Source organism: Gigantopelta aegis, chromosome 4 (assembly GCF_016097555.1).
Source record: "Gigantopelta aegis isolate Gae_Host chromosome 4, Gae_host_genome, whole genome shotgun sequence".
In the NCBI taxonomy this organism is placed as follows: domain Eukaryota; kingdom Metazoa; phylum Mollusca; class Gastropoda; order Neomphalida; family Peltospiridae; genus Gigantopelta; species Gigantopelta aegis.
Window position 1 is genome coordinate 39,369,978 of NC_054702.1, and position 63,608 is coordinate 39,433,585.

Sequence of the window (63,608 nt, forward strand, 5' to 3'; positions counted from 1 at the left end):
ACTGGAGAAAGTGCAAATAAAAGATCTTTTGCTTCTATTTGGTAGAAATAACCTACAACCGGCCTCGGTGGCATAGTGGTTAAGCCATCGGACTACAGGCTGGTAGGTACATGGTTCGCAGCCCGGTACCGGCTCCAACCCAGGGCGAGTTTTTAAGGGCTCAATGAGTAGGTGAAAGGCTACTACACCCTCTTCTCTCTCAATAACCACTAACCAACTAACAACTAACCCACTGTCCTGGACAGATAGCACAGATAGCTGAGGTGTGTGCCCAGGACAGCGTGTTTGAACTTTAATTGGATATAAGAACAAAAATAAGTTGAAATGAAAATAAACTACGGTAAAATGGGGGGGGGGGGAAATGCATGTATAGGAATTTTGCTTCATTTAACTGATAAATTTATATTCACTCATTATTTTCATTGTCTGGGATCGATCCCCATAGGTGGGCTCATTGGGCTATTTATTGTTCCAGCCAGTGCACCACAACTGGTATATCAACGGCTATGGTATGTTATACCCGGTCTATGGGATTGTGCATATAAAAAATCCCTTGCTTCTAATGGGAAAATGTAGTGAGTTTCCTCTCTAAGACTATATGTCAAAGTTACCAAATGTTTGACATCCAATAGCCAGTGACCAGCCTCGGTGGCATCATAGTTAGGCCATCGGTCTACAGGCTGGTAGGTAATGGGTTTGGATCCCAGTCGAGGCATGGGATTTTTAATCCAGATATCGACTCCAAACCCTGAGTGAGTGCTCCGCAAGGCTCAATGGGTAGGTGTAAACCACTTGCATCGACCAGTGATCTATAACTGGTTCAACAAAGGCCATGGTTTGTGCTATCCTGCCTGTGGGAAGCGCAAATAAAAGATCCCTTGCTGCTAATCGGAAAGAGTAGCCCATATAGTGGCAACAGCAGGTTTCCTCTCAAAATCTGTGTGGTTCTTAACCATATGTCTAACACCATATAACCATAAATAAAATGTGTTGAGTGCGTCGTTAAATAAAACATTTCTTTCTTTCTTTCCAATAGCCAGTGATTAATAAATCAATGTGCTCTAGTGGTGGCTTTATGGTTAACCAAAGCAAACCTGTTTTTCATTATAGATGCAGCTGGAGCGATATTTCACGAAGGAAACACTATAGTGCCTCCCAAGAAAACCAAACCAGAAGACGTTCCCGATTCTATAATACACCGGAATTCTGGTAACCGAGATTCGGGAATAGACAGTAGAGGTGGTGACGCAGACACAAAAAGTGACATTGAACCCATTGTCACAGTGCACACATCCCCTGATACCACTGTGGACACTAATAACAACAACAACAATGTCCGTTATTCAGACGGTGATGACAGTCGGCCTGTAAGAAACATCACGGTTGTTTGTGTTAATTATACGACGATCACTCTGGGTGGATCGAAACAAGCCTCGATGGGGTTTATGAAGGATTGGTTCAATACAGTCCACTTCCTGGCCAGTAAGTACAGTATGCTTAAAGTGGTGTTATCATTACGTGATTAGTCACAACGACTTGGTGCATGCGATTTGTCGGCGCTACAGAAATCGGAACGTATAAGACTAAAGTCGTTCCGATTTAGGTGTTCTCACAGTATGATTCGATCACATGCGGGGGGGGCAAGGCGTAACAAAGTGGTACAGCGCTCACTCAGTGCACGGTCGGTCTGAGATCGATCCCCATAGGTGGGCCCATTGGGCTATTTCTCATTCCAGCCAGTGCACCATGACTGGTATAGCGAAGGCCGTGGTATGTACTAAGCTGTCTGTGGGATGGTGCATATAAAAGATCCCTTTCTGCTAATCGAAAAGAGTAGCCCATGAAGTGGCGACAGCGGGTTTCCTCTCTCAATATCTGTGTGGTCCTTAACCATATGTCCGACGCCATATAATTGTAAATTAAATGTGTTGAGTGCGTCGTTAAATAAAACTTTTTTTTTTTTTTTCTTTATCATTATGCGATTAGTAAATCCGACATGTCACATGTGATTTGTCGGCACTACAGAAATCGGATCGTATAAACTAAAGTCGTTCCGATTTAGGTGTTATCACAGTACAATTCGATCGCATGCAACAAGTCTGTGCAACTACTGTAATGATAATCGCACAATTAGAATGCCACTTTACAGGAGCAAAAACTCAATTCAGACTAGGTCGATGACAGACAATGTCCACACCATCATTTTTTATTTGTACACAATAAATATAATGTATTTTACTGGAATCTTATTTCATATCCATATTTAGTAAATGGTACAATTTTTTAATTTATGGTAATTTCTTTAGTCACTGTTAAATGCATTAGTTTTCTTCCAACAAAACATTTCCAATAGCAGTTTGCAGTGAAATTTGTTCAGTGTTCTGAAAATGAAAACATCATGCACCCAGCAGTTTATTGTTAACGTAGAGAAATGCAAAGTGATGACATTCGAATACTGCTGTAATTCATATTCAAAAACATCTTTATTACGGTATTACTATGCATTTTCATATTAAAAAGCAAAATGTCTGCTTACTTTCGTCCTTGTCAAAATAGTTCTGAATTCCATACTGAGCAGATTGATTTTCTTTCCCCTTTCTTTTCTTTCTTCCATTCCCCCCCCCCCCCCCCCTTTCTTTTCTTTCTTTTTTTCCTCCTTTTTTATATTTTTAGCACCTTTTTATTATGTTTTTTTTTCATAAATTGTAGACAAAATACTAAGCATAAATTTATGTTATATTTATATATTGTTTTATCTTGTAGGGAACAAAGAGAAGGCAATCTTGTACTTGGTGCTGGGCATCTGTGCTGGAATCATCACTCTTCTCTCTGTTGCACTCACCAAGATCGGCATTGACTACAAGCGTAACGTGAAGGCCAAACTGGATGTTACAGAGCCCACACACAGTCACAATGCCACAAACAATCACCACCATAATCCACTGGAAGGTCCTTCATTAGAGCATGCAGACTCTTTAGACCGCATTGAAGTGGTCCGATTTAGTCCACGGGGCACATTACGCAGCGATCATGGAAACCGCAGTTTAAGTAATTATTATGGATGATAAATGATGCAGCATTGGCAATGTCGGATATTATTTTTGTCATGAGCATGTTGATAGTCAAAGTATCATTTTTGTCATGAAGATTTTAGATGGTCAAAGTATCATTTTTATCATGAAGATTTTGATGATCAAAGTATGATATTTATCATGAAGATTTTGATGGTCAAAGTATCATTTTTCTCATGAAGATTTTGATGGTCAAAGTTTTATTTTTATCATGAAGATTTTGATGGTCAAAGTAGTATTTTTATCATGAAGATTTTGATGGTCAAAGTATCATTTTTCTCATGAAGATTTTGATGGTCAAAGTATCATTTTCTTGTGAATACTTTGGCAGTCAAAATATCATTTTTCTTATGAATACTTTGATGGCCTGTAAGATAGAATTGTACACATATACTAGTCTGGACAATGCTTTGTGTGGTGATAATTTGAGGAGGGCTTACTAATAAGAAGCTGCTTCTCGTAAGAATGTTCCAGAATTTTAGACGGTTAAAAAAGTGCAAACTAGTCCAGCAATTTGAAAACATGGAAGTGATGGACACGGTTGATTCGAAGTACATGTATTTTATACTGTGTTGGTCTGTGATGGACATGTATCATGGATTAAACTAGTCCAACGAATCCATTGTGAATTAAAGTGCTTTTTTTCTGGATAAGAAGGAGGCAGTGTGTTGGAGTTACCTCCCTCGAGCTTTGTGTTCACTTACATTTTCTCAACAACTGCATTACCAAAGATTTCAATATTCAAGGGAATTCCAGGACATATGATCTAACAGATGAGAAAATAAGCTATCCATAACGTTCCCAGTGCTATGCTTGTGTTGGTCTGATCACTGGAAAATGAAGCTATCCATACTCTTCCCAGTGTTAAGAATGCAATGATCAATGGCAAATTAAGCGATCCATGCTTTGTGCAGGGCCCTTATTCTCAAAAAGGTATGATATACATTTAAGAGTAGACCTACCCTTAGCCACAACTAGTGGCATACACAAAATCATGCATCTTATAAATGGGTCAAATTCAATTTGAAGAAATATTACGAAAAGTATATGTACATCATTATGTGACATCTATTGAAGTTTTATTTTTAGAGTCGGTGTTAGAAGCGTTGTTCACAGTGAATGGTCTCTTGTTTTTATCGTGGCTAAATTCCACCATATATGTTAAAACAGCCTAATTATATGCATAAATATCACAATATACATCTTAATATTATGACCTTTTTCTTTCTGTTTTTTTTTAAAGGAATAAAAGATCATTTTTCTACAGAACAGAAAGCTTACCAAAAAAAAAAAAATGTCTTATTAATGACAATTAAATTAATTTAATTCCGAGAGACTTAGAATTGGAGATTAACATCCAACCAAGTTAAGTTTATGTTTATGTTTATGACCAGCTTTGAGAATAAGGTACTGCTCATATGTAAATGTATGACAGACGAAACTGTCAAATTTGAGTATAAAGTTACACTTTTTCGAGAATATGGGTCCATTTCTTTAGTTGATGACTGAAAACTAATCACCAATATTCTAGTGCTATGGTCATGATGATTAAAACGGGAGCAAAAAGTTAACCCTACTTTTTTTCCAGTGTTGTGACGACTGACATTAAAACTGGAACCTATTCATACATTTTTTCCAGTGTTACGCTTTTGTGATGATAGATCTGATTACTGGAACCATATTTTGTTTCAAATGCAGTGGTTGTGATGGTCGACGCTGAAACTGGAAGCTATTAGTACATTTTCCAGTGCTTTGCTTGTGATGACCTGATTACTGGAACACGAAGCTACCCATACACCTTCCAGTGCCGTGGTTGTGATGATCTGAGTCATAATATCACCGACTCTGACCTTGGTGTCAGTTTAGGGCAGCAGACAAAACTTTACACGAATTATATAAATGATGTGCTGTGATTGGTTAAAAACCAAGGTGTCGCTTTCTTCCCCGATAGGTGAAACCTTCATCACCGTCAAGGAAATCATGATTTTACGCTTGTTTAAGATATACTAGGAATGAACATATCCACAATCATTTACATATAAAACATTAAATGAATTATTTCATTTTATGTTTAATTTACTGTTTAATTTAATTTAATTTAATTACCACAGGCAGCTGGTTCGGCCACACAAGATTACTTTTTTTTTTCTCTTTTTTTTCTTTTTGAAAATTATACCTCATAAGCATTTCTATGCAAAGATTTTGTTTTATAACCAATTGCAATCTTCTCTTCACAGGCTTGTTATATTTTGGAAAGAAATTGTCAGATTGTGTTACAGCTTTCTAAATTATGTATCTGAATACACATGTAATGGGAATGATAAAATTCCCTATTGTGTTCTTTAATTCCAAAATTTTAATATCACTTAAATTGTCCTTGTTGTTATTGAAAGACTCACAATAATCCCCTTTAAATTTTAAGATATTTAGGTTTTTGTATTTTTATCCATGGTCATTTACATATCTGAAACAAAATTTCATATTGTTTAAACTTTTTTATGTATGTAAAGTAAAACATTTAAACCAAGGAAACAATTTTTGAATTCTATTTCTTTAAATACAATTGAATTAAATTTAAAATCTTACTTTTTTGTTATTTCTAAATCTTTTGAACCATTAGGCTTTATAAAAACAAAAATAAGTTCAAAGGTATTTGTGTTCATTGGTGTTTTGGGTTTTGGGTTTTATTATTATCATTATTATTTTAATTAATTTAAAATAAGCTTATATAAGATATAGATTCTGTTTTACCCAAACAACTTGTTACATGTTCTGTCTCAGTTTGAAATCTGCTTCAAATGTTTATGACAGCAGACTTTTAGTAATCATAATAAAATAACATGCACACACTTTTTAATTTTGATAGATACATATATGGGCACTTTGCTGTATTATTTTATTTTTACAAAAGAATAGGGCAGGCATCTTATAACTAATGGCATAGGTTTGGTTTAAGTACTAGTATTTCAATAATGAAAGGTGCACATTTAAAATGGCATTAAGCTGGATATAAAAAAATCCATGTTAAGTATTTATTTTGTTTTATTTTTTTCTTGCTATTCAGTAATCATAATATATGTAAATCCATCTGATTATAATTATATGGCAAAATCCATGTTAAGTATTTATTTTGCTTAATTTTTTCTTGCTATTCAGTAATCTGAATATATTCACATGGTTATAATTATATGGCAACAGCATAAGCGTATGACAGGGTTAGCATTAGGGGAAACTTGTATATTAAATATACTGATGGAAAGAAATAAGGGAACACATCAAATTGTAGACCATATTTAATTCACTACTAGCGTAGTAATGTGTATTTCATACCAAGTTGTAATGTGGGATTGAATGTCTGTAGTGTTGAATGTGCTGCCTATATGTTCCCAGTCAACTTCTGACAATGGGAATTGATTTTTGATGCAGTCATTATTTCTTGTTGCTATCTGTGTGATCCTTTCTTTCTTTCCAACAGTATACATTTTATTGTTTAAAATATCAGTGTCTGTGTATATATTAAGTGTTTTAACTTTCCTAATGTTTGTAGCAGTTGGAATTGAATTTTATATATTAGGAAATAAATGATGTTTGAACTACTACAAATATTAGGATAATAAGAAACATTAATATTCGAAAGAAAAAAAGTATTTAATATGTAAAACCGGTCTCGGTGGTGTCGTGGTTAAGCCATCGGACATAAGGCTGGTAGGTACTGGGTTCGCAGCTCGGTACCGGCTCCCACCCAGAGCGAGTTTTAATGACTCAATGGGTAGGTGTAAGACCACTAGACCCTGTTCTCTCTCACTAACCACTAACAATTAACTATTAACCCACTGTCCTGGACAGACATCCCAGAGAGCTGAGGTGTGTGTGCCCAGGACAGCATGCTTGAACCTTAATTGGATATAAGCACAAAAATAAGTTGAAATGAAAAATTAATATGTAAACACTGTATTAGTCAGAAACATTGTACTATGGTAGGTAACTCAGAACAAGTCTCTTTGATTATTTTGTTTTCTTTTTGTGTAGAAATCTACAATCGGTTTAAAATTTTATAATAATTATGGTGATTGTACTCAGTATGGTATACATATTTTATAGTAATTTTTACAGTTGACTGATAAAGTTATTTCAGCTGTTATCCCATGCCTAACTTACCATACTGTTAATAAAAACAGGTTGTGATTTTTTCTGTTTTCCATCCCCCTTCCTAAAACAAAATGATTATTCCTTTTATTATTTTATTAAACTGTTTATTTTTATCATTTTATATCATGCCACCGCAAATCTACTTTAAATGAATATAGGTTGTGAATTTTAGATTTTTAAAATGATACTCAAAAATAATTTGTTTGTTATTTTATATCTATATATTTCAAATACCATTACAGTATATCATAAGACAAAAGATTTTGCCAATGTTTAATAGTGTTTATAAACTACCAGTAGCCTGTATATTGATAACTTAAAAACTGATGGAACATAAAACAAAAATTTTAAATAGTTTTTCACAATGTATTTTTTCTTCTTAATTAACTTGCTCATTTAATAACCATCTGCTCACTATACTACAATGTAGTAATTTATTTTTATGGTTGTTGTAATTAAAATAATCTTATCACAAAGTGAAGTGCTTGAAAATTAATTTTTTTATTATTACCCATATAGGCTAAAATATCTGGGATAATATTTACAATTACAATATATAATGAAACCCCTTAAGCCCCAAGTAAATCTGAATTTCCTCCTGAAAACACTTTTCACCATCCTTTTTTAAATATCAGTACAGAACATACACCTCTCTAAATCAGATACCCCTTAAAACAGGATTTTTTACTGGATCCTGTGGGTATCCAGTTTAAAGGGGTTTTGCTTTACTTAAATTCTTGCTTACATTATGAATATTTATATATTAAGTGCATTTCTGGTCATCCTCATATATACTCGTAAATGAACCTTTAACATGATTCAATGACCAGCTTTATTTCAAAGCAGCCCCAATCTTTTCCAAAACAAAATGGCCGTTTATAGAAATGATTTGTTACTGCTGTTTAACTTACAATGTTACTTAGAATGCCTGTTTTAATTTATTTGAATAATAGCAAAATAAAATGTTTGAACGCTTGATGCCATGATGACTATGAATTAGGCAGTGTATATATAGTATGTCACCATCTGTGTATTTTGTACGCAGTTGATGTAGATCATTTTACTATATTATTTATTTGATATATCTTCATATATATTTTTTTAATGTAATTTTTTGTGATGATACACATTTCATATTTACAATGTATAGTATGACAGTGATATTGGAAACATAAATGTTTTGTGTTTTATGGGAATGAGGAGGGGGAGGGGTAAAATGTGTTCAACTGTTATTGTAAACTGCCTTTATACAACATACAAGCCTGTGAACATAAGTTTTTAATCCTCTGTAACACAACACTGGAATAGCACCCCACTTCTGAGTATTAGAATGGAGAAATACATGATGATGTGTTTTTTCTTTTTTGGGGTGATACTTAGCCCAATGGTAAAGCGTTAACTCTGGGATCGATCCCCGTCAGTGGACCCATTGGACTATTTCTCATTCCAGCCAGTGCACCACAACTGGCATATCAAAGGCTGTGGTATATACTACCCTGTCTGTCGGATGGTGCATATAAAAGATCCCTTGCTACTAATTGAAAAGAGTAGCCCATGAAATGGCAGCAACAGGTTTCCTCTGTCAATATTTGTGTGGTCCTTAACTATATATCCGACGCCATATAACCGTTGTTAAATAAAACATTTCCTTCCCTCCATTTTTTTCCTCTCCACCAGGAAACTTTATTTTATAAACTGATGGTAATTAACTTAATACCCTATTAAGACTTAAAGGATATATATTTAAAACTATTATAAAATAAAACTTATTCCTTACCTATGAGTAGATTTGTGTATGAAGACAAAATATGTATTCTGGTAGTTTTATTTAGCATTCTGTAAATAATTCTAATTGTTTGCTTTAATATTTCAATCAACAAAATATTTATGCTTCCTTGTTGCTTAGTGCATGTGTAACCTTTCTATTTTTAAATTGTAAATTAAACGTACAGTGTACAATACATGTATATCTAGTCACATAACCGTCACATTTGTACACAATCTTCACTGTAAATATTTCGCTTTGTATGTCAAACCACAAGTGTTTAAAACTGACTTGAATCTTACTTCAGGATTTGTCATGTGTTCACATGCAGTATATATATATATATATATATATATATATATATATATATATATATATACACACACACATATACTCTTGACAAGGGCAGCATTGTGTGCAGGCCATTTGCTTAATGTTCTCGGTTATTTATTATTATCTGGTTAATGTACATTATTCCAAAGTATATTTTTATTTTAAAGGAGACTTCCATATTTATTAAAAAGTTAACATAGCAGATCTAGAGTCATCAGTGGTGAGGTGGGGTGGGGGAGGAAAGAGGTAAGGTGCAAGAACTGGCAATGACTAAGAGTCATACGAGTCGTGATAGGAGGTATCATTATCTGGAGGAGTCATTCATCATGTATTCAAAGATGGGAGGAAAACCTCCCTGATAATAGTGAAATATGATTCAACCGTTTGAATTTTAACACTACCTGAAAAATTGTTAATAACCTTGTTCTTGATAAGGGGTGGGACGTAGTCCAGTGATAAAGCACTCGCTTGATACGTGGTGATCCCTTGTTACCAATGGAAAAATGTAGTGAGTTTCCTCTCTAGAACTATGTCTAATCACCAAATGTTTGACATCCAATAGCCGATGATTAATAAATCAGTGTGCTCTAGTGGTGTCGTTAAAAAAAACCACCTTGTTTTTGATAAAAAGCTCACTAGACTTTTTCAACTTTGGTTTTAAAAACAGACTGTTATTTTGCACAATTGGTAAAAGAAATGCAAGCATGGTTTCGGGGTTTTTGGTGGGGGTTTTCTTTTCTTTTCTTTATTTTTTTAAAACTATATCAGACCCTCCTAGCCCTTTCCCCAGTTTGACTGGATTTTTTATGACAAAAAGTTCCAATTATTGTCATGAAACAATACACTGTACCAGAAAATGTTAGAAATATTTTGTTACATTATTACAATCACAGTTTTGGCCTTGTTTACAATAACACACACATATATATATATATAGCACATATATACATGTAGCCATACCACTAGATCAAAGTATAATACAAGATATATTTATTGTTTAGCACTGCAATATGCAAAACAATGTATTACATGAGACTAAAAGAATGCTGGATGTACTTGTACCTAATAAAAACAAATATTTATTAACCCTTCCGTAGCTTGATGGCACACGTCTCGCTGTCAATTTAATAACAATGAGGAAATGACAGCACACTGCATGCTATTACTCTGATGTAATTCCAGCACAGACACAAACAGATTAACAATGCACTGTAAAGATATTTGCTATGCAGCCTCTTCATCCTGTTTTATTAATGCTGTTTTATGGTGTACATAACTTTGTACATAATTATGCTATCTTCTACCAAATTACTAAGCTACTATTACCAGTGTTATAAGCTAAAGAAGGGCAGAAGGAAGGATTACAAGGCTGTACAAGGGCAGAAGGAAGGATTACAAGGCTGTACAAGGGCAGAAAGAGGGATTTTTGTAGGGATGGAGTACAATTTTTTTTAAGACACATACATGATTTCTAAGTAAACTAACATGCACTAAATACCCAGTCAACAAACGTATATTCATCCATTAAACACTGGATTTTGAGAGCACTTTTAGTTTGGGAAGGGGGTTGCACCCCCCCCAGCACCCTTCCATTTTGATCCATGCCAGCATTTACAACTAACCATTAGCCTGTCTTGGATATAATTTATAAAACATAGAAATTCATGAATTAACATGAAATGAGATTTAAATAATAGAGATCATTGTGTACCATGTTCTGTATTATATAGTTATTGAGAATAACGAAGTATGGAAGTGGCTAAAATTGCTAAAATTAGTGCTTACATGATTACAGTGATATGCAGAGTTTAGTGAATATTCACATTTTATAATGTATTCTCTTGAAATTTTTAGAATGGTTTTAATCAAGAAATAATATTCACACACCTTTGTGTGATTTTTGTTGTACATTTTGGGGTTTCTATGTCAGAAAAAAAAAAAAAAAATTATTTAAAAAAAAAAAAAATCATTAATGATTAGAACAGGGTTTCATTGTAAAATAAACAATAGTAAGTTTTTATACATAAAGGAAATTAATATAATATTATTATAATATAAGGTTTTTTAATCAGAATTAAAAAAAACAAATTAATATTTCATATTTACATGAATGTATCATATTAACCCTGTTTTATTTTTGACACATGTATTTGGTAAAATATATCTTTAAAACAATGTCTTCTTTTGCATGGAAAATTTGCGATTACACTGAAGCCATTAGTCCATGTTTATGGTTGTGATGAAGCTTTTGCATTTTTTGCACTATATTTTACATTTTACATCAGCTGCCAATCTTTTTCAAAATGCTATGGTATGTTTTAGTGCAAATGGTATGTTTTACTATATTTATACGAACACATTAATTTATATTCTGTCTTTAAACAACATGTATATTTATATATACATACAGCATTTCATTTTTATTAATTACAATGTGTTCAAAAGACGGGTATGATGTTCGCACCTTCGTTGGTTGTAGTTTAATCATCTGTACAGTTGTTCCATGCATAATGCAAGCATATTCAGATTCATATTACATATCTTGTTTTGTTTTCCTAAGTTGAATATTGTATATTATCATACAATGGTTTCCACAAAATACATTTTACACCACCCAACATTTTGCAATGCTTTGATTGGTTATATTTTAATAACCACAGTGTTAATAATTTTGAGAGATTGTTTTGAGTGTGTGTGCACGTATGTGTGTGTGCGTGCAATCTGCGTTTTCATGTGTATGCATTTGTATGTGCAAAATAGCATGCTGGAAGTGTAACACCAATGCTTCATCATTGATCTTTTGTCATCTTGACCTGCCAGCCTGTATTGGCTCACAGGTGACTTTACCACTGACACTGGCTATCAGCCATTTATCATTTATTAACCAGTGTTGGTGTGACAGTGTGAATTCTGACTGACAGTTCAGACAATTGAATTGTTCTTGAAGGTGACGCATGACATACAAAACTGATGACGTCTTAAAGTCTTGAATCATGTATGAGTGTAATTATTCAAAATACAGAGGCACATACTTGATAAAATAATTAAAAACTAAAAAGTGTGGTTGAAGCCATATGTTAATATACTTAATGAACAAATAATACTGAATATTATTTTTCTCATATCGGGGCTTCTAGAATTTTTATAAAATCCACTAGCGATGGGATCAATGATTTTAAAAAGTCTTGAATCATGTATGAGTGTAATTATTAAAAATACAGAGGCACATACTTGATAAAATAATTAAAAACTAAAAAGTGTGGTTGAAGCCATACGTTAATATACTTAATGAACAAATAATACTGAATATTATTTTTCTCATATCGGGGCTTCTAGAATTTTTATAAAATCCACTAGCGATGGGATCAATGATTTAAAAATTTACTAGCCACAATTAAAAATTCACTAGCCCAGTTTTACAAAATAATACATGTAGTAATAATCGGATATGTCACCTAAAAAGGGAGATGGAGCATTGGGGCGTGAGGTTGGGCATAGGATATTCATATTTACAAAATATTTTTTCACTAGCCCTCGGGCATGGCAATGGTAGTTATTTACTAGCCCAAGATTGAATATCACTAGCTATGGGAGCAGGGCTACCATAATCTAGAAGCCCTGCTCATATTTTTCATTCTGTTTCATGTGACGTCTATATTAATGTACATTAAAGTACATGTTTAATTTTGCTGCACTACAATACTATGATCAACTGTTGTTGCTACATTCAGTTCACCTAGCACAGCATCTGTATTTAACAGTAAATTAGTAAATTTATCAATCAAGTGTTGATAATATACTATAGAAAGACTGATCAGTATCGATAATGGATCAGTCTTATCATATTTATGTGTATATTTTTTGTACAAAAATAAATGTCCTACAGTATTTACATGTTTGTTTTTTGTTTAGATCACAGTTGTATTAATGCCTGAGGTGCAATGGGTCACCCTCAAATAAGTCATCCAAACCTGTGCCACTCGACTGGTATGGTGAATCCTGTCAAACCGGCCAAATTTAGTGGTCCTGAATTTTCTAAATTCTAAAATACGACCCTGTAAATGCTGGATCCCATCTAAATTGAATAAATATTAGGTTCCCGTGTGATCTGGTTTAGACAGGTGTCACTGTATAAACTACGGATAGTAGAAAATAAAAATATTCCACTGCAAGGAATTGAAACGGCCGTCTCTCATTGTTCAGGGGTGGGACGTCTCTCATTGTTCAGGGGTGGGACGTAGCCCAGTGGTAAAGCGAACACTTGATACGCGGTCGGTCCCCTTCGGTGTGCCCATTGGGCCATTTCTCGTTCCAGCCAGTGCACCACAACTGGTATACCAAAGGCCTTGGTATGTGGGATGGTGCATATAAAAGATCCCTTGCTGCTAATTGAAAAAGAGTAGCCCACGAAGTGGCAACTGCGGGTTTCCTCTCAATATCTGATTGTCCTTAAGCACGTCTGATGCCATATAACCATAAATAAAACATTTCCTTCCTTCCTCGTTGTTCAAGAGCTCAGAACATGATATGGTTATAGAAAGGAAAGGAATGTTTGACTACTTGCACCCCAGCATCTTTATTAATTAGTGCTTGTAAGGTATTTAACATTGCTAGTGCAATACTAGATTGAGGAGACGCACTGAACCTGTTATTGTAATATGTCAACTCTATTTTTGATATGGCACATTTTTGTGTGCACTTATGGATGGAATGGCTGTGGCAACAGGGTATTCACCATGGAGCAATCATATACTAGTCTCAACAGTGATCTCCAGTGTAATTTGGAGATGAAAATGATCTACAATCACCTCTCTCAGGGGTGTGTAAGAAAAAATAAATAGCATACAACGGAATTTGATATACCAATACTGGTATTATAATGATGTTTTGAATAAAAAGAAATGAAAACTGGTAAATCTGACTAAAAATGGATACAAAATATAAATGGTACATTCATTATTATTTATTATTATTTCATGGCATTAATTTACAATTTGTTTTTACTAAGTATACTTATAATTTGTTCATGAAATACACTGAAGGAATGTCGGCAGTTTTGCACCAAAACAAGTGTTATCCAGCCAATACTACAAACACAGATATCGTTGTACTAAGCCTGGAAATATTGATACAATTATCTGTACACATTAGAAAATCTGCTGCATGTACTGTACCAGTGACTTAAAAAGATACAAACATTTATAACAAAATAAAATCTGTTCTAAACATGTGATATTTAAAAATAATTTTAAAACTTTCCACTGCTATACAAGTTGCTCTATTGCGATTGGACATCATCAAAAAACAGAATGTTATCCTTCGATAAACCTCAGAAAATTACATCATTACATCAGATGTGACATAATTACATAAAACAGGTCATGAAAAGGACTTTAGAAACTTATTTATGTTAATTTTTAACTAAATAATTTGTGTTGTTTGAAATTATAAATATTGGTTGCCAAATTTGGTGAATTTATCAATGTATAACTGTCACAAATTTAGTATAAAATTGCTTCACTAGGCTATGATTTTATAAAATTTGTGACTGTTATACATTGATAAAAAAAATTTAAATGACGAGCAATTCTTATATATTTTCAAGTGAACATGTAGCACTTATGTATGAGGTGCTACTTATAAAATTAAATGAAAAGTAATCAAATGGTAAACCAATAAATATTAAATACAGATGAGAAAACAAATGTTTTGTCGCAGAAAGAGTTCCAAGACATATGACACGTTTCAACAGATAAAAAAAAAAAAATGACATTTCCCAAAAATACTTGCATAAAATTCCTCAACAGAAACTTGCTTCCGTCAAATGTCTACTATTATTACTGTATATTAAATAACTTACATACATTTTTTAACAGAACATGTACTTCACACAAGGAACTGTAGTTTCATATTTTGTTTGATTTCATCTTCTGCAAATATAGTTTTGTCAAACAGTTAAAAAAACTGACAGATGTTGTAGAGTATAACAACTGCACACTGCAGAACAATAAATAATGCTGACTGAACACATTGCAGTAAACCGTCTATAGACTGAAACCATTTATACATTTAAGCCGGTGATGCTGAGAGGTATAGTTCACACGTGAAGGGGTATGGATCACCTGGGACCCCACTTGACGTCCTTTATGCCGTGAAATTGTCTCTTCAATTGGTGACTGTCCGCCCATTCAGAATCCATATACGCATCTTCCGAATCGGCTTGAAGTTTCTAGAACAAAAGGTTTAATTATTTACCTTAATATTCATTTAGTACCAAATCTAATAACCAACTAATTAAAAAATACTGTTACAAACTGGTGATTTTTTTATGATTTATTTTTTGGGAGGGGCAGGGGTGGAGAGGAAAATAATCAATTTCTATTTAAGTTAAGTTTCAAATTAGCTTTTTACCGAATGTATTATATTTGGATGCACTATGAAATTACGAAACATACACCAAATTGGAACTTTAAATTGTTGATTTGACACATGACAGGTTAATCCTGAATATAACCTTTTAGAAAAGAAGACTTATTTAGTGAACTGAGGGTTCCATTAGTAGCAAGAGATCTTTTATAATGTACCATCCCACAGACAGGATAGCACATACCATGGCTTTTGATATACCAGTTGTGTTACCAAATGGGGATCGATCCCAAACCGATCATGCATTAAGCAAGCCCATTACCACAGGGCTACGTCCTACGCCTCATTCTAAAGTAAGTGGACACTATTCGGGACTCTGATATGAATTTTTCTCTCACCTTCCACTCCTCCTGTTTTTTGTAGTAATAAGCCATCATTTCTTTCTGCTGCTCTGGACTGACAACCTGTTCTCTGCTGGGTGCCCCCTGACCAACCTGGAATCAAAGAGTAAGTGAGCAAATGAACAAATGAATGAACAAAATAAACAAACGAATGAATTTTTAAAAAATGAATCAATAGATTAATGAATGAATACAAGGAAGGAAATGTTTTTATTTAACGACGCACTCAACACATTTTATTTATGGTTATATGGCGTCGGAGAATGAATACAAAACAAAAATCAATAGAGTAATGAATGAATAAACAAATTAATGAGCACATAAACAAATGATCAAAATGTATGCACAAATGATTAAATGATATTATCAAACAATTGGACTATCCAATTAATTAATGTCAGCACCACAGTACAAACATAAACTATTAGATACTCAATAGCTGATGTATTTTTCATGCTGGGGTGTTGTTAAACATTCATTCATTCAATCATTCACTGTTAATGTTACCCTAATGGCATGAAATCAATCAATGATACTGATACATCTTAAAACTAAAATAATCACAGATTTCAAGTCCACGATTTGACAACTATAAACCGTGACTGAAACCTATATTTGTTCTTGTACTACCACGACTTCAGTGATCAATACAATTAATTAAAAAATATGTTTATACACTGGATTACATTTTACCTTTTGAATCTTGACCACTATTTTAGTCTTGTCATTTTTGCCTACGAAGTCCAATAATTTCTTTCCTCTGATCATTTCCTTGCCAGCCCACCAAAGAGATGCTTTTGGAGGTTCAATAACATCCAGTAATGCCTGAGGAAATAAAAACAAAACCATATATTGTGAAGCTTTGTTAATCTGGATTACAGTAGTCCAGAATAAGGGTGTAACGAATATCGAATATACATGGTGGCGAATACAACACATATCATGAATATGAGGTGACGAATACGAATATGTATGCACGTCTATGAATACAAAACGTGGGTGGAAAATTACACGGTTCTATGTGCACAAAACCTTATTTTGAGAAATCGCCACTTGAAGTTTGGAGCTGCCATATCGGAGTCACAGACAGGTCTTTGCAATAGTTTTAATACAATGTATAACAACTGTGTCTTAAAATACCATATTCTAGGACTGTTTACTATGTAGATAATTTTATTTTCTATCAAATGGGATGGATAACTCATTTTTGGAAAAATTGCATAGAACCTTGTAATTCTCAGGCCACAAAAAGTTGAAAGGTTTTGCAGAAAGGAAGAACAATATTTTTTAAAAGGTAAAAACTGATTAATGATGGGCGTTTTTGACAGAAGCGAAGTCAAGGTACATGTAGGGTATGACTGTCAAGTTCAATGGGTTGAATAAAAAAGGATTGGTCTATGTGCTTGATCTAATACAAGACTGATTCAGACATTATCGAAACAATCGAATCGGTATTGCGTTTTTGGTTAGTGTGAATTAGAGACATAAATTGTCCAATTAGCATTACATAATATTAAATTTATTTGTGTATTCGGTTCAGCTAATGACGAATATGAATGCAACTACGATATAGATCTCTGTTAGGTGCACCAAATATTAGAGTATATCGTTACACCCCTAGTCCAGAATAGTCACTCTATAAAAGTTTTACTAGTATTCATTTCAACATTAAGTCTATGTATCTGGTCAGTCTTCATGCAAAACACTCGGAAGCCACTCATATCATGAATACTGTAATCACACAAAAGAATAATTTGCTTTGTGTTATTACTACCATCAGAAACTAAAAGACTGCATGGCCAGGAAGGTTTTCACATGTTTTAAAAACTTATTGAAGTCATTACACTGCACGGCAGAGCAGCATCCACTGATGTATGCAACAGTTCCAATATTGCTTGTTTTCACGGTCAGTGATTCAAGGGAGACAAACCTTACAGTACATTAATCTAGTAAGTCTTGTTAATTCAGCCCCACTGCACTGGTGTCCACAAATTTGTCTCTGGTTACAAACAGATGAATGAACATAAACATTCTCCAAATCATTCATTTTCTATTAATAACAGGGATGGGATGTAGCTCAGTGATAGAGAGCTTGCCAGAGATTGAAAGATCTACCATATTTAACAGACATTGCAGGGGTTTTCCCCTTATCCCAATCAGTGCCTCACGTACATCAAAAGCTGTGGTATATACTTTCCTGTCTATGGGAAAATGCAAATAAAAGTTATCTTGCTGCTTTTATTGCAGTGGGTTTCTTATATCTCTTTCTCTTCCTCCCCCTCCCTCCCTCCCTCTCCCACTCACTCTGTGTGTGTATCTATATATCTCTCTCTCTCTCTCTCTCTCTCTCTCTCTCTCTCTCGTTGAAGAAATCATATATTTAGATATAATTTAACCATAGTTTAAAATGTGCTGAGGTGAAGTTAAAGATTAAGACAATACCATACCTCCACCCACCCCATCCTAATTTAACCCAGTTTGTGGTATAAAACATAATGAAAAAAAAAAGCAAGTTCCTATATACTACAGAATATGAGAAAACAAAAATGATGCCACTAGTTGGCTATTCTTAATATTTTTAGCAGTTTTAACAGCAATTTTCATTCAGACAGGACAGCACGTATTACAGCCTTTGATATGCCAGTTTTAAATCAGTTGTAATTGGTGAAAACAAACCCAATTAGCATGTCCACTAAAAAGTAATTATGTACAGCTTCTTGCTTAGACAGTCACATTTTGACAAAACCAATATATCTCTGGTCAACCTGATATTTGTAATAACTCTAAATGCATTTAATGAGATGCAAAAAAGAAATAGAGCCATTTTGCTTCATACTAAAATATAACCTCAGGCTACACAAATTTCAGAGATCGCTACACTAATTTCAGAGATTGCTACACAAATTTCAGAGATTGCTACACAAATTTCAGAGATCGCTACACTAATGTCAGAGATCGCTACACAAATGTCAGAGATCACTACACTAATTTCAGAGATCACTACAAAATTTTAAAACATTAAACAGTAATTGCTAACTGACTAGAAATATCGCTGATTAAGATTTTGAAAACCTGAACCTACCTGTGTTCCTGAGAGATCCTCTGTGTTTTCAAACTCCTCTTTGATGGTGTCGTGTGGAGGGAGACCCATAGGGTAGACGATCATCACAGCTCCTCGCAGAATATCCAGAGCCTCCTTCACAGTAGCTAGAGTTACCATGACATTGGCATCAACCTTTTTCTGAAATTCATGTAAACAGAATAGTTTGATAAACACTTTAGTTTGTAGTGAAATCTTTATTATTTGCAAATTAATTTATAAAAAATAAGAATCACTTTATGCAAACCTCGACCATACTTTTTTTTTTTATTATTCAAGATATTGTCAAATTATGAAAACTTTTCCACAATTTTCTATTCCTAATAATTCAACTCTAAAACAGTGATTGATAGATGGTGATATTATTGTTTTGGAGACTGTAATTACCAATTATCTATAAAATAAAAATAAAAAAAGATTTTTTTTGTTTTTACAAAATCAGAAATATACAAAAAAAGTAACTCAACATACAAGAGTAGCATGTTCACTTACTTTGGTTGTAATATTTCTTGGTATCAAAATAAATATTTTAATTGCTTTGTATTGGCTTTACTTTTTTGAATGGAATAACCTACGGTAGTGTGTCAGGGTTCTAGACAAACTAACCCCTCTAGATAAAATGCTCAATGTAAATAAATAAATAAAACAAAATTAATTCTACTCAGTCAAAATACATATATTTACATAGTTTTTTATTTACTGATTAAAAATGCAACAATGTTTTAACTGTCCATGAATATGTTACGCTCAGTGTTCACTTTCTATCACACAATGAACAGTTTGAAATGCTGTTACCTTGGAAATAAGATCCTTTGCCTCTTTTATTGTTTTTGTAATTAGCTCAGCCATTTTTTCATTTGGTGCTGTGAAAATAAAAGTCCTTTACAAATATATTTTTAGAGAAAAACAGTGCTGAAAAAATAGAGAAAGATAATTATTAGTTATGTAATAAAGCACTAGAGAATCAAACATATTGCAAACACATTCTCAGTTATAAAAGTGTAAAACCTGCTTAAGCTACAATCTATAAAGAAAACAAAAGAAAGAAATGTTTTATTTAATGATGTACTCAACACATTTTATTTATGGTTATATGGCATCAGACATATGGTTAAGGACCACACAGATTTTGAGAGGAAACCCGCTGTCGCCACTACATGGGCTACTCTTTCCGATTAGCAGCAAGGGATCTTTTATTTGCGGTTCCCACAGGCAGGATAGCACAAACCATGGCCTTTGTTGAACCAGTTATGGATCACTGGTCGGTGCAAGTGAGCCTTATGGAGTACTCACTCAGGGTTTGGAGTCGGTATCTGGATTAAAAATCCCATGCCTCGACTGGGATCCAAACCCAGTACCTACCAGCCTGTAGACCGATGGCCTAATCACGACGCCACTGAGGCCGGTAATCTATAAAGAAGCCACCAGAGTTATTTTTCTGAAATGGTACAAATTGAGAAGCAATTATACAAGGCAAACCTTTTGTTCAACAGCAATGCAAAAACCTCGAGACAAACACAAATAAAAGCTTACGATTTATATTATTACTCCTGAAAATTATTACTTCTGTGTATACAGATCTGCAATACTGTCAAAAATAAGAAAGAAAACAAAAGTTGCTTGTATAATTGAGATTTCATGCGATGTAGATGTGCAGCTAGTGGTTTTTAAGTTCGGGCTAGTGAGAAATACTTATCACTCGATCGTGGGTTTTTTTCTTTTTCTCTCGGCTGAAATTTCGTTTAATAAATTTGATTGTGACATTGGTCATCGAATAATATCAACCACGCAATCAGTATACAATAATAATCCACTTGAACTAGGTCTGCAAACTGCAGTAGCATGCTATCTCTACATCATCACAGTTGCAGCATACATTGTTTACTTTACCCTTTCAAGTTTCTGGCACAGGAAATAAGTCTAATGACATGCATGTTTTGATTGGTTGGACACGTCACGTGGTAGTTAATCTCGCACATATGTTTTATTTTCATTTCAACTTATTTTTGTGCTTATATCCAATTAAGGTTCAAGCACGCTGTCCTGGACACACACCTCAGCTATCTGGGCTGTCTGTCCAGGACAGTGGGTTAGTTGTTAGTTGGTTAGTGGTTAGTGAGAGAGAAGAGGGTGTAGTGGCCATACACCTACCCATTGAGCCCTTAAGAACTCGCTCTGGGTTGGAGCCGGTACCGGGCTGCGACCCCTGTACCTATCAGCCTGTAGTCCGATGGCTTAACCACGACGCCACCGAGGCTGGTCCATATGTTTTAGGCTAAGAACTTGGAAATCACCAATCGCGACGACAGGTTAATCTCAATCAAGTAAACCCAGTTATGCTTTGAATTTCAGTATTTATTTTATTTACCTATTGTTTTCTAATTTAACACTTCGCTTACATGTGGTTATTGTCAATCAGGAAAACAATGTACTTTAAGGGTAACCGCACATGCAATGACTCGGTTTGGTCTATTACTTGTAGCAGTTTGGATAATGCGTCACAGCTGCCGATACAAGATAATACCTTTCTCGTTCATCAATTAACAACGGATTAGATGTCGCCGTTATATTCTTTTGATATCAGTCTGACACGGGATCAGGGGCGTACCCAGCCATTTTTTATGTGGATTCCAAATTTACTTCATTAAATTCATAAACAGAGACAGTCTAGTCTATGTGCATGTGTATGAACTTCACAATGTGCCATTATTCTACAATTTGGTTATCACTCTCCTTTTCTCTCTCGACCACGGTTTTTCAAAATATTTGTCATACTCTGCCATTAATTTTGAAGATTTTAGGGTATGTAATTTTACCCTTCGTATTCTCTGGCAGAAACCCTGCCTTTTAATTTCAAGCCATGGTAGATGTCAGTTCTAAAATGCTCACCCTGGCCATTTCGTCTGCCGATCTTATCTTCCTTAAAAACCGAACCCCCACTGGGAACACATTTCTCCGCCCACTCGTCCTTGAGTTTGAGTTCTGAAACCTGCTCCTCTGTCAGCCCCTGCATGTTTGGTGGAAGAGTGATCCCATGTTTCGCCAGCTCATCCATCTCTGAAAAATAATACAGTATGACAGTGAAGATGACCTTTATCTTTTTTATATGTATCTGTTTCATCACTTGCTTCTCATTATTTTTGGTTATTTTTCTTTTCTCTTATTCCTTTTTTTTTTTTTTTTTTTTTATATCCCTCTCCTCCCCCGAAAGAAAAAGAACAAAAAAAAGCTTGGATATCAGATATCGGTGTGTGTTGGTAGACTTTGTGAAATGACCCACCCCTTACTTTGCTCCTTATGGCTGTTGCACACATACGCAACACACAACAGCAAAAGGCCATACAACAGCAAAGATTTTGTGGTGTGGCCTCATGTGCGAGACCAAAGTCATGCCACAAAACAATTGTTCGCAACAGGCCATTGTGACATTATTTAGGCTTTGTACACAATAAATATCAAATTGCTTACCTTAATTTTATTTCAGTTTTCTTTTATTGGTGCTTTTAAATTAAGATGCATTATTGTTGAAAATGTATGGCAGTTATTTTTTCCAGATATTTCCCATATATGGGTCTGGGGATTAAAGTGTTTTTGTATCATAGAAGTGCTGTTGCTTGTGTGTGCGACAGAACGGTGGCAAGCCACAGCAACACTGATGTAATGACTCCTGTTGTGTGGCTTGTGGCTGTGGCATGTTGCCTGTGTGTGCAATGGCCTTTAGTATCTGGTACAAAACCATTGGTAAAATGTACAAGCTGACTCATGTTTTATGTACCGTTAGTTAAACTGGCGATATTGTCGGTCTGAAATTCAAGGGCTTTCAAAGTGTGGGATAACATTTTTCTGTTCTTTTTATTTCCACCTTCTTCGAAAGAATTGATCACATTGATATCGACAGCTGATAAAGGTAGTTTAATTTTTGTAAAGGTGGTGTATATATATTATTTGACACCCAAGATAAATGATTTTAATTATTAACACAACCACTTATGTTGTTTTTATAAGCAGTGATATATCTAAGAAAATTAAAAGTTTCTAATATTTTATTAGGAATTGCTGAATAAATAAATAAAAAAGTAAAAATCATGAGTTACAACCAATTAAATCTGCAATTGAGGATAAAATATCAGAGAGTCAGTGGACACAAAAGACAGAATGATCACGTGACAAATTTAGCGCCAAATAAGTGTGTGTGTGTGGGGGGGGGGTTTAAGTCAAAGATTACATGAACAATAAAAATAAAATATTAATTTTATTGTGTGGATCAAACATACAAATGGATACTGGTATGAGACACAATACAGGCTGTTAAAAAATAATGTTAAATTATGTTACAGTAACTGTTGTAAGCTACTGTAATTTTCCGTCAGTTGCGTTTCGATACACATTGCGGCTTGGTGCCTTTGATGTCCAGTGTGCTGACTGATAAAAAAATATTTCAGTGTGCATTTTTAAATAGCGGAGCTGGGTGCTGTAAAATAAGAGGGGGGGGGGGGCAGCAGCAAAACACAAAAGTGGGGCTGAAAAATGCAATAGTGGGGCAGCCCACCCTGCATAAATGGAACAGCAAGAACACTGTTAATTATGTAATATTACACAAAATTGGTACCTGCACATATTCGCTGAACTTTGAGACGACCATTATAGATAGTGGCAACTTCCTCAGTGACTCCATCTACAGGGGCGTCAACAGTCGTCTCATAAAGAAACTGACTTTCGTCACCTTTTTTTATGTGTAGCTTCACCATACTATAATCACAATTGGTTTTCTGAAATAAAAACATGTTAAATATATGTTTGTATATCCAAACAAATTTATAAATGTTACATGAAGCACAAATTGGTAGTTTAAAATATAACAAAGTTCTGGTGTTCTTCCTGGAAGACTGTACAGTGGAAATGTATGGATGAAGTATCATATAAATATCTGACATGTTTTGGGGGTTTTCAAAAGGCTAAAGAATTTTTTTAATATTTTTTTAAAAGATATATATGAAGGGTTTTGGAAGATTAATTTCCACTAATTTCATCTGTCATTTTTGATACCATTACATAATTAAAGTATCATGGGTGGACCAGTTTTGGTGAGCATAAGCATTCGGTTCTAAAGCATATCAATATTTATAAACAGACAATTGTTATTCAAATACTTAATGTTTTATTAGTATTTCTACATTTAACATGAGCACTAACTGGCCACTAAGTAGCTAAGTTTATTGCACATGTGTCAAAAACTGTAGCATGCATCAACAGTAAATATTGTTGAACTAGGTAACCTGTTTCGGTGGGTGATATATTTAGTGGTATAGCTTACAGCAAAAACTTTCCAACAAAACTTTTTTCAGTGTTTTATCAAAAGATGTATATTGTTTAACAAAACATACACTTATAATAATTTTAATTTTAAATATTTTAAGGAAAATTACAAAATGGAACCCTCGAGAAACAATGTTAACAAACAACATTTTAGGAAAACAAATGTAACAATTATGATGTCTTGCAATCGTGTTGTAAGTTGAGCAAATGAATGATTATAATGGTAAAATGGTTAAAAAATATAAGCTGCAATCTGAGTTTTAATAAATATATAAACAGATATCCAGAAAGATATTTATGTTAAAACATATAAGGACCATATATTTTTGGTGATGAGAGTTTTTCCAGCAGACATCATGACAATCCTCATCATGGCTCATGTGACTTCAAAAACCAGATTCTTGCTTTCTTTGCTCGTTTTAACTTTATTTTTACAAACATTTCTGTGAATATGGCCGACATTTGTTTACTCTCCCCATGCAAAAGTCAAATTCATAAAAAATATTCAAATGTACGTACTGTTGCACACAAACAAAACAGGGCAACAGACGATAATTTTATACCAAGTACACAGTAGATGGAAAGCAGTATATTTTGTCAAAAAATAAAATAATAAAAATCTTAATTATGATTAAGTTACACTAATTTTCCCAATCGCATCAAACATAGCACCCTGTCAGACAAAGGCAGTAATGGTTCCATTACATTTCGGTAACAGATAATACACGAAAATATGTTAAATGCCGCAATGTTTCTAAAATCACAAACCATGTGGTATACAACAGCGTATTAATATTAGGTTTAAACAGTACATTTAAGAAATATATCACTATATAATATAATAAAGAAATATGAATACATGTAGATACTTACGAGGTTTAAAATAAATACATTTACCACAACATCACAAACGCTGTGCCTTATATAATTGACTGGTTCGCCGACCTTACTTTATATATATAAAACAAACGCTCTTTCTGAAAGTTGGCGTATTCATAATAGAAAACCAATCTATGATTATTATTTATTTCCATGACGACAAGACAATGTAATTAAACCAAATAAAAACAAATAAAATAAAATGTATTTTTAAAGTTGTATGTGCTAATTTTGTTTATGTGTTGTAAATGTAAATCTGACACCGACATAAGTACATTAAAAAAAAAATTATTTGCTGTAACTCGAATTCCAAATTGTAATGTGTTGCCACTCGGCATAAACAATGGTTTTCTTGAGTCTTTTATGGTGAAAATATAGAAAATATATAGAAAACACGTATCGTGTATCCAGTAAAATAGCCGCCAGTTTGTGTTGGGGGGGGGGGGGGGGGGGGGGGGGGGGGGGGGGGCAACTGAGTAGTTCTAAAAGTTAAGAAGATAAGTTTCTATAGTGCCTAATGCCCCCCCCCCCACCCCCCCTGCTAGCTACGGCCCTGATATGTCAATATATAAGTTACATCCCAGAGAAAATATTCTGCCATCCCCGTCCTTCTTGAGAAAACGATCTAATGGGTAGTTTCTCGCTGTCGTAGCCAGCGGTTCGAGACCGGGGGTGGGGGGGGGGGGGGGGGAGTGTGTTTCATACCTTCCCAATCTCATCTCTTTTTTCCCAAAAACCTCAGGAATGTCAAATTAATTTTATATATAATAAGCAATGTTAAATATGGATGAAGAGTCTATGTTTATGGTTTATGCTCAAATACATAAATATAAAATAATATTTTTTTAATTAAAATATAAATATAAAATATAGCCGGTATCGGGCTGCGAACCCTATACCTACCAGCTTTATGTCCGATGGCTTAACAACGACACCACCAAGGCCGATTTTTAATTACTAGTATTAGGCAGCCTTGCCTTCCCCGTGGTTAATTATTAAAGTGACATTCCTGAGTTTGCTGCATTGTAAGATGTTTCCGACTAATAAAATATTTCTACGATTAAACTTGCATATTAAATATATTTTCTTGTTTAGAATATCAGTGTCTGTATATTCAATGTATTTCTGGTCGTCTTAATATTTGTAAGAAGCCCAAACTGGATTTTGTCTTCAAATAATTTCGTACGTACGAAAAAACAATATTTTAGGAAATAAGATGAACTTTAACCTAGTACAAATATTAGAACGATCAAAAACACGTTTAATATACAGCCACTAATATTGTATGCAGAAAAATATATTTGATGTGTAATTACAGTCGTCAAAAAGTCTCTGTTAGTCGGTAACATCTTAAAAAGTGCAGCAAACTCAGGAGGTTTCTAGACGTTTCGTACCCAAACACGTTCGTACCATACCGTTTCGTAACCACTAGCATACCAGTTCGTAACCAATTAAATAATGTCATACATTACACTTAACATTAATATTTTTTTTAAATACACAATTATAATGTTATATTACAAACATATTGTAACATCTAGCAAAAAAATTGTTGTAATAATCACTCCGTATCTTTTATAAGCATTAAATAAGCAATTATGTGCTGAGCATCACTGAAGCATGCCGTTTCGTAACCAAAAAGCATACCTTTTAGTAACCAAAAAGCATACCTTTTCGTAGCCAAAGAGCAATTCTTTTGTCTTGTAATTTGGTGTCGATTCCACAGTGCAGCGATGGTGTTTATTGTTATGCATAACCGTTCCGAGATATCGATCGGAATATTTCGCAAGACCGATCCTCTCTTCGTATGTATATATGCTCAAAACAAAAACATTCATACACGCACACATAACAAAAATATAATAAGATCTGATATACCATGTTTTTGGAATTTGAATTTTTATTTTAGGTCTAATAATGCCTACATTGTCCGATATAATACATTTTTGATAGAAGAATACAAATTTTTGTTTTAATTTATGCCTTTGTTTGGTATGCCTTTGGGTACGAACTGGTATGCCTCTGGGTACGAACTGGTATGCTTTTGGGTACGAACCGGTATGGTACGAAACGGTATGGTTACGAAACGACCTGATACCACTCAGGAATGTCCTTTTAAAAGGAGGGATTTACGGTCAAATAAGAAAAATGTAATGGAGTTATTGGTCTTAGGTTACAACTTTTTTTGGCGGCTTTCTTTGTCGAACAGCTGTGAAGTTTAAGGTGTAAAACTCAACTTATGTCACTACAGTTAATCTTAGCTACAATTATTTTGTGGAATGCGATCCTGAAGTAATCAATAGTCGCGCACCTAAGAATAAACAGTAAAATATATCGTCAACGTTCTTAACTGCGTACGGTTATGCTTGCAACTCCGTTTACTACGTTTTAGTTTGTTTGCTCGTGAATGGTTCACGCAATCAACATCCGATTTGTTGTCGTGCGCTAGTCGTTCATTTGTGAGGTTTTTCTTCACAATTCAGTAACATTTTCATTACCAATAAACTTCAGACAAGTATCTAAATACAAAACTTTACAAACCCCTAAAAATCATTAATTTTACTAAGTCGTTTTTGTTTATTCCTTAAAATTACTGATATCGTGTCCACATGACTTGTAGAAATTGACTTAAAATGGAGGAAGATGAATTGACATTCAGTGCCTGTCATGTGACCACATGTGCCAGATCAGCAAGACCAAATCATTTAATTTTTATGATTTTTAAGCCCCCTGTTAGAATTTGTTTTCAATTATTATACAACCGTATCCGGTGTATTGGCACGTCTGATGTTTTGACACACTTTGTATTTTGCGTAAGTATGCTTAGGAAGTCATGTTGTTGGTGTTTTTAATGAGAAATCAAGTATCGACATATTTATTGTTAAGGGTGCAATTAAAAAAAAATATATTAGAATTATCAGTAATTATATAATAATTTCAAACCAAATCATTCACCTGTTTTCGTGTATATAAATTTAAAGTAGGTCAGCCTTATTGATATTAAGAATGTTAAAACCAGTCTAAAACACCCTTCCCACATTTGTAAAATTATAGTAAACGGTATAATTATTTTTCTTCGGTTATTTTTATTTAAACAAAACGAACGTTTTACACCTTAATTGACAGTCATTCCAGTTCACAATTGTCACATCAGTCTTTGCCATGAGCAAAATCAAGGCGAGCTGAAGATCACTCTCGTGAAATGGTGCTAGGCGAGCAATCACTCTCCTCAATAAATGTATATGTACTATTTACTAAATAATGCTGGGAGGTATTACACTTTGTCACCATACTCGTGCCGTTGATGTAGTTTGTGACGCTCGCTTTACAAATCCCTGTATTTTGCACATAATTTGCACCAAACAAAATTGACGTAACTTCTACTACTTTTCTCTGTGATTTTGTAACCAAAATGGTCAGTCATCGGCTATGCTTTAAATATTTTTAATTTCACAGAATTACCTTTTCCTGCCATTGAAAAACACACACGCACCCACTAATTCGGAACACTTCGGTCGATATCGGACCGTTGTAATGTCTCATTCGGAATATCTCGGCCCGTCACGATTTCTCTGGTATCAGCCGAGATGTTCCTAGTTGTGATGTTCGTAGATTCTGTCGAGGAGTTCCGAATGAGTTTCCGTGATAACGGTGCAAACAAAGAGTTTCAAAGAAAAACATCAGTTCGAGATTGTTACTATGCAAATAAACACAACAGTTCGCGATAGTTACTACGCATATTTATTTGTGAGATAGTTTTTTGTGTCCGATTTGTGAGATCATTTTGTTGTGTCAAAATCATAGAGAAAAGGAGCTAGAAGTTAAAAAAAATTAATTAAAAGTTTATTGCAAGGCGATCGATTCGTAGATCGCCTAAAACTTTCCAGGCGAGTGTGGAGGCGAGTGTGGAGGCGAGCGCGAGCGATCGCTTGCCTTTCCTGGCGAAGACTGTCACATTGTTACAAAAAATATAAGCAAAATAAGATCCACGTGTGTGCACAATCTACCCGAGGAAACAAAATCCATGTAGGCATCTTAGTCATGCATGACAATGAACATGTATGCATCTGCAGTACTGTGCCACTTAAGAAAAACGATTCCAAAACTGATCATAAGATGGGTCATGTGTGATCGTTACTTTTCATAGTAATATTTTTAACAAGACAAAACAAAAAAGTACTAAAATAATCCTGGGACAATAGGGTAGCATTTATGGACTACAAAGTGAGGTCATGGGCAGTCTATAAATAGCAGGGTCAATAATCCATATCTACTGCATTGAATCACCGGACATGCAAATCATTTTGGATACATGGGGGTGCCTATATTTATGCACCATTTTAAAATGTTTATTTACTACAGACATAAAAAATGTGTAGTGTATTTCAGATAATGCACAGCTTCATTGGTGAGAGACACATTTTATTGAGTATTTCACAGTGTTCACATTGAAAATGGTCCTTGAATGCTTAGGTGCGCTGATACACCGGACAGCACTGTATTCGATCTGCAAAATGTATGCTACATTTTTGTGCCTCTACTGTAGTGAATAGTATTCATAATCCATGCATAACAATTTTAAATAATTTTGAGTGTATAAATTGTGTTAATTAACAATCGGTTCATTAAAAAAAAAAATATTTTACAAACTGTTTACTGGTATGAACGTAATGCCTATCAGTATTGACATCAAGTGTTAGCGATGTGTGTTGGTAAAATGCAGACTGGACCAGAACTCTTGACAAACTGAATATTTCCTTTTAAAAAATATAAAACAACGTGTTCGTCAACTGTGCATATTTAAGAAACATATATTTTTCATGTAGTGGCTTTAAAAATGGAAAATGACACATGCACGGTATGATACCTTTTTGCAAACGCATGCACCCGAATGCAATTAAAAACGTTGCACTCTTTCTTTAACTGGAGGGTGCTTTACTTTTGTTTACAAAAATGGATTTGTTTTACATCCACATTGTTGATTTTTCACGTTAACTGATTGCAATTTATTTTGTTTCACATATCATGGGCGAAAAATGTAAAATAGTATTTCCATAAATATCGTATTCATGTTTTTGTCGTTAGGTGAATGCAGTTTGGGACGTCAGTGGTACATAAAAAATAAAAAATAAAATAGATTATTTACTTAAATAGTTGGTCCTTTGCTGTATATAACATACTATTTGTTATTAATATTTACTGCTGAATTCATTTGCCAAAGCAAGTTTTTAAATAGAACCAACTTTTGGCGTACTCGTAAAACGTAACGAATAGTCACACACTCCATTCTATTCACATGTTTGGCAGTTTCCGTCTCTGAACCCTTATATTTGCTATTGGAGAAAACTGACTTTTCGCTCATGAAAAAACAAATGATGTAAAAATGTGACGTGTGCGACTATTGATATGTACAACTATTGATTACTCTACGATAAACGTTCACACAAAGGGCCACAACTCTAATCATGTTTATTAATTTTGATTATAAGATTACCCCCGTTTGAGTGTACCTTTGATACAGGGTTTTGCATTTTTACTGCTTGTGTCACACTGCAGAACCAATAATTTTAATAAATTTGAATAAACAGCATTTGCGATCGTATAACTTTAGTATGGATGATTATTATAAAATCAAGAAACAGGAAATGGTATTTGCTGACGTTCATTTTTATGTATGGTCGATTTGATGAAATAATGTTTTATTCAAGTTACTATTGAAATCAACAAACAAAAATTTATAAGCATGTCAGTTTCTGTTGTGAAGATATTAAAATTTAAAATACATGCTGTCATCATTCCTCATATATAAATCCTCCCGTAAACCGGGCTATTTTTTTTTTTATGAATGACAGGTGTTATGTAGCAGACGAAACATACAATAACCGCGGTGTGTGTATAAAACTATTGCTTATATTTAGGTTTCTTTAAAATTGCTCATCATTTAATATAGTGCTAATGTGCATAATGGCATCATGTATACATTTCTCTTGTCTTTTTCTGCTGTTTATTTTTTCCTAAGGTTTTTGTTAATTCATTAAAAGTATTCCGATGTCAGGGCTCGTGAGCATTGTGGAATTTTAGAGGGGAGAGTAGGGGAGAGGGTATTTTTAAAATGCCAAATTATATGTTATGTAATTGCTGAACAGCCCCCACTCTTCTCACCTCACCTACATGATAAAATAAAATAAACAATTTAAAGAAGTTAGTTAAAACGTAATCCAAGATATATATATATATATTCACACCAAATTTTAGGCACCAGAAGTGGAGATTGGATGGGAGGGGTACTGGTCCCCCAAGTCTTGAGATTATGTTACCCTCACCCCAAGTTGAAGGGATATTAATATATTACTGCACTGGCCCCTTCAGTTGCTGGAATCTTTCTTTTTTTTTTTTTGCATAATAGACTTGTATTTTTTACAAATAAAACATAGATTTAATCAATTAATAACTACTAGGGGATACCGCTACTCTTGGTCTCTACTGTGATTGTAGCATATTAATATCTTTAAAAAATGTAGTTATTGAAACAGGCATTCTGGATTCATATTGTGAATTTACACTTTAAAAAATGCAATAATTATTTTTAAATGTTATTAATATATGCAAATATCTGCCTGTTTACTTGGACAGAACAGTAAGTTTACTTGGGGCCTGATTCACTAAACTGTTGCAACTTTGCAATCTCACAGGACAGTGCAAAAAGACTTGCAAAGAGGATGCTTTTTTGTCTAACAGAGCCTAAGAGACCTTTGTGAATTAGACTCCTAGTTGATATTGGTTCTGACAGAGAAAAACATATTTTTTTATGTTGCAGTATTATGTCGCAGTCAACTAATGTCGATGTCATCTCGGGCTATGTGAAGGTTCTTCCTAGCAGTAGAGATGAATCAAGTGACACAGAAGATGACGACAATGACGATGATGATGCTTGGCTTGACTTTGCAGAAATGTCCGCTATGGCAGGTGGAGCTCAGTTTATACGGTGCTCAAAACCAAAAGAACAAAGAGGTAATAATCTACACTGCTTAAAGGTTTGTAGGAAACATTCTGTATGTACAATGTTACTCATTATACTCCAGCCTTGTGCGTATGTAAAGCAAATGAAAATGTGGCAGTTATTTTTCGTGGAATAAACTATTAAAAAAAAGTTAAAAACTGGGTTTATTTTTGTAAAAAAAATAATTCTAGTTAAAAAAAATCCTCAGAATTGACAGAGAGATAATGCATTTATGACTCAAAGTACACAATATACTTTCTGATAGTAATTTCATCGGCAGATTTTGATTTCCATCGTAAAGCATTGTACAGTTATTCGGATCAATGCTCTAAGAATGCCCAATATTAAATTTGATATAAAAAAGATAAAAGAAAAGAAAAGTATTAATTTAAATTTATACAAAATGAGAGTAAAGTTTATATCAGTACAAGTGAACTAGAACTTCGTTTCAGTTTTTATCAAAGCAGGGGTGGCAATTGGCTGACATTCCTGCCAGATATTTGGTCCGGAAAGCTACAAATTCTGCCAGCCTGTATCAAAATTGTCTGAACCAAACGAGATTGACTCAAACTATTGTGTAAATAAAAACGTGAAATAATTGCCTGTCCAATGGGACGACAGGCAAGACAAATTTACCGGCCCCTCGTGATATTGGTAGGAAAAAATGGTTCTGACGGCACTATTTCAAGCCCTGCTCTAGAGATGGCTTCCCATTTCATTAAATGAATTTCAAGCATAGGATCCATCCAATACAGTCTGAATTCAAAATTAACAAATATAAGTTTGTTCCATTTTTAACCCTGCCACGGCTAGGGATGGGACAGTTCCTTTTTTTAATTTTCGTTTTTTTTTTTCGTCCACGGTTCGATTTATTCGCAGTTTGATTTACAGGTACAGGTACGCCAGTTATCATACATACATTTTTATAAACTATTTTAAGAGCAAGACATTTTATTTTTAATGGTCATTTGTAACATAATTGTAAATATAAAATTATATCTTGACTAGAAAACAAAATTGCATTTTTATCATGTCATGTTAGCATGTCAGGTCTAGGATAATTGGGCAATATGTTCTCCACGAGTTCAGAGGGTTGGCGAAATAATTTAGGGGCGAGAATGCTAGGGATAGTCTGTCCCGTATGTTTTTTTTCAATTCAGTTGTCTTTAGATGCATTCTGGAGTATATAATATATGGGTGTCATGTACACATTATAGAAGTCTAAAAGAAATATGTAATGTCAAGATATATTTCTGTATTGTTTATTATTATTTCGATAATGTCAAACCTTTGTTTGAGAAGTACAGTCAAACCTGTCCTAGTGGCCACCTGTACTCAGCTGCCACCTGCCTTAAGTGGCGACTTTTTTCCCTCCCAAACGATTTATAATGTAAATGCACTTGTAATAAGCGGACACCTGTCTTATGCGGCCACCTAAATCGGATACCAAATTGCTAAAATATGTGTATTATTATTGAGCGGCCACAGTAAAGTTATATAAAAGAGATATTTTAACAACAACGATAAGTTGCAGCAAATAACCGGTCTTCACACCTTCAGTAATACTAGTACCCATTCAGTCCCGACATCTCTACTGTGTAGTAACATCGAATAATTGTCCCATCCCTAGCCACGGCATGGATAGAGTTCAATCCATATCAAATCCATGGCTTAATTTTGACAAAAATATTTGCATTTTGGTGAATTTAGTTTGGTGAATTTAGCTTGAAAATATTTAATTTCAAAGTTATTAGCCATTTTTTAATTCAGATCGTATACATGTATATGTATATGTCAAACACTGGTAAATAATATTGTTATGCAGAAACATCCATAGAAAATAAATCATGTGTTTTTTTATATTGATTGAAACATATTTCATTGCTTTTTAAAGAACAAATGGATTAGGCGCAGGTTATACAACTTACTAGGCCTTCTCCATAATACATACATTTTACGACAGTAATATATTTTTGCAATTTAAATTAAATATGAACAGAAATAAATATTATTGAAAAAGAGAAAGAATAAAGGAAACAGAAATTATTTTACTATTTTTTATAGAGCTATCTATAGATTTACATACGGTCCATAGCCATCTAGAATTAATAGTTATGTTTAGTTAGCTGGATTTTCTTATTTTTCTTTACTTTCTATGTTGGTATTTTCTATTTTGAGACCATGATTATAAAAACATAAAACTTCAGATGTCTTTACTTACGGCGATGCCAAACAACACGAATGCTTCATATGAGAATTGCCGATTGCTTAGCAACCAATGTAATTGTAATGTTGATTTGTCACAATCGGCTATTCTCGTATGAAGTACTCGTAATGTGTGACATCACCTTTAGGCTTCTACAAATTCTGTAGACTTAATCGTCTTTTATTAACAACTCAATCCTCTGAAAATTATGCAGATTATGATTGATTCATTCACTTGTTACTCATCCACGTTATTTTCACATTTACACCTCTGGTATATTTTGTACATGCATAAAATTTAAGGAATTATTTAGACGGTCATAAAACAGGTTATACAGAATGGAATGGGTTATCAGAATATTTGTTTCACAATTTTTTTATTCTCAGAGGCCTTACCCAAATTCAGCCAGCGAGCGTTTTGCTAACGTTTGCGAACTATTTAATTGGTTCCCGACATGACCATTTGGTTTACTGTAAATCACAGGGCTAGCTCTGGCATTCGCCAAATTTGACAATTGAGAATAGTTGAAAGCAGTTGGCAAATTTTATTTTAATTTGGCGAAATAATTGCATGTAATAATTGACATTTTAAAGAAAATAACTGTTGATTTCTGCAATTTGGCGAAATATTTTACTCACCCAGAGCTAGCCCTGAATCACATAAACCAGTCTAGCGGACATTTTTTGTGCTTGGTCTGGCTGAACTCAGCCCTGTATTTGGATGTTTTATAAATATGGCTCAGGTATCTGTACTCTTCTTGAACTTACAGACAAATCAGTTGCCACTCTTGTTTTCCAGTCACACTCAGCACAGTTGATGATAGGAACCGCTATCTGTTTGTTGGACGTCTAGTTCTTTTTGACCCATGGTGGCTGGTCACATCAGCATATGTGAAGAAGAGCAACACGTTCTATGGCCGTGGATTCCCCATGTACGACCTCAGAAGAGATCCCGTAGTTAGTAGACATCGACTTGTTCAGCAGTTTCTCACGGACTCTACGCGTGTTGAAGGGACCAATGAGCCCTTAGTTGAAGAACTACTCGACTACATACAGTAAGTAATGAACCTGTGATGTTTTGTTTATATTTTGTGTGATTTTTATTTTATTTTTTTAGTTAATACAGCTCTCTTTTTTTCAGGCTCATTTGTAAAAAAATATATATACGTATTGTTTATTATCCCCAGAAATTTTTTCAGGGTTTGAACTTGTAAAACTGAGGAAAATAATAATCCCATGGTTTATCAGCCATTAATGTTGGTGTGCAAAACTAAAGCATTCCATGACTAACTCATACAAAGTTGGGGGGTTTTTTTTAAAGAGGTAAAAAAAAGAGGATGAAATAACATATACAGTACTATATAGGTTCACAATGAATACATGTACTTACTAAATTTTATATGTGTCGTAAAGATAAATGATTTTTTTCAGTATTAATAAGCATTGCATAATTTAAAAAACAGTAATAATGATTATATTTGTTTTCCCCCGTGTTTTAAAATGTACTAATTACAGTGTCTGAAAATGTAGGTATATTTGTATGTGTATCGGGGTGGGAATTCTCCTCATATCAGCTGTGTTCTTATCATGGAATATTGCCTTTCCTTGCATTTTAATCGTCCTTTCCTCCAAAATGTGTCAGATGGCACAAATTTTAACCTAGGATTTCAAGAATTTCCGGGATCTCTCTAGTATTTCTCTTTTTTACAGTTCACCAATTTCCACCCCTGGTGTATGGTTGTGAGGTTCACACTTATAAATGTGTTACCTTAAATCTTAAATGTTTTTGTCATAGGAAAATGCTCACCTGCAGTAATTTCAACCAGTAACTTTTGTAACAAAGTGCAAAATTAAAAAGTAAAAATTATCCCTTCCAACTGACACAAAAAAACAAATGCCATCGATATGGCCATTACTGTCGCCAATTCATATTGTAGCAATTACAATTGTCAGTGTAATCGTTAAGTTTGATCCCTGTGTTACAGCAGGGCCGTACCCTGATCAAAATCCTAGGGGTGGGGCACTAATTTTTATAAACAAATGAAACACTATACAAATTAAACCCTGAGATGTGTATGCTGTTTTCTGAAGTAAAAAAAAAAAAAAAAAAAAAGTGAGATTCAAATGGGGGCAAACTGCTCCCCCCCCCCCCCCCCCCCACCGGAGGGTACGGCCCTGATTACAGATTGTTTCTGTTATGTATTTACATGTATTCAAGTTTATAAAATGTTGACCATTTACACAGAATTAAATACGCTGCATGTTTTTCATTTTTACAGGCAAACTGGTGATGATAATCACATGACATTTGACATGTTAGAAGAGAAAATGACTGAGTTCAGCCAGGATGACGAACACAAGCTGAAGTACATCAGATCTCTTGTCTGGAAATCATGTAAGAAAGAGAAATCTTACACGGCCGTCTTTATTACAGATATTTCACATCAAGTTTAACACAAATATATTGGCTTAATTTTTAGTATTTGCTTTATTTATCAGTTGATTACAGGTAGCATTCAGATTTTATTCACATGGTATAAACTGCTTTTAGGAGTATGTGTAAAGTAAAAGGTTTATTAACTTCATATCAAATGGATTTAAAAGTCCAGGGCTAGCTCTGGCACTCGACAAATTCGCCAGTTTTGAATTTCAAAAACGTTTGGCGAATTTTATTTTAATTTGGTGAAATAATTTCATGAAATAAATGATGTTTTGTTGCAAAATAAATGGGTTTCTGCTGTTTTTGAAGTGTGATTAATAATTTGGCAAATTTTCTGCTGAACCACAGCCAGAGCTATCCCTGCTTAAAGTGCATGCATTTGATTAGGAAATAATATGAAACTTTTTCCACTGCAGATACAATGTCTGAGTGAGATCCAGCTCAGTCGGTAGAATGCTCACCTGAGGTGCTTTGGTTGCAAGGTCAAACCCCCTTGGTGGACTCCTTCTCTGTTTGGGTTCCTTCCCCTCCAAACCAGGAAGGAAATGTTTTATTTAACGACGCACTCAACACGTTTTATTTACGGTTATATGGCGTCAGACATATGGTTAAGGACCACACAGATATTGAAGGTGGAAACCCACTGTCACCACTTCATGGGCTACTCTTTTCGATTGGCAGCAAGGGATCTTTTATATGCACCATCCCATAGACAGGATAGCACATACCACAGCCTTTGATGTACCAGTCGTAGTGCACTGGCTGGAACGAGAAATAGCTCAATGGGCCCACTGACAAGGATCGATCCCAAACCGACCTCGCATCACACGAGCGCTTTACCACTGGGCTACGTCTTTTCCCCCTCCAAACCAGTGCTCCATGACTGGCATATCAAAGGCCATGTTATGTGCTGTCCTGTCAGCGGGAAAGTTCATTTAAAAGATTCCTTATTGCTAATCCATGGAAAGATGTAGCGAGTTGCCTCTAATACTATATTTCGGAATTATCAAATGTTTGACATCCAGTAGCCCGTAGTTAATAAATCAATGTGATCTAGTTGTGTCGTTAAACAAAACCAACTTTTTACAATGTATAAACATAGCATTTGGCTGTCTGTAGAATTTTAAACAAAAGACTGGGGAGGGGGAGGTATAATTGTTCTGTGAACACATTAGTTCATATCCTATGAATACTTTGAAGTTTTGTATATGGGTTATTATTTTATTTATCTTTTCAAATATTTTAGGGAAGGGCAAGATGGTAAGATTTTCTCTGATGTTTCCAAACTTATTTAAGATGGCATGCAGGCTGTTGCCATATTACCTGTTGAAGCTGGTTACAAGTGACTATGATGAAGAAAAGTGCACAGAGCTTGATGAAGTAATCCGTAATTCCCCTTGGGTGTTTGGTTTCAAACAAGTAAGTAAATGTGTTTTAATAATTATTATTGGACAAGTTAGTAAAAAAAAACACTAACACAAAATGTGGTCAGGCTCTAATCTAGCCCACTAAATGGTGCTATTTCTTCACCGAAAGTCTGCTCAAGTTGCCGACTTATATTTTGGACCTAATCCCATTTAAAAAATAAAACCACACAAAAGGTGTCAAGACTCTGGTCTTGTTTACTGTCATAGCTCAATTAAACTTTGTCTGTTTGTTGTTTTACTTTGGTGCAAGGCTGTACATCAGAGGCTTTTCGTAACATCAGCAGGGCTTCTAGAATTTTTAAAAAATATACCAGCCATGGGATCAGTGATTTAAAAAATCTACTAGCCACGATTAAAAATTCACTAGCCCTACTTTACTTTAAAGTTAATACAATTTTACTAAATAATAGTAATAATCAGATATGTCACCAAAAGAGGGAGATAGAGCTTAAAATCACTAACATTGGGGGGTTGGGGTGGGTTCAGGATATTCATATTTACAAAACATTTTACAAAAAACAAAGTCACTAGCCGTTGGGCATGGCAATAGTACTTATTTACTAGCCCAACATTGAATATCACTAGCTATGGGAGTGGGGCTACCATAATCTAGAAGCCCTGGGTCAGTCAAGCATTGTTTGGTTCTGGGCCAGATTTATTTTGGTAATGCCAGAAAATACTCATTATCACTTTCATTTCAACATAACAATGACATATTAATTAATAGTTACTTAATACTCCTATCCCAACCGATGCCCAGTGATTGGGGTATAAAAGTCTGTGGTGTGTCAACTTTTCGCTAATTGCTCATTTTAAAAACAATTGGCAAATTTTATTTTAATTTAGAAAAAAAATTGCATGTAATAATTATTATTTTATTAATAACTTTAGAAAATAACTTGGTGTTTGTCATTTTTAAAGTTTAAATAGGTGATTTGGTTCACCTAGATCTAGCCTTGTTTGTGTTGTCCTGTCCCTGGGAGAGGGTGTATAATATCCTTTGTTGCTGTTCAGTAGGGGTAACCTGCTGGTATATATGGTAGAAGCTGGTTTCCTCTCTCACTATCTTTCTCGTTCTAGCCAGTGCACCATGACTGGTATACCAAAGGCTGTGGTATGTACTATCATGGTGCATATAAAAGATCCCTTGCTGCTTATCGAAAATAGCCCATTAAGTTGTGACAGCGGGTTTCCTCTCACAATATCTGTGTGGTCCTTAACCATATGTCTGATGCCATATAACTGTAAATAAAATGTGTTGAGTGAGTCGTTAAATAAAACATTTCTTTCTTTTTCTTTCTCTCACTATCTAAAACTAAATATCAAAACAGAATTTAGGATTTTAATGCTACCTGGAAGTTGTCGTTGTCTTTATTTTTTTAACAAAAAGCAAATATGAATCCTCCATTTAAGACCTGTCAGGGCTAGCTCTGGGTAAGCAAACAATTTCACCAAATCATCTATTTAAACTTCACAAACTGCAAAAACGCAGTTATTTCTTAATAAAATAACAATTATTACATCAAATGTATTCCCCAAAGTAAAATAAAATTCACCAAAGTAAAATAAAATTCACCAAAGTCAAATCAAAGTAAAATAAAATTCACCAAAGTAAAATAAAATTCACCAGTTGTTTTTAAAATTAACAATTGGCAAATTTGGTGAGTGCCAAAGCTAGCCCTGCATGTAAAATTTCTCTTCTTTTTTTTGGTCCAATATCATTGAGTCTTGTTTATTTAAATTTCAACATTTTTTTTTTTTTTTTTTTTTTTTTTTTTTTTTTCAGATTCTGTCACGTGAATACAATCTCACAGGGATGGAAGCCAATATTTCTATGTTTGAGACATCTGGCATTATCAACGATGTTCCTCCTGTAGAGCGAGACGCTCTCTACCTTTACAACGCTCTCAAGCTGGATGCCCGGCAGAGGGGTCACACCTACTTCCCGCTGCAAAAACTCAAGTATTCTGAGCGTTATTTCAAACAGTATGTTGTGAGGAAGTGGAAAAAGGCTCTCGAGTTTCTCGAAGCCAACCATGTGATTTACATAGAACCCGAAGGCAAATGTCAAAACATATTCCTCTACTCCAACTGGAAGGCCGAACGTGACGTAGCAGACGGACTGAGGAGTCTGCTGGTCAGAGGGACGAGAGATCCACCGAAATGGAAAGTGGACTTTTCCAGGTTAGTTTAAAGTTAAAGTTTGTTTAATAACACCATTAGAGCACATTGATTTATTAATCATCGGCTATTGGATGTCAAAACGTTTGATAATTCTGACATGTAGTCTTTAGAGAGGAAACCTGCTACATTTTACCATTAGTAGCAAGGGATCTTTGATATACACCATCCCACAGACAGGATAGCACATACCACGGTCTTTGATATACCAGCCGTGGTGCACAGGTGCACTGGCCCACCGACGGGGATCGATCCTAGACCGATCGTGGAACAAGCAAGTGGTTTACCACTGGGCCACATCCTGCCCTGGTTAGTTTAAAGAGAATGTCCTGAGTTTGCTACTATTTGTAACCCACAGAGCAGTGTTAATAACTAAAATTGCATGTCAGATGATTTTTCTTGTTTGGAATATCAGTGTCTGAGCCCATAATTTCAAAGCAATCTTAGCCTACGAAATTGTAAAATCACTGTAAGCTATGACATCACTATGGTGTGTGCTGTAGTGACGTCACAACCTATGATGGTTTTACGATTTCGCAGCGCTAAGATAGCTTCAAAAATATGGGCCGTGGATTATACGAGGTGTTTTTGATTGCCTGAATGTTTCTAGAAGCAGAGACTACCTTTTTCCTGCCAATAATGTTTTATGTATGATTCTTTTTAATATATATTAGGAAGTAAAGTGAAGTTTTAGCTATTACAAACATTAGGATAACCAGAAACACGCTGAATATACCGACACTGATATTCTAAACAAGAAAATGTAATTTTAGTTGTTCCGTTAGTCATAAACATTTCACAGAGGAGCAAACTCGGGACATTTCCTTTAAATAATGGATTATTTAAATTGTTATTAACGCTAACAGGCCTCTCCATGACAGGTGAGAAGGGATTCAAATCTACCTCATACTTATCCAAGCTTAGACATATGGGCTCCCAATTTTGTATGTGTGGGGGTGGGGGAGCAAATTAAATGTGCCCAAATTAAACGAAAAAAATGGCCAAATCTGGATGATAATGTTTATTCATGTTTGCATTACTACCTGACAGTTATATAGGGTTACAAACAAATCACTACACATCTAATATTATGATGAAAATACATTGTGAAAATGTTTCAGGCCAGCTTATTTTGCTCAAACCAGGCCATCGTTTTTGCCCTAATACAACAATTTATCCCAGATCCTTCACCCATATTTTTGAAGCAATCTTAGCCTACGAAATTGTAAAATCATTGTAAGCTGACATCACTATGGCATGTGTTGTAGTGACATCACACCCTACAATGGTTTTACTATTTCATAGTGCCAAGATAACTTCGAAAATATGGGCCCAGTGTCTTGTGCTTATTTATCCAAGTATGAAAAGTAGGCAGTGTTTCTGCACTCACCTTACATTATTTTGCTTTATTCAATGCTAATGATTTTAGATGTGTTAAAATACTCCTCTGACATAAAATGTCTTGTCTGAAAATATTATCAGTAGAGCTATGGATTGCTCTCCTGCCATTTTTGCAAATATCAAGATTTCTAATCTTATAAATGAAAACACCAGCCATCCTATTATTATATCTTGCTTTTATTTTGGTGTGAGTTTTTTTTTCAAGCGTATGTATAATCTTATTTCACATCTAGTGCTGACTTTGAAGCGATTCGAAAGGATCAAGACCAGTGGTTAGCGACCCATCTGGTGAGTAACTCTCCAGTCACTGTGCTGTCTGGGAAAGGAGGGTGTGGCAAGACTACTGTTGTGACAAAGACTCTGGAACATATCTGCAAACAGAGGTATGGGGAAATATAAATTAACATCTCTTCCAGAATTGATCACGTTGGTATGATGTATGATGGGAGTCACTGTGTAGTTTTGGTGTTTGAATGTCTGTCCATTTGTCCCATACAGTGGAACCTCGTTAGTCCAGACAGTATGGTTATTAAAAAAAACGTCCGGATTACTGAAATGTATGTGATGAGTAACCTCCCTTGATTCACAAACAAAATAAAAACCAAAATAAAAATGAAAAATCTTTATTTTTTTGTTGTTGTGCCGTACTGCAAACGTCGTTTACATCAATGGTTCACAAAGTACTCTGTGATAGCTGGTTGTCTGAACAGTTTAGTGCAAACAAGTTTTGCATTCTGAGAAGAGCATCGCCTCAAAGTACCTTAAGAGTGATTCAATGTTTTTCTTGGCTTCCTTTACTGAAGGGGTTGGCATAGGAGTTGGAGAATTCCTGCATCCATTGGCTGTATGTAAAATACACCCATCCCCCATAACATGATACAGTGAAACCCCTCAAAACCGGACCCTCAGTAAACCGGAATTCCCTCAAAATCGGAGGTTTTACACGGTCCAGTTATTTGAGTATCTTTTAACACTAAAATTTACCCCTCTACCCCGGAAACCCCTCTAAACTGCACCAGACGAAATTATCCAGTCCCATTGTGTTCCTTTAGTACAATTTTTACCTCAGAAAACCAGACTGTCACACCAACGTCAATCATTACTGCTTTACTTCCACTTTGAATACCCACTCAGCCGATACCGTGATTGCGTACATAGAGCTATTTACATGTACACATGCTCCGGTGTCACTGTTGTGCAGTTGACAAATACTAATTAAGGGATTAGTTACTATCAGGGGTGGGGAAAAGCCCCTTTTCCCCGGTCTGGGAACAATTATCGATCTCCGAGACCGATATTATTTTTTAAAAACGTATGTTTGCCGGTCCCACTTCTGTCATTCTTGTCGGTCCAAAGCATGTGTCTGTTTTTATTACTGGGGAAAATTTACTTTTTTGGCGGTGCATCTGCACGTGTTTATTTGTCTACATAAATAAACTGATGTGGATTTTGATTCTCAAGACTTGAACCGGTCCCAAATTTAATATAAAAAAATAGTCACTTCCACCAATGCACTAGGCATTCGTTCAAATCCGCAGAGACGGTCACGAGATTAAACAGTCGTTAACAATAACACCATTCTTGGTGAGAAAGCTATCACGGCATTTACACTCCAATTAAAACAAAAGACCCAGAGTTTGCAATTGGTTACAATCATTGTCCTGTCACGGTGGAAGTGTCATTGCAATCAACATCTGTGTACAGAGGCCTGTCGGATCGAGTGTCAAAAGAGTCCCGACAAAATTGCAAGAGGTCTTTGTGAAGTGAACACTGCTTTAAAAGAACATAAAATCTACTGAAATAATCTATAAATGTATTTATTGTGGAATATTCAGTGTAGTGTATCTAATAATTATAAAGGTCTTGAAAATTATAAATGGTTTCAACTTTTGTTGTTGTTGTTGTTGTTGTTATGATAACTTGAGCCGATAGAGGTCAAGTGATTGGTCAGCCAATTAGCAACGTCGTTAGTAATCAGTTAGTCTAAACATGTGCTAGATGAAGCTGTCAGAAGACTGAATGGTGTCATACCTGCTCTTTGTGAGTGTTTTGTACAATAAATTGAATCGAAATTACTGAATACTCGTACTTATATACATATAATTTATATTAATTTTTATTTATTCCATTGGGCTAAATGTACAAACTGACAAATGTTTTTTTCTTTTCTTCATGTTTTGATGGGTTTTTTTGTTCGTGATTACTATATCAGCAGAGAACACCAACAAACGGTTTACCTCAATACTGAAACCTCTGTAAACAAGATACCCCTCAAAACCGGACTTTTTTCTTGGTCCCATGGCTGTCCGGTTTTGAGGGGTTTCACTATATATACATTTTCAATCTATGATAGAATAGATGACTTTGCTTTGGTCGATAGCAATAAAATATATTTTTAAATGTTTAGGAGGCATGATTGATTTATGGCCACTGAATCATGATACATACATGTCATAAATATTATTAAAGTCATTGACCTTAACAGTAGAGGAATGTATATACACCTTTTCTGTTACTTGGTAAAAAATGGAGTAATTGCTGAAAATATTTTACACAGCCTAATAACTAGCATATTGGGATATGATTCGTATTGCAACCCAGGTATCAGGATACTTATCTTATTACAACTTACTCGTATTGTTACACCCCTAATATGCCCCTTCCCTACTTCATGTATCATCCCTTCAGGCCTGAAGAGCTTTGCACATTGTATTTACCATAGTTTGACACCCAATAGCCGATGTGGCGAGACGTAGCCCAGTGGTAAAGTGTTCGCTTGATGCGCGGTCAGTCTAGGATCGATCCCCGTCGGTGGACCCATTGGGCTATTTCTCGTTCCAGCCAGTGCTCCACAACTGGTATATCAAAGGCTGTGGTATGTACTATCCTGTCTGGGATGGTGCATATAAAAGATCCCTTGCTGCTAATCGAAAAGAGTAGCCAATGAAGTAGCGACAGTGGGTTTCCTTTCTCAATATCTGTGTGGTCCTTAACCATATGTCTGACGCCATATAACCGTAAATAAATTGTGTTGAGCGTGTCGTTAAATAAAACATTTCCTTCCTTCCTTCCCAATAGCCGATGTATTTTTCGCGCTGGAGTGTCGTTAAACATTCATTCAGCTTTGCACAATACACATTTTATTCCCAATACTAATACATGTTGAAATGATATTCACAATAACACTTATCTACTAATCTCTGTGTATCTCAAATATATCTTTCCATTCTAGCGAAGCTTTACTCGGTTCGGTGTTGATTGAACGACAGCTGTCTGAATGTGATGCAGCTAACACACCAGACGATGACGTGACCCATTACGACGTCGCAATGCAGACATCCATTGACAAACAAGAGAAAGATTGTCTGTCGGACACTATGCTCGGCAGTCAGATTCTTCTGACGGCACCCACGGGGAAAGCTGCCAACCTGCTCGGCCACAAAGCGAACCTGAAGTCCTGCACACTGCACAGTATTATCATGAGTTACAAGATGCACTGCATCGAGCGACAGAAACGAAGGAAGGAGGGAAAGGACCCACCAGTGTGGACGCACAGCGGTAAGAAAGTCTTAGTTGTCGACGAATGCAGTCTAGTTTCCGTGGGAACGTTTGCAACTGTGTTGAACATTCTGCTTTCCCAGTGTCAGCTGAGCAAGATTGTCCTGTTGGGGGACATTCGACAGTTGCCGTCCATCGAGCCAGGGAACTTTCTCACGGACATCTTCCACTTGTTTCAGTGTTTAGGCTTCGGGATTGAGCTACGAACGAACCATCGGGCAGAGTCGCAGCTGATTGTGGAGAACGCAACGAGAATCTCAAATCAACAGAGTCCGAGTTTTGATTCTATGAGGAAATTTCATCTGCTTGTTCCGGAGGTTGAAGATGATCATTGTAAGAAATTAGTTACAACAAAAACTATATATATATATATATATCCCACAATCATACATTGTATATATTGGCAAGATATGATGATATCTATATTTTCGGTCACTGACCTAAAATATAGGTCACGTGACATAAGCCCTACTCAACTCGAGTATTTAAGAGTAGATTTTTAATAAACCTACTCTTTAAATCATTTGTTGAAGTACAGTAAATACAAATAACTTTTAGTTTTACTATAACAATACAAAACTTGTATATTTATTTATGAATTAGAGTTTACAAACTTTTTTTTTAATGTGACAGAATGTAGCTAGTGTCTTACAAATAATGACATCATGTATCTTATATGACGTCATATGGCAAAAGCCTTGCTACGTTGACAGTACTCTATTTGCGCACACAAAACTGGAATAAATAATAATTTTCCAAATATTCCTGTTGGATTGCAGATTAAAAGAATAACTGGTTACTGTGTTAAAATATTGGGCAGGTCAAATGGCGAATGCAGCTTGGCAGAGCCTCGACTCATTTGCCATTCTAACCTACCTTATACTAGCCTCCATTCTAAATGTCTTTTGTCAGTTATTTCAGATTCAGTCATACCAAAGTACAAAATAAATTGATTCTCAGACAAATTCTTTTTTTATTTCGTGAGGGAGGATTTATTATTTTATTTTTTACAGTGATATAGGTCACTAGAAATTTGCAGCTCGTACCTAAGTTTATAAATATATTCTGTTCATAATTAAAATAACATATTGTGACATAATGACTTGATTTAATGGAAACATTTTAACATTGTTTCAAATTTCCTATCTTTGAGGGTGTTTATGTAAATATTCTCATAGAATACCTGTAGTTTGAATAAAAAAATTCATCACAGCCCTTATTATTCAATGCACCATGACCTGAGCATCAATTCTTTTCTTACTGTTTGTGAGTATTACTTTTTGAATTACATGTATATCTTAACCATTGTACATAAAAATAGAACATTTTTGTTTGTTGTTTCCATGTGCTACGATCCATATTTGCCACCCAAAAAACACTAAATGTTGCAGTATTAATCTGGTTTACAGTAAAAAAAACAAAAAACATCTGTTGATTTTTTCAAAAAACTAATTTACTGCTCAATTATTTGAAACTTGGGTTTGGCAACTGATTTTTTAATTAATTAATTTTTTTAATTTTTTTCTTAAATGACTTAGTTTTACAGCAGTACCGTTTTTGCAGATCGAGATGTTGTGGTGAGGAAATTACTCAAGGACTCTCCTGCTGTCAAGGATCACGTGACTTCTCAGTTTGTGTCCTTCAGAAAGTGAGTTGTACCACAATGTCAAAACTGGAAGTTAGGTCACAAATACGATATCGATAGTTTTATAAACACTGTCTATAAGCAGGGCTCACCCTGTCCATTGCCAAATTAGCCAATTTCAAAATTTTATTCAAAGTGGCTACAACATTTAGTGTTTGGCAACTAAAATTTTCTGTAATTTACCCGGTAACCAGTTTTGAATAATAATTAAAAAACCACTCTTTTGGGCACAAGGTTTATCATCTTGACTTTGGTGCAATCTAAAAGCCTAACTTATATATCTTTATTGCATTCAAATTCTGTACATCTTTTCTATAAATCATCCATGGGCTATTTGATAAAAATTAGAAATACACTTTCCCAATGTTTTGTCACCTCAGACTGAATTGAGTGCCTCTCAAAAACAAAGGGACCATGAGATGTAGCCCAGTGGTAAAGTTTTGATCTAAGATCGATCCCTGTCGGTGGGCCCATTGGGCTAACCAGTGCACCACGACTGATATATAAAAGGCTGTGGTATGTACTATCCTGTCTGTGGGATGGTGCATATGAAAGCTCCCTTGCTACTAATGGAAAAATGTAGCGGGGTTTTCTCCCTAAGACTTAATGTCAAAATTACCAAATGTTTGACATCCAATAGCCGATGATAAATGAATCAATGTGCTGTAGTGGTGTCCTTAACCTTTAGACTACTGGATTAATTTTTAACAAAAACCACGTTGAGTGGGTACAAGTTTATAATTTTTACTCACATATATTCACTCAAATGTTTCATAAATACATGAAATAAAGTTCATATATGAATCGGTAAGTATTATTTTCGTGTCTTTTTTTGTAATTTTTATTGTTTTAGATCGGCTAATGGTGGTTAAAATTAGGCAAAAAATCGAAAAAGTTGCGTTTACTTACGGGCATTTGTGGCCAGCTGTCCAGTATTTATGTCCATTATTCCCGATAACCGTGGTTTTCTGACCAGAATTTTTTTTAAAACCCGAATACGATTCATATTGCAATATTTGGGTATGTTGTTGGTAAAATGATCAAATTTATTATTAAATTAGCTGTTACAATCAGCTATCGATCCCTGAAAATTACCGCGACGTGCCGCCATTGTTGTCAAGCGAAAATACTTGCCGAAAACCACTTTTTGAACTCAAAATTTCAAGGTATTTTCAATTGAAAAAATCAAAACAAAAACCACCATTTTGAAAAAAATCATTTTTCTTTAATTATATTTCCGTTTCCGGTGAGTGTCGTGTGCAAAACGGCGGGAAATATGAATTGGGGAATGCACTGTATACAGTGTACAGTATATCGACTGACGTGACGTCGGGCGAGATATCTCGCCTGCAGTAGTCAGAAGGTTAAACAAAACAAACTTTCCTCTTTTTTCAGTCATTATGATGCTGGTTCATTTAGCAGGTCAGCTGCTATATGTGACACAGCCTGAAAGCCGATGATAAGTGAATCAATGTGCTCTAGTGGTGTCATTATAAATAAAATATTTATTTTTATTACCCCCAAAACGCCTGCACAGAACCATTTAGCATTTAATCAATACAAATTATGTCGCATATTTGAATAGCTTTATAAATACAAACATAATTATTGTGTTATTAACGTCTTGCTTCCAGGCGTGACTGTGAAGCGATCAATGAGATCTGCTGTAGACACTACAACCAGCACAGTCTGAAAACGCCCAAGAACAAACTGGACTTCAAGGTTGGAGACAAAGTCTGCATGACAAAAAACGGCTCCATCGTAAACCATCTGAATCGACTGCCGGAGAACATCGAAGAGGAAGCACAAGAACTAGCCGATCCTAACAGGACAATTTCAGTTTTAACTCCAGCTAAGTGGACACACACTAGAAATAATATTTCAGTCAGTGAGAAACTGGACTCTACGTCGTGCAATGATTCAGTCAGCCAGGAGCGTGGAGTTTTGGGCCGAGAGTCTAGAGAGCCTGGATCCGCCAGCAAGAAGCCGATGCCAAGCCGAGGATACGTGTTTGGAGATGTTTCCAAGGGCAGTAATGTAGAAACCAAGGAGAAGGCGTGTCAGACAGCCAGTATGGGTAACGCTGAAGTGAAACTCAGCAATGGAGAAGTGTTTTTCATTACCGACGTGAGTTGACCGATCTCTGAAAGTTGCGAGAACGATGGTTTTCATTGTGTATCACTCAATAGGTCCAATTTTGCGTAACACCATTTTTGGGTGTGTGTTAAATTTAGGACATCGTTCACATGGTCATTATGGGTTATGCACAAGAGAAGTGAGTTACCTGAATTTGTTTAGTTTTTTGCATCGCCCATAAATGGTTTGTGCACATTTTCAGTACAGTACGGTACAGTAGTTGCAGATTTTTGAATATTTAAAACTAGTTTTTATTACTGGTACAGATCAAATGACATTTTCGTTAAAAAGTAATAACAGTTGTGTGTTTTGCGTTAGTAAAGAGTGCGGAAGCAGGGCTACCTCTAACACTTGCCAAATTCACCAATTGCCAATTTTAAAAACAGTTGGCAGATTTTGTTTTTAATTTGACGAAGACAATTTGTGTAATATTTAATATTTTTTTGGGAGAATAGCTATAGGTTTTGCATTTTTGAGATAATTCAGCACACATTTCTGATCACCCAGAGTTAGCCCTGGGAAGTGACACAAGATTGTTACTTAAAGTTAAATGCACCTTACTAAAACAAAACACTCATTATTAGTGTTTTATAATTAAATATATACATGTATATAAGTTTAAATTTTCTTTGATGTGTGCTCATTTATAATAACACTGCTTTCTACCAAAATTTCAATGTAGCTTATATTGTATTATTTTTTTGATTCCTGTCGGTAGGCCCATTGGGCTATTTCTCGTTCCAGCCAGTACACCACGACTGGTATATCAAACACTATGGTCTGTGGGATGTTACATATAAAAGAATAAAAGATCTCTTGCAGTTAATGCAAAAATATAGTGGGTTTCCTTTCTAAGACAATATGTTAAAATTATCAAAATTGTTTGACATCCAATAGCCAATGATTCATAAATCAATGTGCTCTAGTTGTGTCGTTAAACAAAAAACAAACTTTCAAATTCACTCTTATTTTAGGATGTAACAGAAGAAGATAAACAAGGAAAGAGGCATCGATTCTTGACTTTGTCTGACCAGGATAAAGATCGGGAAAAGATTGTGTGTGCCAGGTTTTACGACTTGAGGAAAGAATGCAAAATAAAGCATGCTTGGGCCAGGACAATACATACATATCAGGTAGCATTTGAACATATTTTATTTTTACATTTTTAAAACAAATACCGGGTAAATGAATATTTTGACCCAAGGTAGGCCATGATACGACAGTTGAAAAACCAAGGTGAGTGAAAAATTGCACACCTCAAAATGCTTAGGCAAGTGAAAAATCGCACTCATCAAAATGCTAAGATGAGTGAAAAAAGCATTATTAATTTATGAAATAATTAGTACATGTAAATGTAGAGACATATATGTTGCAAAAATGAACCAATAAACCAATAATGTTTTCTTTTAAAGGCATACTGTCACATATTTAAGGACCTTATTTCTCTAAAAATGGATAATAAATAAAAATTACATTAATTGTTGGAAAACAAATCTAGCTATTGCATCACTTTAACTGAACCATAATGGAATGAAATCCATATCAACCCTCTTGGCAATTTTAGTTTTTGAATTATGGACCATTGCCATAATTCAATTATTTTTTACAAAATATCATATCAGTATGGTGGTTATGAAGATGGTTGAATGAAGTACATTTAGGGACAAATCAAATAATTTTTGTTCAGGTAATACAATCAAATCCGCTTATTTGGATGTGCCTCGTGCAACAAAATTATATTCAAATAAGCGGCATATTCAATAAACTGAAGAAACAATTTCGACATACAATATACCCAATTAAGACCTCTTGTTGATTTATGCAAACCCTAATTACGATTCTCCCAATTTGGGCCTCATGAAATGTGGAATTTTCGTCAGAAACCGGTAAGTATTTTGTGTTAATAAAATACCGATTCCAAGTTCCATATTGTGACTCTGATACATTATCAAGTTTGTCTATAAACTTGATAAATACAAGAGGCAACAGTTAATGCCGTTTGTACCCTAGAAGTAGAAGTGACTAAACATCTAATGACCCAGATAAAACCACCGGAAGCTCAATTAGACTGGCCACAGTCAAATAATTAAAAGGCCGTTATTAACTTCTTGATAATTAAACGGCCATTATTAACTTTGTACATTTGTAAATCAAATGCAACAAGACCCCACCCCCACCACCCAATATAATCTTGAATAAGTAGTCATTACCATGTTCTGTGTTTTACCAGGATGTCTATCTGACTATTATCTGTGTGCATTTGTAACTGATTTGACAGGTAAACTAGACTGGCCAAAGTCAAATAAGTGAAAGGCCATTATTCAATGTAACAGAAGGAAAAACACAAACACAAACGCTAATATCGGGCCCGATATTGCAATGTCTTTTTGTCTGGCGACGGAAAACCATTCTGATAAGGCCTTCTCCACATTGGCTGCTTTTCCCGTTCTCTGTCTATTTCGTTCTGGGTTAGCATTGGCGAGATACTGGGCACATATCTCGTCGTATTTCTGAGCCAAAGATAAATCGTTTCGTTTCCGTTTATTTGCCATGTTGACATTGTGAAAAAAAAAAGTTCTTGTCAATATTTATAGCCAAAAGATGATTAATCCAACTTGCTAAGAAAATCTCCTACAACTTACCTTTTGTCGGCATTTAACAATTTAAACAGTAATCACCATAATCGGTCACCCCAAATGGAGCCTCACATTGTGAGCTGCAGAGGAAAAATCACGTGATCAAAAGATCCCGCTAAAAGTAACACTAGTAGCAAATGGCTTTTGTTTTGTTACTGTCACCGACAATTCATAGAGAAAAATATCTGACAAGTGTTTATTTATGGATTAAACATACACTGCTTCAAAAGTGGCCGACATGAGATTAAGGGATGCCTGCTTACGAAACGCACATAGCCGCCAACAAGGTGGGAATGACCGACTTTGATCCTTGATTGTCCTGCATTGTCTCAGCCATTAGGTCACATTTGAGATGAATCTCAGAGTTCGTGGATTAATTACGATGTAATTAGGAAATGTATTGATTAATAACGAGTCATCCGAAATAATTTAAGAAACAAGAAAACAAGTTTGTTGTAAGTCTTTTCTCTTTTTTTAACAATGAAATTAAATAAAATTAAAAGTATTCATTTCTGCATGTACGATAGTATGGTATTACATACGATCATAAATTTTACAAAAACACATCAAGTAACACAAACTTTCCTATGTTTTACATGCAATTGCCATTCGGCAAGGATAATTTTATATTCAAATATCCGAAAACACGTTAAAAAACACATCCAATTAACCGTTGGATTTTATATTCTCATAATGGCAAATGGTTCCGTGCAGGACAAACATATTCAAATATCCGAAATATACAATAATCCGACATCCAATTAAGTGGATTTGACTGTACTTTGTTAGACCATTAAATACATGTAGGTCAGTGGTCTGTGACAATATGCCTTTAATTTTATGTTGTTTGGTTCATTAGTGTAGTCCGACTTCTTATCCCTTTCAGGAATGGAGTTATAATAACTTATTAAAATATTTCAAGAGTAGTGCTATAGAAATATAATTATGACATACACTGATGCAGACAATTTGATTTTTTTAAATTACAATTCAATACTATTCAGATAATTTTATGTACACAATTATAGATACCTTTTCAGTGTTAGATTGTTTGATGAACGTGCAGCTAAACATGTGTAGGAATCAACTTGTCTTGAATTTCATTATTATGTACAATGAAACTTGATTAGGATAGTTGGAATGGAAAAACCCCTGGTTCTGAGAGGTGGTTCAATTAGAACTACGGCCCAACATCTCAGGTGTGCACTACCGACTGAATTAAATCCCTCAAATTATTAAAAACTATAATAGCTCGTTAAACGTAGGCCTACAATTAGTTCAATTGATAGTGTTGGTTGGGGCATTGACATTCAGGTGGCATTTTTAATTCAACAATTACACAACCAATCTCCCTCCCTCAACCTTTTGCAACACGTCATTTAACATACTACCAGTTACAAACGGCTCTGACATACATGTCAAGTCAGCATTACGTTATTGATCTAGAACGGTCCCAATGTTGTTGATAGAAAATATACAAACTCCGACAAAATCTGTCATTACAAAGGATTTTATTCCAAACGTGTGATGCCATAATAAAGATAATCTAAAAAATAACAACATAATTTGAGACACCATTATAAATGCGTAACAAGTAGACCAGCCTGTGCATGCAGTCAGAGTTCCACTGACCCCGATAGCTCTGATTGGTCAATATGCCACATAGTACTGTGCATCAAATCATGTTTCAGTCACATGGTCTGTGACTCACAAACAAAAATTAAATAGTCAGCTATGATCACTGATTACTATTACTATATTTTGTACATTTACAAATAACAGATGTACATTCATTAATACAAATATTTAAATGAAGTTTTATTTCTTTCTTTTTTTAAGATAATAAAAGAAGAAAAATAATAGACATAAAAAAAGACTTTTTTGTAAATGAGACCTAGGCCTATTCCTACATAGTATCATTTCTTTTCCTTCTTTTTCAGTCCGTCTACTTTTGAATTGTCTTTGTTGTAAACGAGACCTAGGCCTATTCCTACATACCTATTACCATTTCTTTTCCTTCTTTGTATTAGCAATGGTTGCAAAACAAGGCGTCGCATGTGATGTTTACTACCCTCATTTCCGACGTCTATTTTCGCCATAGTTGCTCAGACTCCAGTTCATATTTTCTTGGTTCTTGTCTGAATGTATAGCTCGGCTTCTATGGGTTAATTTCTTCAGGAAAACTTTTGAGTTTCCCACGAATACAGCGTCCATTACTGCTCATTGCCTTTGTTTTTAAAATATTTTTTGTTTTGATTCATGAGCACAGTCTAGAACCATTGAGTCATACTTGTTCTATTCTTGGGCGAACAATTTCACCAACTATATGAACTACATTGCACACTTCTGTGGTAACAGACTCCGGCCCATAGAGTCGTCGTCGTCATCGTCTCTTCCCCCCCCCCACACGTGCCCCCATTACTGAGTGTCTGTGGCACTCGATAAACCCCCAACTCTTACTCTGTCAGTTCCAACGCTTACTAGTACTTCATTTTGCAACCGCTGATTAGTCTGTCTACTTTTATTAAAGTTGTCTTTGTCTAAATTTCATTTCTTTTTTAAAGAAAGTAGAATGTTACACGCTTACCATCTTCGGGACCTCACGTAAGCTTTGTAAGCTAACAGTTATGAACTAATCGAGACAATTTTACCGACTTCGCCGATTTGTGTAAGCAACTATTTAATTCAATTCCTTTTCCTTTTTTTCATAACTATATGAGTTAGCATTATCAGACATTGTGATCTATTACTTTACAAAAGTGAACTGTTTCGAATTAATAATAAATTAAATTGGCAAAGGAATTTTTACCGGATTGGTACGTCTTCGAAGATGTCTGTTTAACCAGTGTTTTCAGATATGTATTGCAAAGATAAGTACCAGTCATATATTAAAAGTTTGCATTTTGTATTATCTTTAGCAATTGGGGAGTACCAATACTGATAGAGGGATCAGTACCCCTAGTGCCTCCGTTTGACTAATAAATATGTATACTAGTATCTTTTCACTGAAGTTGCGTTGGCAAAAATAAATGCTAATGCAAATTGTGATATCTTTGTCCATCTGACTGAACTTCTTTTTTTTTCCCTTTCATTTCTGTGCACAGGGTTCAGAGTCAAATACGGTTGTATATATCCTGGGAAACTGTGGCTTCCAGACCTGGCAGCATGTCTATACCGCAGTCACGCGAGGACGCAAGGCAGTGTATATCGTCGGCACTCCCTGTCGTCTCGACATGGCGGTAAAGCACAAGAATGAAACACGAAGGACCAGTCTCCGCGAAAAACTTTACAACTGTCTCTCAAGCCAGGAGGAATCCATCAAGGTAATGAGTTGTATAATTTATACATGTGTTAAACATGGTGATACATTGTAACATTGGTAATACACTCATGATGCATTTGAAAGAAGTAGCCAATGTGGCAGCAGCAGGTATATATGAGAGAGAGAGAGGGGGAAGGAGGTAGGGATGGATGGAGCGAGCAAGAGGGAGGGAGAGAGAAAGAGAGATAAATGACCATATGTTAAGACACCAACTAACCACAATTTAAAATGTGCTGAGGTGTCATTAAACAAATATTCCTTTACTTTCATTTATTGATTTACCGTTATTAGTCCACTACTGGTCCAATAATAGGGAACTATAAGTTTCGTCTCCATTGTCCGGTTTGTCCATCTGTCTTACGTTTCCGATGTTATATAACCGTAAATAAAATGTGTTGAGTGCATCGTTAAATAAAACATTTCCTTCCTTCATCCGTCTTACATAGTTTTCGTGATTATAATTTTTTGCAATGCCTCTCAGATATTGACCTGAAATTTTATGTATAGCCTTATTGTGTACTGTTACAAATGAAGTCTGACTTTCATGGCGATTTACCCAATTTTGACTTTTGGTCACTGAACTTAGGAGACAGGAAAACTTGTTGGGCCCGGTAAGGGACAATGTTTTGCTTTAGCAGTACTCTCAAAATGCTTTGTTTTAATTACAGTTATGTCAGGAAAGAATTCAGACCAGTCTGAGTGATTACAGTAAACGGAGTACACAGAGCTGTGAAAAATCACCACAGGAAAAAGCAGCCGTGGACCAACCACTGTTCGACAGTGACGACAGCTGGATGAAGGACATCGATAACAGCACGTACGGTCTGGAGCTGAACGACTTCGAAACGCTGTTTCCATCACAGACAGCCGAGGCTGGGGTGGATACTTTTGAGAACGGCAAAACTAATCCCTGTCACGAAACGTGCACCAGTTTCATTTCTGGAGATAACGCAGAAGGTCTACCTGAAGTAGATTCTGTGTCTGGGGATGGTGATGGCGTGGACGCTAAGTCAGTGAAACGACAAGCACTAGTAGAAGGCCTTCGAGAGGTAAAGATACAAACGCCTGTGACACCAGTGAGAAACATTTTGAGGCAACTTAGTCTGGATTTTTCCCTCTCTGAAGACAAGTGATAGTCATGTTGGGACTATAGACAACAGATATATTCGTACTGGGACTACAGACAATATATATATTCATACTGGGACTGTAGACAACAGATATATCCATACTGGGACTACAGACAACAGATATATCCATACTGGGACTACAGATAGTGGAGAGAAAATGGAACTGCAGATAACTGCTAAATAGACTAAAGGCGTCGCCACACAATATGAGTGCCTCTTACTAGAATAGTCAGTTGTATAGCAACCAATGGATTTGTAATGTTTGTCTTGTCAGTCGGCTAGTCTGTTTGCTATTCTCGTACAGCTGCTAGTGAGTGAGTGAGTGAATGAATGAATGAATGAATGAATGAATGAATGAATGAATGAATGAATGTTTAACAACACCCCAGCAAAACATTCATTCATTGATTCACTAGCAGCTGTACAAGAATGATTACAGCACTATTAGCAGCCGAGTCAGGAGAGGACAGTAGTCCGTTCAGTCATGATGAAACAATACTCACAAGGGTTGTTAATTGTGTGCCCACTGGGCCCACATGATCCTTTAATATTTATTTGGGTACTTTTTACACATATTTTTCAATTAATAGATTTTAGATATATTTTTAATACTATGTAATGTAATTATTATTTCAGCAGGAAATAAAATGTACTCTATTGCATGTAATATATTTCTGTGTGAAACATGTTGTTGGTGCTAACTGTTACTCATGAAGGTTGCATGTTCCCTGGCTAAAAATAGCACACACTTTATGGGGGGAGTAGTACATGAATAAGGTGGCAGGACATAGCCCAGTGGTACAGCGCTCGCCTGATGCGCCGTCGGTCTAGGATCGCTCCCCATCGGTGAACACATTGGACTATTTCTCGTTCCAGCCAGTGCTCCACAACTGGTGTAACAAAGGCTGTCGTATGTACTACCCTGTCTGTGGGATGGTGCATATAAAAGATCCCTTGCTGCTAATCGAAAAAGCAGCCCATGAAGTAGCGACAGCGGGTTTCCTCTCTCTCGATATCTGTGTGGTCCTTAACCATATGTTTGACATCATATAACCATAAATAAAATGTGTTGAGTGCATCGTTAAATAAAACATTTCTTTCTTTCTTTCAGTAGCGGTAACTTTAATCCAAGCAGGTTTCATAATCATGCAATTCATTTCAATTTAACTTGATATTCATGCCGATACCTCATTAAGGTTTAAGCATGCTGCCCTGGGCAAACATCTCGGCCGTTTGGTCGTTGGTGATTAATGAGAGACAAGTCAAGCACCTCGAACCATTAAAACTCTTGGTGAAATTTGATACTGCAGTATGTTTGCCATCTACGAATTAACACTTTAATACTGCAGTATGTTTGCCATATACGAATTAAAACTTTAATTTGGTGAATACATTTTATTATGAATTCGCCCACAAAATTGTTTTTTGTTTGTAGACGCTTTTAAATTTGAATTAAGCTTCAAATTTTTGTGACCAAATTTTCAAACCAGATTATTGGGATACAGCTTATATCCTGCTGATGGAAAAGAAACATAAAAAGAAAGAAATAAGGGAATACATGCAATTGTAGACCAAATTTAATTCACTGCTAGCTTAGTAATGTCTGTATGTCGTACAAAGTTGTAATGTGAGATTGAATCTTAGTTGCGTTGAATTGATTGCCTGTAACAGTCACCTTCTGACATTATAGACTGAAGGTTTTGTATGGTCACTATCTGCAGTTCGGACGGGACGTAGCCCAGTGGTAAAGCTCGATGCGCGGTCAGTCTGGGACCGATCCCTGTCAGTGAGCCCATTGAGCTATTTCTTGTTCCAGCCAGTGCACTACGACTGGTATATCAAAGACCGTGGTATGTACTACCGTCTGTGGGATGGTGCATATAATAAAAGACCCCTTGCTGCTAATCGAAAATAGTAGTCCATGAAGTGGCGACAGCAGGTTACCTCTTTCAATATATGTGTAGGCCTTAACCATATATCTGACGTCATACAACGTACATAAAATGTGTTGAGTCCGTCATTTAAAAAATATAACATTTCTATCTGCAGTTAATGTCTGTGTGATCCCTTACTTCTTTCCATTGGTATGCGACACACAATTGATGAAGTGAATTGTTTCAGTTGTTAATGGTGGGATATAGCCCAGTGGTAAAGCTCGCGTGATACGTGGTTGGTGTGGGATCGATCCCCATCGATGGGCCCATTGGGCTAATTCTCGATCCAGCCAGTGCACCAAAAAGAAAGAAAGAAAGAAATGTTTTATTTCACGACGCACTCAACACATTTTATTTATGGTTGGCGTCAGACATGGTTAAAGGAAGGGACAATTAAGGCATTTGGCCTGGTATGCATATTCAACAATATATAATGCACATTAGTGTTTAATATCAACAAGTATAATCGTATAGTTAATTAATAAAACGGTTAAATTTGACGGCTATTATATATAACGGTCGCAGCCATTTTGTACCATCTCAGTGAGTACGCCCTCTGGCGAGCTGGTGATTACGTAATACTTAACGCGTAACGTCAGGAATGAGCCTTAGAACTAGAGAAACACAATCTACCTGGTTTTTGCGGGATGATAAATAGTCAGACATTGCAGTGTTCTGTATTAATACACATCCCAGTAAGCTAGCAGTAAGTATATCCAGCACTATATATATTAGTTTTTAATACAAAATAAAATACCATTGTCAAAGTGGCTACACAAGTCAAAATAATTAACAATGTTTTGTCCATGCATTAACCTACGTACTGAAATGATACACGGAGTGTTTTCTTAGTTTATTCTGTTAGTTGCCTCTACCTGTGATTCTTGATTGGCAGGTATTTGATTGGTAACCAGACGAGCCAATTAATTGACGCTGTCTAGTATTGTGGAATATTACATGTCGCCCCTAAACTGGTAATGGACATGGTTTATTACTGTAAATAGTTCTGTAAAACTATTGATTAAGTAGACTTTTCCATCAAACACCACAGAAATGGCCAATTACGTACTCCTAAAGAAAAGAAAATTGTCACTTGGGTATCGTGGGTTGTCGTTTTTGCTCCAATGTAGCATATCAATAGGCCTAATAGTGTACATTTTTCCTTTGGATTATTTAACAGAGAAAAATACTATAACCCCATTTTGTTCCGTTAATGCAACTTGAAATATATTTAGTTTATTATATTATTACGTCATTTATGCTGTTTCACAAGTCAGGTTGATCAAAGAGAAGCGCCTTGTCGAAAATTACTGCCTTTGTTTACACTGTGCATACAGGAGATTGTCAGGAGCTGACGTCACTTCGCCCTAAGCTATCCCACCGGACGTCACAAAAACGGAACAAAATGGCTCTCCCCGGTTAGCAGGAATAATCATGGTTTTTTATCAACTCTAAAATTACGTGTTTTTCATTTGCTAAAGTGTCAGTATGTGTTGGTGGTCCGGGTATGCATCTTTCTTGTTTGAGTTGACCCTACCTTTAAGGACCACACAGATTTTGAGAGGAAACCCGCTGTCACCACTACATGGGCTACTCTTTCCTATTAGCAGCAAGGGATCTTTTATTTGTACTTCCCACAGGCAGGATAGCACAAACCATGGCCTTTGTTGAACCAGTTGTGGATCACTGGTCGGTGCAAGTGGTTTACACCTACCCATTGAACCTTGCGGAGCACTCACTCAGGGTTTGGAGTCGGTATCTGGATTTAAAATCCCATGCCTCAACTGGGATCCGAACCTAGTACCTACCAGCCTGTAGACTGATGGCCTAACCACGACTTGTATATGAAAGGCTGTGGTATGTGCTACCCTGTCTGTATATCCCTTACTAATGAAAAAATGTAGTGGATTTCCTCAGACTGTCAAAATTACCAAATGTTTCACATCTAATAGCCGATGATTAATAAATCATTGTGTTATATTGGTACATGGAAGTAGACCATTACCACATTTCACCTAAACTTGTATGCTAATTGTTGATCTTGTGTGTCCTGTATATGTATTGTTGATCAACGCCCACACACACACACACAAACATCTGATGAAATATTAATAGAAAGAATAGAAGAATATTTCTACGAGTCATTTACCCGTGTTCATGGTTTGTATTGTTGATATTTCAATATTACTCCGTATAAGATATTTTTTTAATTCATTCCATTTGAACTCTTATTTTCATACTTCTATTAAGTTTCAAGCACTGTCCTGGGCAAACACCTTAGCTAATGGGCTATCTGTCCTGATTAATGGGTTAATGGTTGTTGATAAGACAAAATCTTGCATAGTGACCCTGTATATCTCATTTGCTAATGGGTTTGAGCCAGTACTGGCATGTAAACCTGTTACCTACCAAGCTCACGGTCAGTGGGTTAACTATTGCTACAATTATAGATTGAGCCATTGTTTTGTATGTCCTAAATACTTGCATCACACTACATTTATCTCTACTACTTCTCCAAATTCAAAAAAATCTGCGACACCCAAAAGAAATACAAATGGGCATTATTTTTAGTTTCAATTAGAATAGGTTTATTTGTAATCAAATAAACCTAAATTCTTTGAAATGATAAATGGTACATCCTGAATCGGAGGTTACACTGGAAAGAAATTTATTTTAGCCAATTTTTTTATATGTAAGGCATTTGTTTGAAATAAATTAAAAAGTGGCCTACTAAATGTTGTAACGGTTTTAAAGGTTACTTGTGGGAAGATGCATATAAAAAAACGATTCCAAATTGCTTGTATATTTGGTGCTAAATGTATGAACACATCTGAACAAACCAGTGATTGACTTAGGATCGATTCTCGTCAGTGGACCCATTGGGCTATTTCTTATTCCAGTTAGTGTAACAAAGGCTGTGGTATGTACTATCGTGTCTGTGGGATGGTGCATATAAAAGATACCTTGCTGCTAATCAAAAAGATCATGAAGTGGTGACAGCAGATTTCCTCTCAATATCTGTGTAGTCCGATGCCAAATAACTGGAAATAAAATGTGTTGAGTGCGTCTTTAAATAAAACATTTCCTTCCTGAACAAACCAGAAACATGTTTCTGGTACTCTTATATACAAAATGCAAAGTTTCCATTCTCTGCAAATGATATCTATACTCAACACAATTAAGGGTCAGTAGATGTACAACACGTTCGTCTTTGGTTTAACCCAGCAAACAAATATTTTATTGTTGTGCAAAAACCAACCAAAATATCTACTGCCCCCTTAATTTTTTCTAGTACATTTTTACCAATGCAGAAAACACTGGTAACAGATTTTCCTGCTTAAACATGTAATTGAAGATATACTAGTATATTAGGAATCAAAATCTGATGGAAAGTTTTTCCTATCTTAACATGTGCCTGTATTTAATTTTATACATCCTTTATATTTTTATTTTGTACTGGTGCTAAAATGCAATATTAATAAAATATTATTGTTCTGAATCTCGTTCTTTTTAAGCAAGTGCTAAATGCACCAAAATATTGGTCCAAATGAAGGTGGCATCCATTATGAGCAGTTTATGATTGTGAAATCTGTTCATCTAAATCTTGAAAAGTGAAAAAGTATGTACTAGATGTTATGTTATGTTCACTGCAAGTTGAATGTATTAATTTTTAATGACACCCCAGCAAACAGCTGCCATCAAGTTACTAGTATTGGACATCAAAAGTTAACTAAAGATTTATCAAAATGTTGAATGCTATCATCTTTAGTCAAATTACTATCATGGATGGGATTCGATTTGATTTGCTAGTATACATCCTGTATGTATGAAGATTGTAATTAAAAAAAAGTTTAACAATTCAACTTATTTAAGATTTACTGCTAAGGAATTAAACAGGAGGCCTACTGGCCTGGACAGACATATTATTCACACACTCAAGTTAATAAGATTAAAAAGTAAAACAAATATGTAAGTATTAGAAAAGAACCATAATAGTCAAACAATGTACAGTTTATTCAATTTATTGACTTTAATAATTATCTGTTGCTTCAGAGTTGCACTGCTTTTTATTGGGGAGAGTATATTCAATAACCATTCTGTACTTAACTGAAAAAAAAAGAAAGACTTCGCTGTTAATTTGTAGCAACTACCTCAGAGAATTCCTATAACAAATTTGAGGACTACCTACTTAAAATTGTACAAGGAGATGGGTTGAAATTTTCAATATTAAACTTCAGTTTTACTTACCGGTACATAAAATATTTTTTTCTTCCTAAATTCTATTTGAGACAATATAGCACAGCCACTGATCGGTGTTTTCGCCAACTGATAAATCATGATATTGCACTACTTCCGGTGTAAAACTGGGAATCCCCATAGCATTGACCAACAAGTGCTATCAGTTTGAACAGAATTTAGAAATTGTAGCCTCTTACGGATGATATTTCACCCGTCATCATTGTGCAAAATACTTGTGCTTGCTTATATATAATTTGTGGTTTTTTAAATTTATTTATTTATTTTTTCATTATAAAACAGACTGAAGTAATAAAACAATTATGGCACTGTGATGAGGTCAATAGGTCTTATGGAGGGTAAATTTTTAAAATATCTATTCCCTTATCAGGTGTGGGAACTATCCAATCAAAACTGAGGAGACAAACTTTAAAATGTTATAAAATCCACTAAAATTTTAAAATTTACTAGCCACAATTAAAAATTCACTAGCCCTACTTGTCTTCAAGTTGATAAAATTTTACTAAATAATAGTAATAATCAGATATGTCACCTAAACAGGGAGAGCTTAAAAACACTAACATCGGGAGAATGGGGTGGTGGCAGGATATTCATATTTACAAAATAAGACTTAAAGGAGAGGGCAATTAAGGCATTTGGCCTGGTATGCATATTCAACGATATATAATGCACATTATTGCTTAATATCAACACGTATAATCGTATAGTTAATTAATAAAACGGTTAAATGTGATGGCTATTATATATAACGGGCGCAGCCATTTTGTACCATCTCAGTGAGTACGCCCTCTGGCGAGCTGGTGGTTACGTAATACTTAACGCGTAACGTCAGGAATGAGCTTTAGAACTAGAGAAACACAATCTACCTGGTTTTTGTGGGATGATAAATAGTCATACAGTGCGATGTTCTGTAATAATACACATCCCAGTAAGCCAGCAATAAGTATATCCAGCAC

The 63,608-nt window shown here is 35.1% G+C and overlaps 3 protein-coding genes across 4 annotated transcripts in view; 2 read left to right on the top strand and 1 right to left on the bottom strand.

Moving 5' to 3' along the window:
- The window catches only part of LOC121369830, a 10,912-nt gene extending 4,494 nt beyond the window's left edge, over nucleotides 1-6,418 (top strand). Inside the window, exons 2-3 of the mRNA XM_041494905.1 lie at nucleotides 1,111-1,482; nucleotides 2,764-6,418. Of these exons, the coding sequence (XP_041350839.1) occupies nucleotides 1,111-1,482; nucleotides 2,764-3,065 (674 nt within the window). The 3' untranslated portion in view covers nucleotides 3,066-6,418. The remainder of the gene's footprint in view (nucleotides 1-1,110; nucleotides 1,483-2,763) is intronic.
- A 7,848-nt stretch (nucleotides 6,419-14,266) lies between these two features.
- Nucleotides 14,267-26,299, bottom strand: LOC121372049 (cilia- and flagella-associated protein 298-A-like). Of its 2 annotated transcripts, none has more exons than XM_041498300.1 (8): nucleotides 26,284-26,299; nucleotides 23,795-23,954; nucleotides 22,075-22,242; nucleotides 19,981-20,048; nucleotides 19,168-19,326; nucleotides 16,779-16,910; nucleotides 16,083-16,178; nucleotides 14,267-15,547 (listed from the first exon to the last, which is right to left on the bottom strand). In XM_041498300.1, the coding sequence occupies exons 2-8, from the start codon at nucleotides 23,931-23,933 to the stop codon at nucleotides 15,437-15,439; spliced, it is 873 nt and encodes a 290-aa protein (XP_041354234.1). In that variant the 5' UTR covers nucleotides 23,934-23,954; nucleotides 26,284-26,299; the 3' UTR covers nucleotides 14,267-15,436. The 2 variants fall into 2 exon arrangements, with proteins under 2 accessions (XP_041354234.1, XP_041354233.1); XM_041498299.1 differs by lacking the exon at nucleotides 26,284-26,299 and adding an exon at nucleotides 25,375-25,472.
- A 1,205-nt stretch (nucleotides 26,300-27,504) lies between these two features.
- LOC121370528 (DNA helicase B-like) lies at nucleotides 27,505-57,358 on the top strand. Its single transcript, XM_041495817.1, has 13 exons — nucleotides 27,505-27,603; nucleotides 32,198-32,391; nucleotides 35,385-35,640; nucleotides 36,865-36,980; nucleotides 38,272-38,444; nucleotides 40,239-40,636; nucleotides 42,268-42,417; nucleotides 45,267-45,925; nucleotides 47,156-47,240; nucleotides 48,872-49,364; nucleotides 50,348-50,506; nucleotides 55,114-55,332; nucleotides 56,000-57,358. The coding sequence occupies exons 2-13, from the start codon at nucleotides 32,202-32,204 to the stop codon at nucleotides 56,462-56,464; spliced, it is 3,363 nt and encodes a 1,120-aa protein (XP_041351751.1). The 5' UTR covers nucleotides 27,505-27,603; nucleotides 32,198-32,201; the 3' UTR covers nucleotides 56,465-57,358.
- The last annotated feature ends 6,250 nt before the right edge of the window (nucleotides 57,359-63,608 follow it).

Excerpts from the sequence above, each read along its gene's own strand:
- LOC121372049 (XM_041498300.1), bottom strand. The coding sequence starts at position 23,933 with ATGGTGAAGCTACACATAAAAAAAGGTGACGAAAGTCAGTTTCTTTAT. Across the intron at positions 19,327-19,980 it reads CAAAGGATCTTATTTCCAAG|AAAAAGGTTGATGCCAATGT; the intron begins GTAACAGCATTT and ends CATGAATTTCAG. Across the intron at positions 15,548-16,082 it reads AAAAACAGGAGGAGTGGAAG|AAACTTCAAGCCGATTCGGA; the intron begins GTGAGAGAAAAA and ends CTTTTGTTCTAG.
- LOC121370528 (XM_041495817.1), top strand. The coding sequence starts at position 32,202 with ATGTCGCAGTCAACTAATGTCGATGTCATCTCGGGCTATGTGAAGGTT. Across the intron at positions 35,641-36,864 it reads GAACTACTCGACTACATACA|GCAAACTGGTGATGATAATC; the intron begins GTAAGTAATGAA and ends TCATTTTTACAG. Across the intron at positions 36,981-38,271 it reads ATCTCTTGTCTGGAAATCAT|GGAAGGGCAAGATGGTAAGA; the intron begins GTAAGAAAGAGA and ends CAAATATTTTAG.